The 72,089-nt window shown below is 40.9% G+C and overlaps 3 protein-coding genes across 4 annotated transcripts; 1 reads left to right on the top strand and 2 right to left on the bottom strand.

Annotated features, from left to right (window-relative positions):
• Positions 1-28,567: 28,567 nt before the first annotated feature.
• On the bottom strand, positions 28,568-31,128 carry LOC112222943 (induced myeloid leukemia cell differentiation protein Mcl-1 homolog). The gene is made up of 3 exons (XM_024385831.2): positions 30,481-31,128; positions 30,057-30,307; positions 28,568-29,929 (listed from the first exon to the last, which is right to left on the bottom strand). Exons 1-3 carry the CDS (start codon positions 30,959-30,961, stop codon positions 29,813-29,815), a joined length of 849 nt encoding a protein of 282 aa, XP_024241599.1. The 5' UTR covers positions 30,962-31,128; the 3' UTR covers positions 28,568-29,812.
• A 2,791-nt stretch (positions 31,129-33,919) lies between these two features.
• ensab (endosulfine alpha b) lies at positions 33,920-43,123 on the bottom strand. The gene is made up of 3 exons (XM_024385832.2): positions 42,934-43,123; positions 38,447-38,569; positions 33,920-36,049 (listed from the first exon to the last, which is right to left on the bottom strand). The coding sequence occupies exons 1-3, from the start codon at positions 42,985-42,987 to the stop codon at positions 35,879-35,881; spliced, it is 348 nt and encodes a 115-aa protein (XP_024241600.1). The 5' UTR covers positions 42,988-43,123; the 3' UTR covers positions 33,920-35,878.
• A 214-nt stretch (positions 43,124-43,337) lies between these two features.
• hormad1 (HORMA domain containing 1) lies at positions 43,338-53,829 on the top strand. 2 transcript variants are annotated; one of them, XM_042304615.1, is made up of 16 exons: positions 43,338-43,652; positions 43,915-43,978; positions 44,137-44,281; positions 44,393-44,456; positions 44,587-44,623; positions 44,718-44,738; positions 44,830-44,856; positions 44,998-45,065; positions 50,236-50,387; positions 51,732-51,889; positions 51,989-52,078; positions 52,239-52,296; positions 52,415-52,476; positions 52,654-52,737; positions 52,934-53,002; positions 53,238-53,829. In XM_042304615.1, exons 2-16 carry the CDS (start codon positions 43,946-43,948, stop codon positions 53,328-53,330), a joined length of 1,161 nt encoding a protein of 386 aa, XP_042160549.1. In that variant the 5' UTR covers positions 43,338-43,652; positions 43,915-43,945; the 3' UTR covers positions 53,331-53,829. The 2 variants fall into 2 exon arrangements, with proteins under 2 accessions (XP_042160549.1, XP_024241074.1); XM_024385306.2 differs by having other exon boundaries at positions 43,340-43,652; positions 53,241-53,829.
• Positions 53,830-72,089: the final 18,260 nt, after the last annotated feature.

Here is a 72,089-nt window from a genome sequence, read left to right as displayed (position 1 = left end):
ACCTTGAGCGTGGCTGAGGTGCACCCATGACCAGCTCTGAAACCAGATTGCATAGCAGAGAAGGTATGGATAGATTCGAAATGGTCGGTAATCTGTTTGTTGACTTGGCTTTCGAAGACCTTAGAAAGGCACGGTAGGATAGATATAGGTCTGTAGCAGTTTGGGTCAAGAGTGTCCCCCCATTTGAAGAGGGGGATGACCGCAGCTGCTTTCCAATCTTTGGGAATCTCAGACGACACGAAAGAGAGGTTGAACAGGCTAGTAATAGGGGTGGCAACAATTTCGGCAGATAATTTTAGAAAGAAAGGGTCCAGATTGTCTAGCCCGGCTGATTTGTAGGGGTCCAGATTTTGCAGCTCTTTCAGAACATCAGCTGAATGGATTTGGGAGAAGGAGAAATGGGGAAGGCTTGGGCGAGTTGCTGTTGGGGGTGCAGTGCTGTTGTCCGGGGTAGGAGTAGCCAGGTGGAAAGCATGGCCAGCCGTAGAAAAATGCTTATTGAAATTCTCAATTATGGTGGATTTATCATTGGTGACAGTGTTTCCTATCTTCAGTGCAGTGGGCAGCTGGGAGGAGGTGTTCTTATTCTCCATGGACTTTACAGTGTCCCAGAACTTTTTGAGTTAGTGTTGCAGGAAGCAAATTTCTGCTTGAAAAAGCTAGCCTTGGCTTTTCTAACTGCCTGTGTATAATGGTTTCTAGCTTCCCTGAACAGCTGCATATCACGGGGGCTGTTCGATGCTAATGCAGAACGCCATAGGATGTTTTTGTGTTGGTTAAGGGCAGTCAGGTCTGGGGAGAACCAAGGGCTATATCTGTTCCTGGTTCTAAATTTCTTGAATGGGGCATGTTTATTTAAGATGGTTAGGAAGGCATTTTAAAAAAATATCCAGGCATCCTCTACTGATGGGATGAGATCAATATCCTTCCAGGATACCCCGGCCAGGTCGATTAGAAAGGCCTGCTCGCAGAAGTGTTTCAGGGAGCGTTTTACAGTGATGAGTGGAGGTCGTTTGACCGCTGACCCATTACGGATGCAGGCAATGAGGCAGTGATCGCTGAGATCTTGGTTGAAGACAGCAGAGGTGTATTTAGAGGGGAAGTTGGTTAGGATGATATCTATGAGGGTGCCCGTGTTTAAGGCTTTGGGGAGGTACCTGGTAGGTTCATTGATAATTTGTGTGAGATTGAGGGCATCAAGTTTAGATTGTAGGATGGCTGGGGTGTTAAGCATGTTCCAGTTTAGGTCACCTAGCAGCACGAACTCTGAAGATAAATGGGGGGCAATCAGTTCACATATGGTGTCCAGAGCACAGCTGGGGGCAGAGGGTGGTCTATAGCAGGTGGCAACGGTGAGAGACTTGTTTTTAGAGGTGGATTTTTAAAAGTAGAAGTTCAAATTGTTTGGGTACAGACCTGGATAGTAGGACAGAACTCTGCAGGCTATCTTTGCAGTAGATTGCAACACCGCCCCCTTTGGCAGTTCTATCTTGTCTGAAAATGTTGTAGTTTGGAATTAAAATTTCTGAATTTTTGGTGGTCTTCCTAAGCCAGTATTCAGACACAGCTAGAACATCCGGGTTGGCTGAGTATGCTAAAGCAGTGAATAGAACAAACTTAGGGAGGAGGCTTCTAATGTTAACATGCATGAAACCAAGGCTATTACGGTCACAGAAGTCATCAAAAGAGAGCGCCTGGGGAATAGGAGTGGAGCTAGGCACTGCAGGGCCTGGATTCACCTCTACATCGCCAGAGGAACATAGGAGGAGTAGAATAAGGGTACGGCTAAAAGCTATGAGAATTGGTCGTCTAGAACGTCTGGAACATAGAGTAAAAGGAGGTTTCTGGGGGCGATAAAATAGCATCAAGGTATAATGTACAGACAAATGTATGGTAGGATGTGAATACAGTGGAGGTAAACCTAGGTATTGAGTGATGAAGAGAGAGATATTGTCTCTAGAAACATCATTGAAACCAGGAGATGTCATTGCATGTGTGGGTGGTGGAACTAATAGGTTGGATAAGGTATAGTGAGCAGGACTAGAGGCTAGATGCAGAATAGGTGAACGGTTGATCTCCACATGTGTGGTTCCCACCATGAAGCATGGAGGAGGTGTGATGGTGTGGGGGTGCTTTGCTGGTGACACTGTCTGTGATTTATTTAGAATTCAAGGCACCCTTAATCAGCATGGCTACCACAGCATTCTGCAGCGATACGCCATCCCATCTGGTTTGTACTTTGGGGGACTATCATTTGTTTTCAACAGGACAATGATCCAACACACCTCCAGGCTGTGTAAGGGCTATATGACCAAGGAGGAAAGTGATGGAGTGCTGCATCAGATGACCTGTCCTCCACAATCACACAACCTCAATCCAATTGAGATGGTTTGGGATGAGTTGGACTGCAGAGTGAAGGAAAAGCAGCCAGCAAGTGCTCAGTATATGTGGGAACTCCTTCAAGACTGTTGGAAAAGCATTCTAGGGGAAGCTGGTTGAGAGAATGCCAAGAGCGTGCAAAGCTGCAAAGGGTGGCTTTAAAGAGTCTAAAATATAAAATATATTTTGATTTGTTTAACACTTTTTTTGGTTACTACATGATTCCATATGTGTTGTTTCATAGTTTTGATATCTTCACTATTATTCTACAATGTATAAAATAGTACAAATAAGGAAAAACCCTTGAATGTGCAGGTGTGTCCAAACTTTTGACTGGTACTGTATATACTGTATTTATACTCTGGACTCCGACATTGCTCATCCTAATATTTCTATATTTCTTAATTCCATTCTTTTATTTTTAGATTAGTATGTATTGTGTATTGTTAGATATAACTGCACTGTTGGAGCAAGGAACACAAGCATTCCGCTACACCCGCAATAACATCTGCTAAATATGTGTATGACCAATAAAATTTGATTTGAAGTGATTAGAATGGAGTCACTTCCTCCTGGCCATATATGGCACTGACTTCCTGAAACAAACCCTTGTAAGTATGATGTGGTGTTACTACCAGGACCTGCATAATCCAGTCAAATCTGGTCTTCACAGGATTCAGGACTACTCTCTTTCAGTGTCAGCTGACAGTGTTTTCCCCTAAGGTGCTAACAAAGCAAAAACAGCCAATTTTCCTGAGAACGGCGTGGGAACACTATTTTAGGACCAGTTGTAGCTAGCTAACTATGAGCTCAGGCATGACTATACCTCACATTGTGCTAATCCTGCTCCTACCTTGCTGGTTAGGAATAGGAATAACCCTCCTCCACCTGCCACCCATACCCAAAACAGAACAAACTGGAAAAACAGAATGGGGGATTACAACAACGAATTGAGCATGTTGGATCTTGTAAGAGGATGCTAATTGCAACGGCATTGCCAGCTGTTCGTTTGATTACTAATATTTAAATGTAAGGCTGTGACATATAGACATTCAAAGTAGTGAGCATAGCCCAAATGTAAATCATTGTACAACTCCAAGGAACTGAAATTAACCTCAACTCGGATTCATAACTGAATTAGCCTCCAAACATCCACTTTAATTGAATTTGTCCTGCAAATCTAATCACTAATCCAAACTTTGTAACAAATACACAAAGAAAGAGCTTGTTTTCCTCCAGTACACTGTTCCATTGGCTTTTGCTGGCAGCCTGGACAGAAACTTCATTACCACACAGTTACAGTACATACTTCCCATTCCAAGTATTACTCACTAAACAAACAGTCACGGTGTCTCTCTATGTGTGTCAGAGAGAATAAGCTATGTCTTATTATATTCTGGCTGGTTCAAGTCCTGAATGCTGATTGGCTGAAAGCTGTGGTATATCAGACCGTATTCCACTGGTATGACAGAGCATTTATTTTTACTGTTTTAATTATGCTGGTAACTAGTTTATAATAGTAATAAGGCACCTCTGGGTTTGTGATATTTTGCCAATATACCACAGCTAAAGGCTGTATCCAGGCCCCCCGTGTTGCGTTGTGCTTACACATACTGTGCATCTTATTCAGTGGGAAGACTATGTGATCGAACATGGTTTATCAAGAGCCATAACCAGAAGACAACAACACATCAGATGAGAGAGGAGCTGTGTGTGCTAAAGCTCATTTCCTGGTATATGGCTTCACCACAGACAAGCCAGCTCTTGTATGCCTGCCTGCCTGCTGGTAAACTAGCCAGGGTAAATTTGCTTTAGGAGGAAGCAAACATCATGTGCAAGGAGTGGGGAGAAGGACAGAAAGCCTATGGGAAGAATAGTGGAGGCTGTGGAGAGAAGGAGAGAATATTGACTGACACGTCAATTTCTGTAAATAATATTATATTTACTGTCAGTATCAAATGTCACTGGCTTGTCACGGCAAGGACAAGACAGGTGACTGTGACAATGAAGGGGAAAGGTGAAAAAAAAAAAAATCAGGAAGTAAATATGAATCCAGGAACACACAATGGGAAGTTCATTTGTTGAAGTTTATTGGTGAGAGCTGAAATAGGTTAAAAGTACTACCAGGAAGGCATGTTAGCTAGAATAACCAAATTAAAATTATATATTTTTATATAGCTACTGTGACAGAAAAAGATATCCAAAGAGTTGGCCAGCCTTAGCAGGAACACAGTAGATGATTCAGGAATTTTAGTTTCAGTGAAGTGCCACTGTGGCAGTCTGATGCTCATGAGACTTCAATATAACTTTTATGGTGTGCTGTTGTGTGGTCATTTCCTTTTTATAGATAGTCTATGCTTACTCATTCAAACCATAATAACCCCACTGGAATGTTCAGGGGGAATCATAGAGACTGGCCTTTAGTGCCACGGAGACTCAGTAAGTTAAAACACTGAATAGTGTGTGTGTGTAGCGAAGTGTCTATAAGCCTGAGTGTGTTTGAAACTTGAGAGCCACTTCCTTAAGAGAATGTGCGTGGGAGGCGAAAGAATGCGGTGAGCCGAGCCAACCTGTCATTTTCTGAGAATTTACGTCTACGTTCACAGTCGACAGACTCCTCCAACACAATGGCCTTTATTAAAGCTAGCACTGAGTGGGAGAGCCAGAAGTTGATCAAAAAACCCTGGAGGTGTGTTAACACCTGAAGGTGGGTTTCAGTTCAGAGATGGGTAAATACCAGACCATAATAAAAAAGTCCAGATCATAAGATGGGTGTTTTCCTATATCAAAAGAAAGTGGGAAAATACTGGTGCAATGTACAACTTTAATCAATTAACAGAGGAAAGATCCCCCTTCTTGAACAAATTGTAAACAAACCAAAAGAAATTGCTCCATTTCAATATGTACTTTTGGGATCCTGCTAAAAACAGTCTGTTCTGTTCTCATTCATGGGATTCTTTGACATTCTCTCCTGGCCGCTCATTCAAGAAGGGCTATCTACACCCCCCTCCCCTCCTTGAAATCTAGAGGCAATGTCAAGGACATTGGATATAGGGATAGTCTGTTGCTGAACCATCATTGGCTAGAAAACACTTCCCTTATCTACAACTTTCATCCTAGTTGACTTGTATATGTTAGAACTGTTATATTGTGTTTTGCTTTGAGTATTTCTTGTATCCGTCAGCCTATCCTCTCTGCAATGTAATGTGTTTCTCTTCCCCCTCAAGTATTCACTTTGTTCCCATATTGTTGTAAATTGCTTGTTTGGTTTCGTTTTCAAGGACCTGATAATCTGCTGAATTCGTGTGTTGAAAAAAAAGAGAAACAGAGTGAAACAGTGTCCCTGTCAAACAACCTAAGGTTAACTTGCGAAAAACATATTTTCATTCTGAAAAATCTACAAGCAAGTGATGACATGTTCTCATCATACATTATATGTACAAAAGTATGTGGACACGCCTTCAAATGAGTGGATTTGGCTATTTCAGCCAAGCACGCAGCCATGCAATCTCCATAGAAGCAGCAACGGCTCAGCTGCGAAGTGGTGGGCCACACAGTTCATAGTGCCAACTGTAAAGTTTGGTGAAGGAGGAATAATGGTCTGGGGCTGTTTTTCATGGTTTGGCTAGGCCCCTTAGTTCCAGTGAAGGGAAATCTTAACGCTACATCATGTAATTACATTCTAGATGATTCTGAGCTTCCAACTTTGTGGAAACAGTTTGGGGAAAGTCCTTTCCTGTTCCAGTATGAAAATGCCCTTGTGCCCAAATCGAGATCCATACAGAAATGGTTTGTTGAGATCTGCGTGGAAGAACTTGACTGGTCTGTGCAGAGCCCTGACCTCAACCCCATCGAACACCTTTGGGATGCATTGAAACGCTGACTGCGAGCCAGGCCTAATTGGCCAACTTCAGTGCCCGACCTTACTTGTGCTCTTTTGGCTGAATGGAAACAAGTCCCTGCAGCAATGTTCCAACATCTAGTGGAAAGCCAGAAGAGTGGAGGCTCTTATAGCAGCAAAGGGGGACCAACTCCATATTAATGCCCATGATTTTGGAAAGAGATGTTTGATAATCAGGTGTCCACATACTTTTGGTCATGTAGAGTATTTTTGACATGATGTAATTTCACCAAAGTGTAAACATCAACAAAACAATATGATTTGGATCCATTCGAGATAGAGAAGACCAAGACAAGCCAAGCTGTCAACATTTGATTTATAAGAGTAGCTTGTAGCTTTCCACACTATGGCACCAACAACAAACACAGCACCAAGCAAGCCAAAGAGCAATGGTTTGTCTTTATCAGTACCTCACCTTTGCAAGTGCAGCACCTAGCTGTTATTAGTAGTGCCTGGTTAAAAGAGTGAGCTATTAGCCATTGTGCTGAAGGCTAAACCTTAAACACCGATGCCCTTAATGTGTGCTGATAACATGTGCACGAGTACATGCATTTGCATGGCTCACACCAAAACAAACTTGCTTCAAAACAATGAGTCAAAGGTCGCAAATATGCAGATTCTGCTCAAGGATGTTTGATACACTCAACTCAATTTAGGAATCATATAGGATTAGTTGCCCACAGAAAAGGTGAGCGGGTGAAGGATTGGCTTGAATGGGCACACACTCATGTCATAAATAGAGCTTTAACTATCAATTGGGTACTGTATATGGGCATTAAATTGTGAAATACTTCCGGGTTTTGATACCTTATTTACATGAATAATACATCTTTAAAATAGATGGGTTGAGCAGCAGGATGACCACGGTAGACAGTGGTGTTCAGTTCCTCTGTTCTGTAAGTGGGGGTCAATGAAACTGCTGTTTTCTTATTGACTGTCTTTCATGTGTGGTCTTTGGGGTTGTTGTTTTCCCCCAATCTATGTCCACTCCCATGGGTGGGAGCCCTCCAGGAAGCAAAGCTTTCAGTGTTACTGATGGGAAAACTACCGCCATGTAAACTAGGAGAGCCACTAATAAACAAACTACTAAACACACACACACCTTAGGGATTAGGGTTGGACAGTACTCACCATTAACAGATTTTGCAGTCACCTTCACCTGATACCACCTCAGCTTCTAGATGGTCAAAACAAACCATCCTGCATTGCAAACTAAAACCATTATAATCAACATTGAAAGCAGTGAAGAAGTGAAGCTATCATGCTATTGTCAAACATATTCAACACAAAGCTTCTGTGCTGCTACTGGATTTACCTCAATCCACAGAAAGGGTGACCAATATTGGTTATGTTTAGTGGTACACTTAGCTGTGAAAGACAGAGAGGTTCATGCATGCAAGCAAGCAAACACCAAAGCAACAAAGTCAGTTACCATAATTAACAAAGATAAACATAGATCAAATCCTGCCTACTCAGTAATTTCCCACGGAATATGATCCTGATAACAGAAGTATTCCTCTCATCTCTTATCGCCCTAACTAACTTCAAGCACCAGCTGTCAGAGCAGCTCACAGATCATTGCACCTATACATAGCCTCTATACATCGGTAAATAGCCCATCCAACTACCTCATCCCCATACTGCATTTATTTAATTATTTTTGCTCCTTTGCACCCCAGTATCTCTACTTGCACATTCATCTTCTGCACATCTATCACTCCAGTATTTAATTGCTATATTGTAATTACCTTGCCACTATGGCCTATTTGATTGCCTTACCTCTCTTATCTTACCTCATTTGCACACACTGTATATATATATTTTTTCTATTGTGTTATTGACTGTATGTTTGTTTATTCCATGTGTAACTCTGTGTTGTTGTTTGTGTCGAACTGCTTTGCTTTATCTTGGCCAGGTCGCAGTTGTAAATGAGAACTTGTTCAACTGGCCTACCTGGTTAAATAAATGTGAAATAAAATCATTCTTGCAGCATTCCCATTTGGTCATTTCCCAATCAATTTAATTTCTTAAGTTGAATGCAATGCAAATACTTTTGGCTTATGATGTCATAACAACATATTTTATTTACAGTTATTTATTTCTGGGATAGTATCGCTCTTAAGACTGTAATGCATATATATCTTTGCAGACAAATATTTAACTTTTTAGCATTCATTTAAATTTACACTAACACCTACACTATCTAGTAAGAAAAGAAAGGTTACCACTTTATTTTATGGTATAAAAATGAACAGCTATTTACAGTATAGGAATTACATGGCAACATGGTAAGTAAACAATAATAACCCATTAACCACTCATATGATATTCATTAAAACAAACATCATAGGCACCATTTAGTAGCAGTTAAAAACCAACAGTGTTTCAATCTTTTGCTAAAAGTACCAGTTGATACGACACATTTCCTAGTACCAGGTAAATACCAGCGTAAACTATCATAAAATAAAGTGTTACCAACAATGTGCTGTTGAGGTTGGATGTCTATATGACATTCTTCCAACCACGTATTTATGATGTTTATATCATCGCTTATGATATAACAAAATGGGGAAGCTATACATTTTTAAAAAGCACGAGACAAGTACAGGCCTACTGCCTTCCATCGACCAAAACTGCCAACACATGGTTAATATAAGGCTACAGGGTAAAGAAATAACCGGTGGTGGTGAATCACCAGGATTCAGTTAATCAAAATGTCCTCCAGTAACCTTGAGTATAACCTTAACTGTAGTTTATAGTTGACAATCAGCATTCTCATTGGCTGAAAAAAACACAAGATCTGTCAAAGGTTAACATGGTCATAAAACACGTAGCCCTATGCGCCAAACTGAAAAACCTTTAATCAATATTCATACCTCATTGTCACGATATATAACAAACTAGTACTATGGCACACAGATACACGGTGGAGGTTCGACTTTGAGCAATAACCAATGCATTGGTGAATGTATTACATCATCGTTATACTGTATTAAAAATCTAAACATATAGCCCAACGTTTGTTTCACAACCAAAGTTGTATAAATAACTTGAAATGAAGCTTATAGGAGGAGCTGTTTCTTTGTTAAGCGCTCAACAGCACTTCCTTGGAAATCGTTTGGGGAAAATATGCTTTCTATTTTATTCAGCGACCTTCAATTGTATTGTTCATACTATAAAATAATAAAAAAGAATGCCATGTACTTCTAAGCAAATCTTGCCTGCTAAATGAACTAGTATAGCCCACAGCCATATCAGGGCCTAACATAAGGACAACTCAGAGTATGCTATTCTGTTCTTCTGAAATAGACTACCTTTTTCTTCATAACATGTTTCTTTGGACCTGTCTAAAATAAATCATGGACTCATTGTGACGGTGTAGGCTATATTACATGGACTCATTGTGACGGTGTAGGCTATATTACGTGGACTCATTGTGACGGTGTAGGCTATATTACGTGGACTCATTGTGACGGTGTAGGCTATATTACGTGGACTCATTGTGACGGTGTAGGCTATATTACATGGACTCATTGTGACGGTGTAGGCTATATTACATGGACTCATTGTGACGGTGTAGGCTATATTACGTGGACTCATTGTGACGGTGTAGGCTATATTACGTGGACTCATTGTGACGGTGTAGGCTATATTACGTGGACTCATTGTGACGGTGTAGGCTATATTACGTGGACTTATTGTGACGGTGTAGGCTATATTACATGGATTTATTAGACTTTTTAAACGCAGATGTTCCAAAAGGTGTGCATCAGTGTCTTGTAGGCTATGCGTGGAAGCCAAGAGATGCTAAACATGTTTAGGTTAATTAATAGTCAATTACCGTGAGCCCGGCAGTTAGTTGCTTGACAATCCACAGCTGACAAAAATGTCAGGATCGTCACAGCCCTAGTGGTGACATGATGATGTCACATCTATGGAGTGTTTCATGGTTAAACTGTTCAGCTAGCAAACATCAGTATTAGCCTTTTAGGAGATTATGATTTTTCATGTTTTTCATCATGTGAAAAGAAAAACTGTCCTGTTATAAACCTGTAGCTGATGTAAGATGAACAACAACGTAAAAAGCAGCAGGCCAAAGTATAGGGATCATTTGTTAAACAGCACTCTTGGAAATAGCTGTTGACAACACTGTCTCGGTCAAGGGAACAGGCTTGAGCTGGTCTGGCTTTTTCTGTCACTTATCAGCAAAGCACTTATTTTGACTGTGTTGTAATCCCCCAGTCATCTACAGGGGGAGGATAAAAGGCTTAAGTGTTTACCCAAAATCATATGTAGGCCTATAGAGACAAAACACAAGCTAACAATAAGAAAGGGACCTTCTAATTATTGTCTTTATAAGGGTAAGGCCTATGAGGACACACTGATAAACCACATAACAATTGAATGCATGTTAAACTTGCTAAATATAGACTACAGTGCTGTAATATATCACAAATAAGGCTGACATTTGGATTCCCAATAGATCATAGATGTTGAGAGATGTGTTAGTCATGTTTTGAGATTAAACCAAGACCATTGATGTTTGATTTGTAGTCACAATTAGGCCATTGTCATTTCTGTCTTCACTTGTATAAATACCTCACGATATTGCACATTGAAAACACGCCATAATAGTGTATGCTCAGCAGCTCTAACGATTCCAAATAAAGAGTAATAATTATACTGTTTCTTGTGAAACCACTTCTACTTTTGGGGGACATGCCCATCGCACATCATCATTGATCCCTGTGCTAAAGAAGAGATGTCCCAACACTTGATCATTCAGACTGAGTCACATCCTGTGACACATACAGACATATGACCCTGTTCCTGCTGAATGGAACATGCGGTACATGATGTACCGTTAATGGTGGAAAAAGTACCAAATTGTCATATTTGAGTAATGGTGGAAAAAGTACCAAATTGTCATATTTGAGTAATGGTGGAAAAAGTACCAAATTGTCATATTTGAGTAAAAGTAAAATATACCTTAATATAAAAGGACTCAAGTAAAAGTAAAAGTCACCCAGTAAAATATTACTTGAGTAAAAGTCTGAAAGTATTTGGTTTTAAATGTACTTAAGTATCAAAAGTACATGTGATTGCTAAAATACTTAAGTATTACAAATAAAAATAATTTCAAATTCCTTATGTATTTTTATTTATTTCCAGATAGCTAGGGCCATACTCCAACACTCAGCCATAATTTACAAACAAAGCATTTGTGTTTAGTGAGTCCGCCAGTGTAACGGCTGTCGTAGGTGGAAGAAGGAGAGGACCAAGGTGCAGCGTGGTATGTGTTCATGATCTTTTAATTACACTGAACACTGGAACAAAAATAACAAAACGGAACAAACGAAACAGTCCTGTCTGGTACAGAAAACAACTACCCACAACTCAAGGGTGAAAACAGGCTAAGTATGGTTCTCAATCAGAGACAACGATTGACAGCTGCCTCTGATTGGGAACCATACCAGGCCAAACACATAGAATGCCCACCCCAACTATGTTTGTATTTCTATGTTTTGTTCTCATGCCCTGACCAACCTAAAATAGAGACATAAAAAAAGGAACTAAGGTCAGGACTTGACAGGCGGATCAGAGGCATTAAATTGACCAGGGATGTTCTCTTGATACAGTTCAAGTCGGAAGTTTACATACCCCTTAGCCAAATACATGTCAACTCAGTTTCACTATTCCTGACATTTAATTCGAGTAAAAATTCCCTGTCGTAGGTCAGTTACGATCACCACTTTTTATAAGAATGTGAAATGTCAGAACAATAGTAGAGAGAATGATTTCTCTCAACTTTTAGTTCTTTCATCACATTCCCAGTGGGTCAGAAGTTTACATACATTCAATTAGTATTTGGTAGCGTTGGCTTTAAATTGTTAAAGGGGTCAAATGTTTTGGATAGCCTTCCACAAGCTTCCCACAATAAGTTGACCCATTCCTCCTGACAGAGCTGGTGTAACTGAGTCAGGTTTGTAAGCCTCCTCGCTCGCACACGCTTTTTCAGTTCTGCCCACAAATTTTCCATAGGATTGAGGTCAGGGCTTTGTGATGGCCACTCCAATACCTTAGCTTTGTTGTCCTTAAGCCATTTTGCCACAACTTGGATGTATGCTTGGGGTGATTGTCCATTTGGAAGACCCATTTGCGACCAAGTTTAACTTCCTGACTGATGTCTTGAGATGTTGCTTCAATATATCCACATCATTTTTCCTCCTCATGATGCCATCTATTTTGTGAAGTGCACCAGTCCCTCCTGCAGCAAAGCATCCCCACAACATGATGCCATACCCCGTGCTTCACAGTTGGGATGGTGTTCTTCGGCTTGCAAGCCTCCCCCTTTTTCCTCCAGACATAACGATGGTCATGATGCCCAAACAGATCTATTTTTGTTTCATCAGACCAGAGGACATTTCTCCAAAAAGTACAATCTTTGTCCCCATGTTCAGTTGCAAAGTGTAGTCTGGCTTTTTTTTTTTATTGCAGTTTTGGAGCAGTGGCTTCTTCCTTGCTGTCGATATAGGACTCGTTTTACTGTGGATATAGATACTTTTGTACCTGTTTCCTCCAGCATCTTCACAAGGTCCTTTGCTGTTATTCTGGATTGATTTGCACTTTCCGCACCAAAGTATGTTAATCTCTAGGAGACAGAATGCGTCTACTCCCTGAGCAGTATGATGGCTGAGTGGTCCCATGGTGTTTATACTTGCGTACTATTGTTTGTACAGATGAACGTGGTACCTTAAGGCGATTGGAAATTGCTCCCAAGGATGAACCAGAATTGTGGAGGTCTACAATTTTTTTTCTGAGGCTGATTTCTTTTGATTTTCTCATGATGTCAAGCAGAGGCACTAAGTTTGAAGGTAGGCCTTGAAATACATCCACAGGTACACCTCCAATGGACACAAATTATGTCAATTAGCCTATCAGAAGCTTCTAAAGCCATGACATCATTTTCTGGAATTGTCCAAGCTGTTTAAAGGCACAGTCAACTTAGTGTATGTAAACTTCTGACCCACTGGAATTGTGATACAGTGTATTATTAGTGAAATAATCTGTCTGTAAACAATTGTTGGAAAAATGCTTTGTGTCATGCACAAAGTAGATGTCCTAACCGACTTGCCAAAATTAACAAAACATTTGTTGAGGGGTTGAAAAACAAGTTTTAATGACTCCAACCTAAGTGTATGTAAACTTCCGACTTCAACTATAAGTGTGTGAACTGGACCATTTTTCTTTCCTGATAAGCATTCAAAATGTAACGAGTACTTTTCGGTGTCAGGGAAAATGTATGCAGTAAAAATAACAGAATTTGTTTTTGGAATATAGTGAAGTGAAAGTAAAATTTGTCCAAAATACAAATAGTAAAGTACAGATAACACCCCCAAAAAAAAAAAAAAAAATGAGTTAAGTAGTACTTTGAAGTATTTTTACACCACTCTATACCGTCACACAACTTTTTTTCCCTTGACCATGTGGGCAATTCCGTCTGTGTTATGTATCCCAATGTGCCCTATTCAATTGGATGAGTTGGTGTCATACATGCTCCATAGATAGAATGAAGCTAGGAATGTTAGCTAGGGGCAAATAATATCAAACCTGACCATTTGATCCCAATCAATCCCTGGTGATACTTTGGGTGGTTTTTATCACTGTTTTGAAACAGGCGAGGAGAGACACAAAACCCTTTGACCCCCACCCATTTAATGGACATATAAAACATTACACCTGAGAGCGTTGAGTGCAAACAGGTCTTGGCCTGTTGCAGCTTGACCTCAAGAAGCTAAATGCTAATGGAAGGGGTCTACGAGGCTATTTAAATGTTTGCCATATAATCTCTATGCAAACATGACACCAAGACACCATTACAAAAGGCACACACTGTTACAGTGCAATGGGTTCATATGAGTTTGAGTTTCTGTGAAGTCAAACGGTGTCTAGTGTAAAAACTGCATTTTCAACTAGTTTCATGGTAATTCTCTGGTATTTAACAAGTACACATAGCAAAGCGTTAATACTGGATAAAGATTGAATCCTACTACACCGGCTCTGATGCTCGTCGGACGTGGCAAGGCTTGAAAACTATTACGGACTACAAAGGGAAAACCAGAGGTGAGCTGCCCAGTGCCGCGAGCAACTGGACAAGCGAAATGCCTTTTATGATCGCTTCGAGGCAAGCAACAGTGAAGCATGCAGAGGAGCACCAGCTGTTCTGGATGACTGTGTGATAACGCTCTCGGTAGCCATTGTGAACAAAACCTTCACAAACAGGTCAACATTCATAAAGCCGCGGGGCCAGACGGATTACCAGGATGTGTACTCAAAGCACTCGCTGTCAAGTGTCTTCACTGACATTTTCAACCTCTCCCTGAGGTTGTAAAGTCTGTAATACCTACATTTTCAAGCAGAACACCATAGTCCCTGTGCCCAAGGAAGCGAAGGTAACCTGCCTAAATAATTACCGCTCCATGGCACTCACGTCGGTAGCCATGAAGTGCTTTGAAAGGCAGGTCATGGCTCACATCAACATCCTCCCCGACACCCTAGACCCACTCCAATTCGCATACCACCCTGTTACGAATCCCTTTTGGCCCGACAGTCTAGGGGGATGGTAATGAGACCCGTAACATAACTCATGCAAATTATAATTGTGACAAAGTAAAAGTGTGAACGAAATAACCACAACAACTGAAATTATACCGTCAAACTCAGGGTTTATTGCAAAACACACGGTAATGGGGGGAGCAGGAAAAGGGGCTGAGCTGGACCCAAGGAAAGAAACAATAAGCATCCAAAACACCCCTAAGCTAGACTAGCCTAATTTAACAGCTAACTAACTAACCAAAAATACAGTGGGTGGTCCACCCAGTTCTAACTAGTTCTAACTTTTAACAAAGTCTACCTATGGGTAGTGTATGCCCATGGGCGACTTGTCTTGGTTTCCCCTTTTCCCACCAGCAATCAAACACAAACACCATAACCAAAAACAATACTCACAGGAGATGACAAAGTGATTTGGAGGTGCTCAAACAAAAGAGAGGTTAAGACACAAAGAGAGAGTGAAACACAGAGATCTACATACATGGCATTTACAGAGAGATTGAGCTCTAGAGCAAACAACTGATGGGGTTTTTAAACCAAGGGAAAGGAACTGTGATAGGGTAGGAAACAGGAGGAGGTATGTCTTCTGATTGATGATTGATTGTTGACTGATTGGAGAGTGATGATTTTCACCTGTGAGGGGAGAAGGAGAGAAAAGAAACACACACAGGATACACACACAGGATACTTGTATCCGTAACACTTGTATCCGTAACACACCCCAACAGATCCACAGATGATGCAATCTCAATTGCACTCCAGACTGCCCTTTCTCACCTGGACAAAAGGAACACCTATGTGAGAATGCTATTCATTGACTACAGGTCAGCGTTCAACACCAGAATGCCCACGAAGCTCATTACTGAGCTAAGGACTCTGGGACTAAACACCTCCCTCTGCAAGTGGATCCTGGACTTCCCCTGACGGGCCGCCCCCAGGTAGTAATAGTAGGCAACAACACATCTGCCATGCTGATCCTTAACACTGGGGCCCCTCAGGGGTGTGTACTTAGTCCCCTCCTGTATTCCCTGTATTCCCATTAACGTCAACGGGGCTGTAGTGGAGCGGGTTGAGAGTTGTCCACATCACCAATGAACTATCATGGTCCAAACATACCAAGACAGTCGTGAAGAGGGCGCAATAAAACCTTTTCCTCCTCAGGAGACTGAAAAGATTTGACATGGGTCCCCAGATCCTCAAAAGGTTCTACAGCTGCACCATCTAGAGCATCCTGACCGGTTGCATCACCGCCTGGTATGGCAACTGCTCGGCATCTGACCGTAAGGCACTACAGAGGGTAGTGCGTAAAGGCCCAGTACATCACCGGGGCCAAGCTTCCGGCCATCCAGGACATATATAATAGGCGGTGTCAGAGGAAAGACCAGAAAATTGTCAGAGCCTCCAGTCACTCAAGTTATAGACTGTTTTCTCTGCTACCGCACAACAAGCGGTACCGGAGTGCCAAGTCTAGGACCAAAAGGCTCCTCAACAGCTTCTACCCCCAAGCCATTAGACTGCTGAACAATACATAAAAATCACCACCGGACAATTTACATTGACCCCCCCAACCCCCCTGTACACTGCTGCTACTCGCTGTTTGTTTGTTACCTATGTACAGTCACTTCTCCCCCACCTACATGTACAGATTACCTCAACTAGCCTGTACCCCCGCACCCTGACTCGGTACCGGTGCCCCTGTATATAGCCTCCTTATTCTTATTCTTATTGTGTTACTTTTTATTATTACTTTTTATTTTAGCCTTCTTGGTAAATATTTTCTTCTTCTTGAATTGCACTGTTGGTTAAGGGCTTGTAAGTAACATTTCACGGTAAAGTCCACACTTCTTGTATTTGGTGCGTGTGGCAAATAAAGTTTGATTTGACTGTGTATAGACACATATTAACACTGTGGCAGTTGAAATAATGCATTTGTGACTCTCAAAATAGTTACACAGTAAATGGAATGACCACCTATGCATGCAACGTGAAACAAATTATTCAAGGTAAAAGTAAACCATTGACATTAAACACAATGGTGGATGTCAAAACACTAGATTTGCCTATAACCACTGCAAGGGGTGGAATTGTCCTCAAAGATGGGTGTTGCCTGGTCTCCAAGTTAGAATCCACAAAGAATGCTGTGTTCTGGCTGGATTGGTATTCTTAGTAACATAACATGCACCACCCACTGCTTCCTTCCGGTATGTTATGAGTTGGAATTCTTGGGAACATGTTACACCCCTACTGTAGGGAATATTTGTCTCTGGACTGCACTGTTGTCCTCTCACAGAGGGTGGGAAAACAGGCCCTATCTGGAATGGCCCACTATGCCCTCACATCTGAGGTTACTGCCCTCCCTGAGACTACAATGTACTGAGAAAAGGGACAGTTAAAATGTATCTCTTGTGCCAATAAGTTTGAAAAAGTAAACTTATACTGAACAAAAATATAAACGCAACATGTAAAGTGTTGATCCCTTGTTTCATGAGCTGAAATACAAGATCCCGGAAATGTTCCATACGCACAAAAAATCTTATTTCTCTCAAATTCTCTGCACAAATTTGTTTATATCCCTGTTAGTGAGCATTTCTCCTTTGCCAAGATAATGCTTTCACCTGACAGGTGTGGCATATAAGATGATTAAATAGCAGATTGTAGACAGCTTGTATGTCATCGTGTGGGCAAGCGGTTTGCTGATGTCAACGTTGTGAACAGAGTTCCCCATGGTGGTGGGGTTATGGTTTGGGCAGGCATAAGCTATGTACAACAAACACAGTTGCATTTTATCGATGGCAATTTATGCACAGATATACCTTGACGATATCCCGAGGCCCATTGTCGTGCCATTCATCCACTGCCATCACCTTATGTTTCAGCATTATAATGCATGGCCCCATGTCGCAAGGATCTGTACACAATTCCTGGAAGTTGAAAATGTCCCAGTTCTTCCATGGCTTGCATACTCACCAGACATGTCAGCCATTGAGCATGTTTATGATGCTCTGGATCGATGTGTACGACAGCGTGTTCCAGTTCCCGCCAATATCCAGAAACTTCACACAGCCATTGAAGAGGAGTGGATAAACATTCCACAGGCCACAATCAACAGCCTGATCAATTCTATGCGAAGGAGATGTGTCAGGCTGCATGAAGCAAATGGTGCTCACACCAGATACTGACTGGTTTTCTGATGCACGCCCCTACCTTTCTTTTAAGGTATCTGTGACCAACAAATACATGTCTGTATTCTCAGTCATGTGAAATCCAAAGATTAGTGCTTGATGCATTTTTTTCAATTTACTGATTTCCTTATACGAACTGTAACTCAGTAAAATCTTTGAAATTGTTGCATGTTGCATTTATATTTTGTTCAGTGTAATATTAATTTGGCCTTAATGTTGGTAAATGTGGAACAAGTTATTCAGTTGAAGGCAAGGTAGTCCAAAAGTGGAACAGCAAATTATTCCTACAAAGGCAAGAAAGTCCAATGCAAGATTAACAGTTCAACTGACAAAGACAATGAATGTGCTTTACATTTGAGGACATGACACAGTGTACCATGTGGATGAGATGTGAGCTCAGCCCCATGGCCATGCAACTCTGAGTGTGTGGGATTGGGTTCAGAGTTCACACTGAGGTGGCATGTATTACAGCACTACGGGAACTGGGCAAACTCTAGAATTCCCAAGGCTATACTCTGGCCCTGCACTACATCTCATGTCATATTAATCCAAAGTACCAGTGCACCATTTGATTCAGAAGTCAAATGGAATGCGTAGAAGATTAGTCTCCATTCTCTCTGCTGTCACAGATAAACTTCTGTGTCAGCTGACTTCTGGGAAACTGTTGCTTTTTAAGTTTCAGGGGCAGGACTCAGTTGGCTGTTGCTAAGGGGAAGTGGAGAAACTTTCAGCCAATCCCCAAGTTTGCTTTATTGAAAACTGCAGTTAAAGCCAGCCCACTTGTAGAAGTTACATAAACTTGCAAATAGCCTAAATCCAAATCTTGTTGAGAATAAAAAATAGTTTTTTGTGAGAGAAGCTTTAGTGAATTAAAGATAGTGACCTGATTTAAAATTAAAATAAGCTTTTAGCCTGTTGTGGTTATAGTCTGAGACATTCCTTGATGTTAAAGTTAGGCCTGGATGGGGAGGGTAAAACTTCCACATTCCAGAAAGAGAAGACTACAAACTACTTAAAGCATATACAATACAAAGTAGTTGATGGCATAGAAACAAACCTGTTTACAACATGCTCTAAACCTGTACAACTTTACAGGTGACAAACCTCTGCTGTGCAGTGTTGACTTTATGCACAGGCAGGAAATGGCGATAGAGAACAAAGGTCAAATCTGGGACACCTCATCTAGTGCACTACCTATTTTACTTTCCTCTGGTAAAGTCTGGGACACCTCATCTAGTGCACTACCTATTTTACTTTCCTCTGGTAAAGTCTGGGACACCTCATCTAGTGCACTACCTATTTTACTTTCCTCTGGTAAAGTCTGGGACACCTTATCTAGTGCACTACCTATTTTACTTTCCTCTGGTAAAGTCTGGGACACCTCATCTAGTGCACTACCTATTTTACTTTCCTCTGGTAAAGTCTGGGACACCTTATCTAGTGCACTACCTATTTTACTTTCCTCTGGTAAAGTCTGGGACACCTTATCTAGTGCACTACCTATTTTACTTTCCTCTGGTAAAGTCTGGGACACCTTATCTAGTGCACTACCTATTTTACTTTCCTCTGGTAAAGTCTGGGACACCTTATCTAGTGCACTACCTATTTTACTTTCCTCTGGTAAAGTCTGGGACACCTTATCTAGTGCACTACCTATTTTACTTTCCTCCGGTAAAGTCTGCTTTAACATACTGTAGGTAAACATGCCCTCAAAAGGCACATTTCTAGAATGCTTCTCTTTTGCAACCACTGGGTGAAGAGAAGAACATCACATATATGTTAGTAGTCCACTCCTGAGCTACAGGTATTTGATTCTGTGTTGGTAGTTGGCTAGTTTCATGGGTGTGACCAGGCAGAGATGAGGCATGATTAAGAAACACCCTAGACAAAGCAAGAACAGAGATTTAAAAAAATGTAACATAGTTATTATTACACAAATACCAAAAGATACCTGTTAACGCTTGTGTTAACAACAGTTTTCCAGGCTGGTCCTTGTGCGTGCATATGAAGATGCACATAGGGTTTTATATGACGCACATTTATTTCAAAAAACGTTATGCCTGCATGATCAAACATTCCAAATAATCATAAAGACTATAGGTCACAGTGTGTACACTAAATTGGCAGGTATGACACAACATGTCACCTGACTGAGCACTTCAGTTACATTGCAGTACAGGCTCACAAGGGAAGTGTTCATATAGCAAATTCACTCATATACAAGTACATATTGCACAAAGACAGTGGGCGAACTGGTCTACACTGAAGACGATGAGCAGACTGGTCTTTCCACACGCTCCATCTCCCACTATGAGCAGCTTCTTCTCAAATGCTGCCATTACTGGCCAATAGGTAGCTAGATGGTTGTTTCCAGACAACGTCTCGGCCTCACGCTTGAATTGCATGCCAGTTAGTTAACGTTAAGGCTAGATCCCAACAGTGTTTGAGGGGGTGGACTGTGTTAGTCTGCAAAGTCCGCCTGACTTAAGAGTCTGGAAAGTCTGTGTCTTTCTCACTCAAACACCAACATGGCCATCAACTCACAGCCCCCCCGAGCGCTGCCCCCATCCAAAACAACTTTAGGAGTTTTATCCAGATCAGTGTGTCACAGCTCTCCCTAGCTGTCTACCACTTGAGTCGCATCAGGCAGGCCAGGACTGCGTAGGGTGGATGGCCTGAACACTGAAGTATGTGTGACGTGAAGCCAATCTGTTACAAGTTACACTGGAACTCGGCCCAACTCCACAAGGGGGGAAAAGGAGGCTCAGTCCCCTCAGTTGAAACTTGTGCCCCCCCTCAGTTTTAGTTTTATGTCCCTGTATAAAAATAACAAAAAAGGTCAAATGATTGATTTGTCGGTTGGCACAAAATGTGCATCTCTGCTGCAATGTGTCAGCACAATGGACACATCGCACCGCGGTGTGTATAGGGGGGCCATGGAAAGCCACTGAGGTGGTTAGGTTTGACTCCTTTGGGTTTCCATAAAAAGTGTGGAAAATGCTTCTCATCTCTGGTAGGCTAAGTGAATAACGTGATGCGCCTCCATCTGTAATATTAGATTTTGATATATAAGGGCAGGGTCAAATTTACCATTGAAGCTGTTTCACTCATCTCTGCCTCATGCCCCACCACCACAGTTTAGTTAGCTTCTAAGCTAGCCGTGAAAAGTGTCAGTATTATTTGCCTTAGCCTATTTAGCTAGCTCTAACCAGATAATCTGCCACTGCCATAATGGATATTATAAATTGGCTTCGCCAAAAGGAAAAGGAGAGCAAGGACCAGCAGCAGCATCAAACCACCGAAGCTGCCGCCAAGCCCAGCAGCAACGATGCTACCGAGCGTCAGGTGCAGAGCCTACCCACCATTCCACAAGCTCCCCCAGGATAATGGCTCATCAGGCCCCTCCAACTCTGACTGTTCCTGACGATCTTGGAAGAGCCCAGGTAAGTCTACACTCTTAGAAAAAAAAGTTTGCATGCATGAATAACTAGGCTACTACTTTCAGCATTTAGTTTGTAATATTTTGGTAAGACAGCTGTGTGTACTGCTGCATTCACGTAGGCTGTTTGTAATAGGTGAATTATTATAGAAATATTCATTACCAAAACGGCCTCGTTTTAGTGCATAGGGCATTGTCCATTGTGCTGATACAACGCAGCGGGGGCTACAGATTTCACGCCTACCTGTGACTTCAAAAGCACTCGATGGTCTCGGAGTCTCAGCATTTGAACTTTATGTTTATTGTGGCATAGCGTGATAAGTAGAATTCAATAGAATTCCAAATGCAAGAAACCCCAAAAATTATGCCCCTCACTGATTTCAACTGCCCAAAGACTTCGACACACATCAGCCGATCTTGGCAGAACTGAACAAGTGTGCTTGCATACGCTCTTAAACAACCTTTGCTAAAAAAGAGAAACGTGGCAATACTGTTTGTCCATTTTGAGACGCCATAGCCAATATACACTTCCACATACAGTGGGGCAAAAAAGTATTTAGTCAGCCACCAATTGTGCAAGTTCTCCCACTTAAAAGATGAGAGAGGCCTGTAATTTTCATCATAGGTACACTTCAACTATGACAGACAAAATTAGAAAAAAAATCCAGAAAATCACATTGTAGGATTTTTAATGAATTTATTTTCAAATTATGGTGGAAAATAAGTATTTGGTCAATAACAAAAGTTTATCTCAATACTTTGTTATATACCCTTTTTGGCAATGACAGAGGTCAACCGTTTCTCAGAACAAGAATAGACTGACGAGTTTCAGAAGAAAGTTATTTGTTTCTGGCCATTTTGAGCCTGTAATCGAACCCACAAATGCTGATACTCCAGATACTCAACTAGTCTAAAGGCCAGTTTTATTGCTTCTTTAAATCAGCAGTTTTCAGCTGTGCTAACATATTTGCAAAAGGGTTTTCTAATGATCAATTAGCCTTTTAAAATAATAAACTTGGATTAGCTAACACAACGTGCCATTGGAACACAGGAGTGATGGTTGCTGATAATGGGCCTCTATATGCCTATGTAGATATTCCATAAAAAAAATCTGCTGTTCTCAGCTACAATAGTACTTTAAAACAATGTCTACACTGTATTTCTGATCAATCTAATATTTTAATGGACAAAAAATTAGCTTCAAGAACAAGGACATTTCTAAGTGACCCCAAACTTTTGAACGGTACATATATATTTTTTATATTTGTGATTCTTCAAAGTAGCCAGCCTTTGCCTTGATGACAGCTTTGCACACTCTTGGCATTATCTCAACCAGCTTCACCTGGAATGCTTTTCCAACAGTCTTGAAGGAGTTCCTACATATGCGGAGCACTTCTTGGCTGCTTTTCCTACACTCTTCGGTCCGACTCATCCCAAACCATCTCAATTTGGTCGAGGTTGGGGGATTGTGGAGGCCAGGTCATCGGATGCAGCATTCCATCACTCTCCTTGATAAAATAACCCTTACACAGCCTGGAGGTGTTGTGTCATTGTCCTGCTGAAAAACAAATGATAGTGGAACTAAGCCCAAACCAGATGGGATGGTGTATTGCTGCAGACCCCCCTTCCTTGTCACAACACAACTGATTGGCTCAAACACATTAAGAAGGAAAGAAATTCCACAAATTACCTTTTAAGAAGGCACACCTGCATTCCATTATGAAGCTGATTGAGAGAATGCCAAGAGTGTGCAAAGCTGTCATCAAGGCAAAGGGTGGCTACTTTGAAGAATCTCAAATATATTTTGATTTGTTTAACACTTTTTTGGTTACTACATGATTCCATGTGTTATTTCATAGTTGATGTCTTCACAATTATTCTACAATGTAGAAAATTGTAAAAATAAAGAAAAGCCCTTGAATGAGTAGGTGTTCTAAAACGTTTGATCGTTAGTGTGTGTGTGTTATACAGTTGAAGTGGGTAGTTGACATACACCTGAGCCAAATACATTTAAACTCAGTTTTTCACAATTCCTGACATTTATTCCTAGTAAATATTCCCTGTCGTAGGTCAATTAGGATCACCACTTTATTTTAAGAATGTGAAATGTCAGAATAATAGAATAATTTTTTTCATTCATCACATTCCCAGTGGGCCAGAAGTTACCACACTCATTTAGTATTTGGTAGCATAGCCTTAAAATGGTTTAACTTGGTTCAAATGTTTCGGGTAGCCTTCCACAAGCTTCCTACAATATGTTGGATGAATTTTGGCCCATTCCTCCTGACAGAGCTGGTGTAACTGAGTCAGGTTTGTAGGCCTCCTTGCTCGCACATGCTTTTTCAGTTCTGTCCACAAATGTTCTATGATGTCAATCAGAAGCTTCTAAAGCCATGACATAATTTTCTGGAATTTTCCAAGCTGTTTAAAGGCACAGTCAACTTAGTGTATGTAAACTTCTGACCCACTGGAAGAGTGATACATTGAACTATAAGTGAAATAATCTGTCTGTAAACAATTGTTGGAAAAATTACTTGTGTCATGCACAAAGTAGATGTCCTAATCGACTTGCCAAAACTATAGTTTGTTAACAAGACATGTTTGAGTGGTTGAAAAACGAGTTTTAATGACTCCAACCTAAGTGTATATAAACTACTGACTTCAACTGTATATTATATATATTATTTTAGGCCTATATTTATTTTGTTTGCAACTATAGTTGAAGTGTTTCCTATTTACCTTTTTAGATTTGATACATTCATATTTTATATTTTGTTACATGCTTAATTGAACATTTGCACAGGTTCTAAATAAAATAAATAATCAAATATGAGTAAGTACCTTTTTATTTGTTGAGTATAATTCAAAATGTAATAATAAATAAGCCTTTACATGTGGTCATTTTATATAAACTATTTATTCATTGAATTTACAGAATGTGATGTGCTATATCGTGATATGTATCGTTACCGGGATATGAAATGACCTATAATCGGGATATGAGATTGTGGCCATATCGCCCAGCCCTACCAGCAAACACAACTGATTTAAACTAATTGCATTTTTAACTGAAAATCATGACTAGTTGATTATTAGAGTCAGGTGTTACCTGGAGCTGGGTCAAAAGTGTGACACCAAATCAGGCCCCCAAGGACTGGAGTTGCCCAGGCCTGAGTAGCAAGTGCTTGGCAATGCCCACATGAACTAGCCCGTTGGTGACGGTAAACATGGTGGCTTCCAACGTCATTATCAGGAGGGTTAGGAGAGGTCTGATGTGAGCACCAGTCACCATGGAGAGGGCCTACTATGATTCCTCATAAGACCTCTATGGGTGTGTGTTTGTGCTGTAACCAGAGACGACAGAGGAGATCTGAACAAACAGAACTACCACACACACACACACACACACACACACACACACACACACAGAGGGATCATGACTAAGCGCAACATAACCCTTTGAAAGGATTCCCTAAATTGATGCTTGAAATAGCTGCATCCCTCCCCCACAACAACACTGTTCACATTAAATTAGATTAAAGTACAAAGTATGTTAAATCTAGCACAGTGGTTCCCAAACGTTCTATAGTCCCGTACCCCTTCAAACATTCAACCTCCAGCTGCGTACCCCCTCTAGCACCAGGGTGAGCACACTCTCAAATGTTGTTTTGCCATCATTGTTAGCCTGCCACACACACACACACACAATACATTTATTAAACATAAGAATGAATGTGAGAATGAGTGTGAGTTTGTCACAAAAAAAACATGTCAATACTTTGCCCCTTGATAACCAGCGCACTTCTTTCTGTATGTTGTAAAAGCGTTACATGGCCGCTGCCCATATCATTGCATAGTGCAGAAAATACATGAGAGTTCAGGGGCCTTGCTTTAACAAAAGTAACACAGTTAACCATTTTCACTGTAGTGTCCAAAACATATTTCAAGCTGTCAGGCATTCCCTTGGCAGCAAGAGCCTCTCGGTGGATGCTGCAGTATACCCAAGTAGCGTCGGGAGCAGCTGCTTGCACGCATGTTACCACTCCACTATGTCTCCCTGTCATGGCTTTTGCGCCATCAGTACAGATACCAACACGTCCATTTGATGTCACAAAGCTGTACAGTACTTTCAAAATATCCTCTCCTGTTGTTCTGGTTTCCAGTGGTTTGCAGAAGAGGATGTCTTCCTTAATTGACCCCCCATAAACGTAACAGACATATACCAGGAGCTGTGCCAGGCCTGCCAGGTCTGTTGACTCATCCAGCAGTAACGCATAGAATTCATTGGCTGTATGCGAAGCAGTAATTGTTTCAAAACATCTCCTGCCAGGTCACTGATGCGTCATGAAACAGCGTTGTTAGATGAAGGCATTGTCTGTATAGTTTTTTGGCTTTTCCCCCCAGCCATATCCACAGCAGCAGGAAGAATTAAGTCCTCCGTAATAGTATGGGGCTTGCCTGTCCTAGCCACTTGGTGGTTGATCATATAGGATGCTTCTAGCCCCTTCATATTAATGGCATCTGTTACTTTTATATACATCTTACTACTCAAAAGTAGTCTTCATTCTAGCCCCAAAAAACTTGTGGCTTGTTTTTCAAATGGGCATGTTTTGTTTCTAAATGTCTGCGCAAGAGTGAAGGTTTCATCGAGTTGTGAGATATGTGCAAAAGTACTAACACACTGTGGCTGAGGAAAGACACTACTCCCAATATAAGTGAACCCCAAATCAATGAAGTTCTCATCATATTTGCACCTCTACAATGGTCCAACGTCCCAACAGGTTTGGTGCTTTCCCGGGTAAGGGGGCAGTAGCGCATTGGTTGCATCAGATTCACAACTGTCAGTGTCCTTGCTAGCTGGGCTAACAACAAATGTAGAATTACTGATGCTAGCATTGGATGTGCTCCCGGAGTCTCCTCTTCACTGTTGATGTTGAGACTGGTGTTTTGCGGGTACTATTTAATGACGCTGCCAGTTGAGGACTTGTGAGGCGTCTGTATCTTAAACTAGATACTAATGTACTTGTACTCTTGCTCAGTTGTGCACCGGGGCCTCCCACTCCTCTTTCTATTCTTGTTAGAGCCAGTTTGTGCTGTTCTGTGAAGGGAGTAGTACACAGCATTGTACCAGATCTTCAGTTTCTTACATGGAATAGCCTTCATTTATCAGAACAATAATAGACTGACAAGTTTCAGAAGAAAGTTATTTGCTTCTGGCCATTTTGAGTCTGTAATCGAACCCACTAACGCTCCAGATACTCAACTAGTCTAAAGACCAGTTTTATTGCTTCTTTAAATCAGCACAACAGTTTCAGCTGTGCTAACGTAATTGCAAAAGGGTTTCCTAATGATCAATTAGCCTTTTAAAATGATACACTTGGATTAGCTAACACAACGTGCCATTGGAACACAGGAGGGATGGTTGCTGATAATGGGCCTCTGTACACCTATGTAGATATTCCATAAAAAATCTGCCATTTCCAGCTATAATAGTCATTTACAAAATGAACAATGTCTACACTGTATTTCTGATCAATTTGATGTTATTTTAATGGACAAAAAAGTGCTTTTCTTTCAAAAACAAGAACATTTAAGTGACCCCAAACTTTTGAACAGTTGTGTGTGTATATATACACACAGACATACACTTGTTTTTTGTTAATGTGAATCACATTTGTATTTGGCATACCCCGGACAGCATTGAGCATACATACCCCGGACAGCATTGAGCATACATACCCCAGTTTGGGAATTCCTGCTCGAGCATATTGTTTCCATACCACCTTTCATTACCAAAGAAAATCCTCTTTATCCAAAATATGGCATGCTCTGACACAGGTAATGTGAATTTGATCCAAGATTAGCCTAGGTGAGACTAGTGAGTCTTCCACAGTGTAGTCATGTCATCTTCTCATTGACAACCTCATAAATTACACATTTTTCATTTGGAGAAGTGTTCTTATGAGACAGAGTGCAAACACAAAAGTGAACTCTCATTTCCCCTCAACTTGCATCACTACGCTCTGGGATATCTCCAACTTCCCTTGGGTCCAGCAGAGGTCAAACAATACCTGCTCTGTGGCTGATTTCCATAGCTGTCTAAAAGTATGCCTGATTAGATAGGCCAGCAATGTGCAATGCTTCCTTCCGCAATGAGCCCCCCTCGCTCCAGTTCTCCTCCTTAAGCTTTAGGTGAAAGCAACAGCTACAATATCCAGTCTGGTTCTGACCGTACACTATCAGTGACGGACATATGCAAAGAAAGAACAGGGGTAATTTCCGGGCTGTCGCTCAGTCATTTTATGGCCTATGTGCAAGAGGATTTCAATGACGTAATTTTATTTTGCATATCATTAAATTAATTGAGACTGGATGCATTACATCTTGTGGCACTCGGTGATAAAATACTGCTTTGGTATCAGACATGATTAAATATGCAGAAGAAACTCAAGTTGGCAAATTAGTGTGAGCAACAAAGGATGTGGTTAATATTTGCTTCAACTGTTGCAAAGCTATGATTGTGGCGCAGACAGAGCTGTCAGATGCATTATGTGGAAAAATCTCAAACTTAATAGCTAAAAAAGGTGGTCACTGACATTATGCAACATTGTAAAAGATCTTTGGACTGCTGTTAACTTATTTTATTGACAACTCAGAGGTTGAGGCACCCAAGAGGTTCTGGTGGACTTAGTTTAATAACTGTTTCTAACAACTGAGGCTGCAGCTGAAGTGATACCGTGGTGGTCTGCCTATGACACACATAGGCGTGGTTACCACAGAAGTTTAATTTCTAGGAAATAACCTCACAGTGCATGTTCGGGGATATGGTGTGAATAAACACACTTAACTGTGTGTGTGTGTGTAGATGAATATGTACAACCCAGGAATTCATTTGTGTATGGGTTTACTTTTCAGCACCAGAAACTAGCACAGTGCAGACGTCACTGCTGTCTTTTCACAAAATCTCCCTCCCTTCCGAGAAGTAGTCTCAAAAGTTCACAGCAAGTTAACCGTCAAACTTCTGCTTTGAGAAAATTGCAGCCACAAAGTGAATAAAGTCACATCCTTTATTCATTGCAGTCACAAAAGTGAATAAAGTTGCATGATTTTATCCTTTAAATCATTTAACTTCAGGAGATTACAGGAATTTGCCAGCAAGATACATCAGGAGGGTTAGTGCTAGTCCTTTGGGTGGAACTGTGGTACACGTTCACTGTCCAGATGATCTTGCCTCTATTGAACCAATGCCAGATACCATGTGCAATCTTTATGCTCATATTTAAAACATATACCTGCGAGCACATTTCATTTACATGGATATAATTTGGAAATGAAACACTTCAAATACAAATCAGCATAGTCTTGAGAATGGAATATTCAATTGACTTTCAAACAGGTCCCCCCTTCCCCCTCCCAGTAAAGCCTAGTGCAACAGTCACAAGATTTCATTAACCAGGAAGTCACATTGCAACCACACAAATGCATTGCCAGGCAAGACTGGAAATTCTACCCCAAGGAACAGGAATACGGACATGAATGTGGTGTAGGAGAGATAGGGGCTTTATGACATACATGCATGTCATAAAGACCCCAAGGCAATTAATTGCATATAAAATAAAACCTTTCTGCTGTAAGCACTTTCCATTGTCAATGCCCATACCCTGGGTATACCTTCTTAGTTGAATTCTAAGGCCCTCAGTGGTCAGTTCAATGCAGGTTCTGCCTTTCTTACACCAATCCCTGTATGTACATGTATGACTAATATCACAACGACTAGAAACAAGTCATTTGAGCCAAATTTATGGTCAGAGGCAGAACTTTGCCATTGTGAATTATAGCTATTAGCTAGTGCTTTTCCACCTTGATTACTTAAAAAGAGAGTTGACAGTTTGCAGATGAATTAACTTTGTACGAGTCTAAATTCAACTATACATTTATTACAAAAATAAAATGTCTGTACTTTTTACATTAAATAAAAGCGCCATTTAACAAGTCCATTAGATTTAAGAAGTCAGATGAATATATTTGGAGACTGTTAAAAATATCCTCAAATGACCCCTCAAACAAAAAAAGGCACCAAAATGTTGATGCGGAAAAAAAGCAAACTTGAGCTTGACACCAAAGCACCGTCCCAATTCAGTCCATCACTATAATCCAACAGACTGACCCTCTTCTTTGACTAAGCAGGACATCACTGGGTACTCATTCCAACCATGGTGCTATCAAGGATTTCAGAGAACTTGCGGGCATAGTCCATTTTCTTCGTTGAAAAATAGTAACAGGTAAGTATTGTTCAATTCACCTGATCAACATGGCAAGTGTTGCCCCAATCCCAGCAACTCCAGCAAAGGCTAGGAGGGTGTTCCTTACCGAGGACTCAGGATCTTGAACATGAAAGAACTCTACAAATCCATTCTGAGAGGGAGACAAAAGGCAAAGTTTGGTTCATGATTAGCTATTGAACAAGTAAACTAAATAAGATTAACTATCCTCAGATTAGCTCACATTTTCAAATGACTAATGGAACATATAGATGACTCACCCAAGCATTGTTTTTGACCAGCCAGTCCCTTTGGTCAGAGAGGAGGTATGTGGCAATCTCTTGGCCCACCAAATCAACGCAGTGTCCCCTGCCACTCTCCTTCAGGTGCTGGCTCACCACTGCGCCAAATGCCACCAGGCTGGCGATGCGACCCCAGTTCGTGATCCCATCACTGAACATGGTCTTGGCCACAGAATTGACGACGCTCATGTCATCGCATCGATCATCCAAGTCAAGTTTGACGACCATACCTAAAAATACATTTAAAATCTAGGTCTGAGTAAAACGAACTAAACATATTACTGATAATATTGCTATGGTATTAACCAAGTTAGCGCATGATGAGCTCAGTACCACTGTTAAACAGAAAATGATATACAGTACCATAAGGATCTATAGAGATCCTTACTGTAAATCTACGTACCATTGTATGCATATCGGTGCTTTGCTATTACGTCCTCCACCACTCGCTTCATGGTCGTAAGAGGCTTGCTTTGCTTCCATCGAGGCTGAGACAGTCCTGTGTAGTCCCCCAAAAAATTCTCAATGAGTTGTCTGGTATCATGTTCCAATACTTCATCGCCCGATGGACAATTCGATAGTTCAGGCCCACATTCTGACGCCATCTGAGGAGTGCAGGGCAAAGAATCGTCATTGTTGCTTCGGTCTGACAAATGATTATCGAGGACGTTGGTTTTCACGACATTCATTCCTAACGTCGTGGGTCGTGGAGTATCGCCAGTCCCATTTCCCAAGTCCACTTTAGACTTCGGTGACGCCCCAGCACATACGGCCCCGTCGAAATAGTACAAAGGGCTAGCATCATCAGCTAGGTACGAAGATCCTCCATTTTGAAAATGCAACATCGTAGTTGTGGCTCGTGCAATCGACTTCGACAGACTCATCTTGGCTTAACGTTTAGATAAAGAAACAAGCGTTTGATAAATAAATACAATATACACTTCTAGCTGTTATTTTACGAAAAGCTAGCGGTTAGCTACTTTGTTGCTCAAATACCACCCATCGTTGACTGCTAACTACAACAGTGAGTCTGGTGCGGAAATGACCAACCTTTTGTCGTGTAATGTTTAAAAGACAAGTGGGAGGGACTTCGACTGCCTATCCCATTGGGCCCCTTCTTCCTTGAATTAGCTTTACAAATATATCTGTTTTTCCAATAACATTCAGATAAATACATCCACGAAGAGGATATACAAATGCATTCTCTGCATTGAACGGTACAGATAAATACATTTTACGTTTTGATTGGCTGGGGAGTGTACACTTTGCTATATCCCTTCAGAGACCATTGATATAGTTAATGCGGAATTCTGCTGTCCCCTGGTGGCCAATGATGGATTGTGATCACGTACTTTGTATGTAACTTATCAACATATAAAGTGGAGGTATCCTGCCCTGTGTAGCTAGAGACAGTGTTGGTTATTGGTTTCTGTTGTAAACAGGACTGGTGATCAAATCAATAATGTGAGAAGAACATTGAACATACAACAAGTAATTGATATTAATGTAAAAGTTTATTTCAAATACTGACAAATTCACTCCATTACTTCCACACAACTGAAACATTATTAGTACTCATGTACTTTCAAATTTCTTAAAATCAATATTTTGTTCTGTCTCCAGCTCCACAATCAGCATATCCTTATGTAAACCCCCAGTTATTGGGAGCAAGGGTGCTCCAGATATCCCTGCAGTTATCTTGGGCCAGGATAAACTTTTGTAGTTATGCAGTGAGTAAGAAAATGTTAAAACATCTTTACTGTATGCTAAACAAAAACAGGTTAGGTAAGCAGCACAAGATACTTTAGAGCACAGTCATTTTCACTTGTTTACATTCTGGCACATACTTATAGTTGAACAGGAGACATGGTATTTTAACATACCCTCCTACAGTTGAAGTCGGAAGTTTACATTCACTTAGGTTGGAGTCATTAAAACTCATTTTTCAACCACTCCACACATTTCTTGTTAACAAACTATAGTTTTGGCAAGTCGGTTAGGACATCTACTTTGTTGAAAAAAATGCTTCGTGTCATGCACAATTGTTTACAGACAGATTATTTCACTAATAATTCAATGTATCACAATTCAAGTGGGTCAGAAGTTTACATACACTAAGTTGACTGTGGCTTTAAACAGCTTGGAAAATCCCAGAAAATTATGTCATGGCTTTAGAAGCTTCTGATATGCTAATTGATATAATTTGAGTCAATTGGAGGTGTTCCTGAGGATGTATGTCAGGGTCTAACTTCAAACGCAGTGCCTCTTAGCTTGACATCATGGGAATCAAAAGAAATCAGCCAAGACCTCAGAAAAAAAACAATTCTAGACATCAAGTCTAGTTCATCCTTGGGAGCAATTTCCAAATGCCTGAAGATACCACGTTCATCTGTACAAACAATAGTACGCAAGTATAAACACCATGGGAACACGCAGCCATCATACCGCTCAGGAAGGAGACGCGTTCTGTCTCCTAGAGATGAACGCACTCTGGTGCGAGAAGTGCAAATCAATCCCAGAAGAGCATCAAAGGACCTTGTGAAGATGCTGGAGGAAACAGGTACAAAAGTATCTATATCCACAGTAAAATGAGTCCTATATCGACATAACTTGAAAGGCCGCTCAGCAAGGAAGAAGCCACTGCTCCAAAACTGCCATAAAAAAGCCAGACTACAGTTTGCAACTGCACATGGGGACAAAGATCATCCTTTTTGGAGAAATGTCCTCTGGTCTGATGAAACAAAAATAGAACTGTTTGGCCATAATGACCATCGTTATGTCTGGAGGAAAAAGGGGGAGACTTGCAAGCCAATGAACACTATCCTAACCATGAATCACTGGGGTGGCAGCATCATGTTGTGGGGGTGCTTTGCTGCAGGAGGGACTGGTGCACTTCACAAAATAGATTGAATCATGAGGAAGAAAAATTGTGGATATATTGAAGCAACATCTCAAGACATCAGTTAAACTTGGTCGCAAATGGGTCTTCCAAATGGACAATGACCCGAAGCATGCTTCCAAAGTTGTGGCAAAATGGCTTAGGGACAACAAAGTCAAGATATTGGAGTGGCCATCACAAAGCCCTGACCTCAAACTTATAGAACATTTGTGGGCAGAACTGAAAAAGCGTGTGCGAGCAAGGAGGCCTACAAACCTGACTTCGTTACACCAGCTCTGTCAGGAGGAATGGGCCAAAATTCACCCAAATTGTGGGAAGGCTACCTGAAATGTTTGACCCAAGCATTTGAACCAAGTTTAAATTGTTTTAAGGCAATGCTACCAAATACTAATTGAGTGTGTAAACTTCTGACAAGCTGAAATAAATAATTCTCTACTATTATTCTGACATTTCACATTCTTAAAATAAAGTAGTGATCGTAATTGACCTACGACAGGGATTTTTTTTTACTGGGATTAAATGTCAGGAATTGTGAAAAACTGAGGTTAAATGTATTTGGCTAACGTGCATGTAAACTTCCGACTTCACCTGTATATCTCTCATTACATTAATCCATACAAAGCCAGACAGTGCACAAAAACTTAGGAGAGGAATTCTTGATTGCGGTTGTTTCAACAACCTTCATTTCAGCATATCCAATTATATTATTTGACACTTTAATAAGCCATGCTACAAATATTTAGGATTCTGCACGGTCTTTGTTCAAATTCAAGTAACATGTTGGTGTCAATTAAATTTCAACTCCAGCTGGCCAGTTTCGAAAATGGATTGCATTGATCATGGGTAGAATTTCAATTCATATCCTAATTGAAATGGAATTATACTCCCAAACCTGGAGTGGTTAGTGAGTCTCCCATTAGCAGACATTCATGGTAGGAGTTGGTCCGATTGTTTGAATCCTAGGACAGGCGTTCTTTATTAGGGTAATATCTCAGTTTAAAAGATTTGTCATCGACTGAATCAGCAGCATTTACACACATTCATATTATACAGATTAATGTCTCTGCAGTAAAAAAAATAATATATAAAGCTTATGTAGTGTATTCAATGACAGGAGAAAGGAAACATTGGAATCAGAGAACTACAAGTAGTGAAATCAGAAAGAAAAACTCAACCCCCAAAAGCCTATTTACACCCACTGGGACAGAGAACAGTAGCACATTCATACTAACCCAGACAAGCACACTCAATGCCAATCAGACACAGGGAATATTCAAAAGGTGCCAAGATAGGAGTGATCAAGTGTGTATTGTGTGATAGGACAACCCATTCAGGTGATAACATAGCCTACCACCTCTGACCTTTAAACCAGAGTACAAGCATTTTACTTTTGTATGAGTTAACTATTTGGCAAGTTGTACCATACCAACAGGTATGAGCAGGGTCAACTAAGTCCACACTCACACTTTGCCCCCCCCTCTCCTGTCATAAAATCCCTTCCCTTTGCGAAGCGCCAAGTGAGTATATCTCTAAAACACGCTGTGTCCCAGTTAGGTCTGTGTGAGCCAGTGGCCGGTGGCCGACTGGTTACCCCATTACTGACGTCACAGATTTTTATATTTAGAATGTCAATATGTAAGGCTATATGCTTTAGCAGTACACTGGGAGGCTCCTACTATGTTGAATTTGAAGGAGACACCGAGGAGAGGTTTAGCAACTAATGTATTTGGGAACTAGGCAATACTCTGTTACTAGAAGAGTTTCTCAACAGGAACTGCCATTAACAGTGAAAAGAGCCAGATTGTAGTAAATGGCTAATACGTGACAATGAACAAACAACCCTTTATGAAGACACAAATCATACCAAATGTCAATTTTCTCAACACATTACAGAAATATACACTGAATTGATCCCCTACCAATCATTTAGGCTTTTTGAGGTGATGTAATAGCCACAGAACTGAGATTTAACTTGAATATTAAACAGTTGCTTCTTTTCCCAGCCTTAAAAATGATACATGGGTATTCAGTTTGTTCTGCCATTGCTTTCGCCATGGGCAGCCTACAGACAGTGTGTGTGGATTGTCAGGACATTGAGAGGGAAGGAAGGTGTGGAGAGTGACCATGGACATTCCAGGGCTCCATTTGGTTGCTTGCTACTTCCTATCAGTCGTCTAACCCCTCCAGATTTGCACATTTCGTTACATGTTACAATCATGCAGCATATTTAAAAAAAGAAGAGCAACAGGGAGTCAAGAATTAAAGCGACATGAGCAGAAAATGTGCAGTTTCATATCTGTTCACTCAGGTCAGCATGGACGACCTTGGATTTTTGTTTGACAGAACATGAGATAAAGGAAACCACAAATCAGTTTCCACTTTTCCCTCTGATTACCGCTCCCTTCCTTTGGATACTTCACCATGGTTCCCTTCCCTCCCAGATTTGGTGTGCAAGCAAAATACGCAAACATCTACCCCCAGCTTTGACGAGAACACAACATCGAAAAATGTGGAGCGATCATGGTTCCCAACTCCCTCGTCAACAACATATTTTGGTGTCGTTCGGGATGCAAAAACGTACTGTACATAATACAAAGTGCATTAAACTCAGCCTCCCTGATGGCACATCTACTTTATGTACCTCTGAACACCAAACCAAGACATAAGGGAGGCGGTAGAGCAGAGTGCGCAGAGGGCAGAGCTGTGTGGAGAGATGGTAGAAAAGGTCCCAGCTCACCTCCCCTCGCCACCATACCCATATACAAGCAATATGTACTGACTTTCACAGCTCTCCCCGATATGTTAAAGCCAAGTGGAGCCTGGAGATGACTAGGGAGGGAACATTGTTGGGGAACAGGTGAGGAACGTTAGCTGGGGGCCTGGTGGATGGGTGGAGGCTAGGCTAGCCTGCTAGTTTGCTGGTCACCAAGGAGGACCTCCTCTGGGGCAGGTCCTGTGGCGTGGGAATGTGGTCCCCTGTGACGAGGTTCTTGTCGGGGCCTGCCACGGGCAGCTGTTTGTTCTTCATCTTGGCCTTGGCCATGTTGTAGTCACCTGAGTCAAAGTATTTTTGCTAGGTGGGGGCAAGAAAAAAGGAATTCAATTCAGGTTGTCTTGAGTAGTTCTGCTAGTTAAAATTAATATAGGCAGGTTCATTGCTTTTGTTGAATAAACCAGTGTCAATGTCGCAAAAAAAATAATTGCGACGTGTCATGGAAATGGCATAAATGTTCTAAAGATCTTCAATTTTTATTCATTCGACAGGGGTGGAGTTTCTTTTGTCTAACTTTATTTTGACAAATGGAAACAATGTTTTTGGAATAAATGTAGTTTCAGTGGCAAGAAAAAGTAGGTGAACCCTTTGGAAATACCTGGATTTCTGCATAAAATTTGATCTGATCTTCATCTAGGTCACACCAATAGACAAACAGTCTGCTTAAACTAATAACACACAAACAATGATACGTTTTCATGTCTTTATTGAACACAACATGTAAACATTCACAGTGCAGGGTGGGAAAAGTATGTGAACCCTTGGATTTAATAACTGGTTGACCCTTCTTTGGCAGCAATAACCTCAACCAAACGTTTTCTGTAGTAGCGGATCAGACCTGCACAACAGTCAGGAGGAATTTTGGACCATCCCTCTTTACAAAACTGTTTCAGTTCATCAATATTCTTGGGATGTCTGGTGTAAACTGCTCTCTTGATGTCATGCCATAGCATTTCAATTGGGTTGAGGTCAGGACTCTGACTGGGCCACTCCAGAAGGCCTATTTTCTTCTGTTGAAGCCATTCTGTTGTTAATTTAGTTCTGTTTTTTGGGTCGTTGTCCTGTTGCGTCACCCAACTTCTGTTGAGCTTCAATTTGCAGACAAATAGCCTAACATTCTCCTGCAAAATGTCTTGATAAACTTGGAAATTCATTTCTGTCCAAGATAGCAAGCTGTCTAGGCCCTGAGGCAGCAAAGCAGCCCCAAACCATGATGCTCCCTCCACCATACTTTACAGTTGGGATGAGGTTTGGATGTTGGTGTGCTGTGCCTTTTTTTTCTCCACACAGTGGTGTGTGTTCCTTCCAAACAACTCAACTGTAGTTTCATCTGTCCACTGAATATTTTGCCAGTAGCGCTGTGAAACATCCACTTTTGCAGACTTCAGACGAGCAGCAATGGGTTTTTTGGACAGCAGTGTCTTCTTCCGTGGTGCCCTCCCACAAACACCATTCTTGTTTCGTGTTTTACGTATCATAGACTCGTCAACAGAGATGTTAGCATGTTCCAGAGATTTCTATAAGTCTTTAGCTGACACTAGGATTATTCTTAACCCACATTGAGCATTCTGCACTGTGCTCTTGCAGTCATCTTTGCAGGATGGCCACTCCTAGGGAGAGTAGTAACAGCGCTGAACTTTCTCCATTTATAGACAATTTGCCTTACCGTGGACATCAAGGCGTTTAGAGAAACTTTTAGCATAGGGAGGGGTTCATACTTTTTCCAACCTACACTGTGAATGTTTAAATTATGTATTCAATATATACAAGAAAAATACAATAATTTGTGTGTTATTAGTTTAAACACACTGTTTGCCTATTGTTGTGACTTAGACAAAGATCAGATCAAATTTGATGACCAATTAATGTAGATATCCAGGTAATTCCAAAGGGTTCACATACAGTGGCAAGAAAAAGTATGTCACAAGTAACTATAAAGCTCCACTACACATTTTAATTCTAAATAATTCTAAATCTTTTTTTTTCAACTATAAAATCATGTTTCTTTGCAGGACAAGGATTGTCCTGACTTTCAAGAATGCCTAAATTGCTTTGCCTTGCTTTTCTGGTTGGCTGGATGCAAGTTTCCATATCCAATTATTTCAGCTCTACAGGAGTGCAAGTTTCACCATGGCGATACATTGGCACATGAGAATTATTAGAATATGGAAATATTAGTAAATTATTGCATTCTATGCATGACTTTCACTGGCTATACCCGAGACATGAAACCGATGTGTGGGAGGGCATAGAGGCTGTCGCCAATTTATAACTGCACAATTTGCCTAAATGGGTAATGAAACACTTCAACCATTATTGTTATTCGACACTGTAGGTTTTTGCTAAAAAAATATATATATAATTTTTTAGGTGCGAGGTCATTACATCCAGCTGTATTTATTGACACAAGATAATTAAACGTAAAGTTAAATATCTATTCTTTGTGAACTTTCTAAAATGTAAAAGTATCTGGACAAGTTCATTGAAACATCGCTACTGCCACAGACATACCAAGGCAATCTCAGATCCTCAAATGCAGAACGCATTGAAATGTCTTAAAGAAGAGTATTCGAAGCCTATGCGATTTCCTAGTCAAGTGGTCAACAAGGGTGTGTAGGTGTTTGTTCCAGCCTCACTAACATGCGGAATCAAAAGCATATATTATCTGTGGCTCTCCAGGAGAAGGGTTCCACCTACCCCTTTCTGTAGCCTCTTCATGAGGAAGTCGGAGCCTCCAGGCTTTTGGCCCAGGCCGGGGTACTTGGCCTTCAGCTTGACCTCTTCACCCTTCACAAGGTTGGCATTCTTTTCCTGAGAGTCCTGTCCAGACAAAGAAAACATTTCGATGTGCCGTCATATGGGTGCTACTTGCTATGTGCAAGGAATTTAGCTAAAGAGGAGAAACATCTAAACAATAGGCTTATGTAGCCTACGCCTATATATCCTTCATCATAATGTCAGCCATGATGCGCAGAGAAGAACAAGCATAGGCTTTTAAAATAGACATTCTCCATTTAACTGTCCTGATGCCTAGTCACCGTACCCCTACAATTATCTACCTCCATTCCTCCAGTATCCCTGCACATTGTAAATATGGTACTGGAACTGACTAACCCTGTATATAGAATGCTTACTTACTTACTTACTTTCTCGTGTTATTCTTATTTCTATTGCTTGTGTGTTTATGTTCTACCTTATGTTGTTTTTAGTATTACATTGTTATTGATTATTGCATTGTTGGGTTTAGAAGTTGCAAGAAGAACATTTCACTGTACTTGTGGCATTAAAACTTGAAACTAATAAGAAGGTTATAAGATGGTCTGATGACAAAACAACAAGATTATTGGGCTGGCACTGTGCACTTCAGAAAAGATTGCATCTGAATCATATAGCCTAACCCTACTCATATTCAGCTGTGAAGTGGGCTAACGCCATGAAAATGACTTGAGGGAGTTGAAGCGTCTTCATAGTATGAGTCATACTCTGCATGCTCTCCTGCAACACTCTCACGCCCTCATGGTTGCCTGTGATAAACAACTCACTCAGAAGACAAGTGTTATGATCGAGTAAGAATTAAGTGACTAAAAAGCAGCTTCACATCCATTATTTCCCCATATCTTACACACTTTTCCTCAGCTAATGTGGATAAAACAGCTTTGTTACCCGTTTCCCCATCCCTGACATGTTATTGGTGCCATAAAAACAGATGACTTTATGAAAGGAAAACAGTTGTCTGCAAATATGTACAAGCCATGGTTATTTATGGTTATGGAGAATATTATACAGAAACAGGCCTTGAGTAATTGCTGACCAAAGTCTAGGTACACAGAGCTTGCAGAGTGGTTCTAGCGTTCACATGACACCTTCATGCTAAAGCTTTTGGTAAGGTGTAAGCCTATGGTTTTACTGGAGGCAACTCCTGCACTAGACAAACTGGTTTACCCTTTACTGCCAGTGTGGAGTCCATGGACAGATGCCAGTGGAAAGTAGGCTAACAGGACACACCTTGCTATTGCCCACAGTCTAGAGACTCTGGGTAGAAGTCAGCAAAACATGTATTCTCTATTGGGGCAATTCCACAGTAACAGAGTGAAGCTGAGACTGATTTTTCACTTTAAAATGTCAAAACAAAACCCAATGATTACAAAGTTAAACAAACCATCTATGCACAAGCACTACTTCTAACAATTTCTACAGAAAATGTAGCAATTTCTATTTTATTTTTGTACTTACAGAACAGTGCAGATGCAAAGTTTGGTAACAGAATGACAGCACAAACCATCATTCTGTTTGTATCTGTACTGTTCTTCAAGTAAATGTGTTTTGTAAATTTGTGTGGAAACTGTTAAAAGTAGTCCTTGTGGATGCATGTTTTTTTTTTATTACTGTGCAATCATTGGTTATTAGTTTGGCATACATTTTCATTGGAAAAATCTGAGTCTCAGCATCACTGTTTAGATATAACTTATCTGGCTAAATAAAGCTAAGAAGACATTGAGAAACCCACAAAACCCTACAATCGAAGTACAGGAGAATATCTGCCATTCCATGCAGAGGACAGTAAACGCAAAGCTTGCTGGAGCAGGGATATTAGGTGACTCAGGGTAGAGAAGCAGATGAACAGATTCCCTTGCTGATTCACTTGGATCCATTACAAAAACTTTAAAAGTTGCTATATTCAGCCCCAATGAGGGAAAATGCAAGAGTGGACTGGATACTTTTCACACCCTCAAACGGTTCCAAACTGCTAGACCCATAGTAGCTAGCTGCCATGAAATGTTATTCTCACATGACCAGTTTCGCTTCAAGTCATTGTATCAAAATACCATTGCATTAAAAGCACCCATTATCATCGATAAGACAAAGTATAGCATCAGTACCTTCCCTATACCTGCTAGTCAATGAATATTGATGATATGACCAGTGGGTTTGTCAACAGACCTCTGACCTTCACCAGCATCTACTCAGGATGCTGCCTGTACAAGTGACTTTTCATCAGTTGAAGTTGGAAGTTTACATACACCTGAGCCAAATACATTTCAAATCAGTTTTTACAATTCCTGACATTTAATCCAAGTAGAAATTCCTCATTTTAGGTCAGTTAGGATCACCACTTTATTTTAAGAATGTGAAATGTCAGAATAATAGAGAGAATGATTTATTTCAACTTTTATTTCTTTCATCACATTCCCAGTGGGTCAGAAGTTTACATACACTCAATTAGTATTTGGTAGCATTCCCTTTAAATTGTTTAACTTGGGTCAAACGTTTCAGGTAGCCTTCCACAAGCTTCCCACAATAAGTTGGCTGAATTTTGGCCCATTCCTCCTGACAGAGCTGGTGTAACGAAGTCAGGTTTGTAGACCTCCTTGTCCGCACATGCTTTTTCAGTTCGGCCCACAAATTCTCAATAGGATTGAGGTCAGGGCTTTGTGATGGCCACTCCAATACATTGACTTTGTTGTGGCAAAATGGCTTAGGGACAACTTTGGAAGCATGCTTCAGGTCATTGTCCATTTGGAAGAACCATGTGACTAACCTTTAACTACCTGACTGATGTCTTGAGATGTTGCTTCAATATATCCACATCATTTTTCTTCCTCATGATGCAATCTATTTTGTGAAGTGCACCAGTCCCTCCTGCGGCAAAGCACCCGCACAACATGATGCTGCCATCCCTTTGCTTCACGGTTGAGATGGTGTTCTTCGGCTTGCAAGCCTCCCCCTTTTTCTTCCAAACATAACGATGGTCATTATGGCCAAACAGTTCTATTTTTGTTTCATTTGACCAGAGGACATTTCTCCAAATAGTACAATCTTTGTCCCCATGTGCAGTTGCAAACTGTAGTCTGCCTTTTTTTAATGGCGGTTTCGGAGCAGTGGCTTCTTCTTTGCTGAGCGGCCTTTCAAGTTGTCGATATAGGACTCATTTTACTGTGGATACAGATTCTTTTGTACCGGTTTCATCCAGGTCCTTTGCTGTTGTTCTGGGATTGATTTGCACTTCTCGCACCAAAGTACGTTCATCTCTAGGAGACAGAACGCATCTCCTTCCTGAGCGGTATTATGGCTGCGTGGTCCCATGGTGTTTATACTTGCGTACTATTGTTTGTACAGATGAACGTGGTACCTTCAGGCATTTGGAAATTGCTCCCAAGGATGAATCAGACTTGTGGAGGTCTACAATGTTCTTTTCTGAGGTCTTAGCTGATTTTTTTTGATTTTCCGATGATGTCAAGCAAAGAGGCACTGAAGTTTGAATACATCCACAGGTACACCTCCTATAGGCTAATTTACATAATTTGAGTCAATCAGAAGCTTCTAAAGCCATGACATCATTTTCTGGGATTTTCCAAGCTGTTTAAAGCCACAGTCAACTTAGTGTATGTAAACTTCTGACCCACTGGAATTGTGATACAGTGAATTATAAGTGAAAACATAGGTCTATAAACAATTGTTGGCTAAATGACTTGTGTCATGCACAAAGTAGATGTCCTAACAGACTTGCAAAAACTATGGTTTGTTAACAAAACATTTGGTTGAAAAAATGAGTTTTAATGACTCCAACCTAAGTGTATGTAAACTTCCGACTTCAACTGTATATATAGCTACGCCTAATATCAGTGCAACACTGCAAATAACATTCACAAAGCATAGGGGACTGAAAACGATTATGAATCAATAGATCTAGCTTATACATCATTAAAGCTTTGTGTGACTGATCCGCTAGCATGTAAGTAACTGTGATGATTGACCCTGGTTTCCATTGAAACACAGATTTCAAAGGATAGGCTATAGTAGTATTGTTTGCATTTGTCTCGAAAGCCGGAAGACTCAACCTTAACTACTGCAGTGTCAGGATAGACCAATACGGCCCAGGCATATTTTATAACCTATGGACCAGCGAGCCACAATTGCACAAGGGAAAACGGAACAAATAACTCAATAATACAGTACCTACGTTATTATTGATTATCGGGAGACACGTAAATCTTACTCAATACCTTTCCAAAACATTTATACACACTGTCATTGTTGGTAAACGAGAAGTTTACAGGTTTGCTGCTATAACGAAAGCTAACTAGCTAGCTATCAAATCAAACACTTTACTTGTAACGCGTTACAACGAGCTAGCGTTATAGTTAGCTTTCCAACTCAAGATAGTGTCATGATATTAAACCCACCTGTTTTTCATCCTCATATTCCATCGGAGAATCTGATAGATTTTCGGACGACATTACGCAGCTATAATGGACTGGAAGTCCGATTTGCTTGAAAACGCAGGTTAGAATGTATGCAGGGGTGCTCCTCTAGCTTCCACAAAATCTAACCTGCCTCTTGTGAACAAGGCTCCTCGACACAAAAAAAGCTAAATAATTTGTGACGCCGTCGAGTGGGATTGCCATTTGTGACATACATATACAGTAACCAATGGTATAAGGAAACATGTTGTATTAGATACCAGGAGAGCCAATGAAATGCTACTAATCATAGAGAAATGATGAATGACAGAGCTGTGTCCAATAGAGTGCGGATATTCAATCTGTGCGCAGCGTTGCATCAAACTACACTAACAACAGAGCCACAACAATCAACTTAATTTAAAACTGATGTTTACCTCGGCCAGAACATATCACTTACTACATTTGATATCACTAATCACTCAATGCTTGTGGTGGTGGCAAGAAAATGTATGCTATCTAAGCTTCCCTCTGATTGGCTACTTTAGCTGTCAGGTTTGGCGGGTAAATGTGTGTGTCTGGCGCGAGTTTGGCCCAACATCCAACAGTTTGTTAGTAAATTCGGTCTGGCTAGCTTCTAGATTGTATTTTTGTATAATTTTTTTTTAACCAAAAAACGAATTGAGTGACTGCGCTCTATCTAGATAGTAATAGCTAGCTATGTGAGTTATGCAATTTCATACTATTCACAATGGGTTGTAGAGTAAAATCAGTGTCATGATCAGTAGGTGTGTGTACTTCTAGCTACGTTAGCTAACAAATGTAATGCAGATAGCTAGTTAGCTGACGTAGCTAGCCAGATTAGTATAACATATTTCTGTATCTATCTGTGTAAACTAGTACTTAGCTAGCTAGTTACATATTTCAACATAGCTTTACCTTGATAGCTAGCTACCTGGCTTCTGATTAATCTTAATTTTGTAGATTTGACAACTTGTTATCAACTATTACTACCATGGCCTGTGAACAACGTTTGCGGGCTGCTCAGGTAAAACATTTGGCAATCCATAGCCAGACCTTGGTCCTATTGAATTGCTGTTTTATAGCTAGCAAATGGCATGTTCTATGAATATCTACATGCGTCTATTTATTCAGACCTCTTCAAATTGCCTCGGTGTAAGCGCCTGTCTTTGTTATATTTTATAGGGCACCCAGTTGCTGCCAAATGTAGTTTCAACAGAGCAGCAGTCCTTGATTGTTGTGAAGAAACTGCTGGCCATTGCAGTCTCCAGCATCACTTATCTCAGGGGTCTTTTCCCAGAAAAAGCTTATGGGAGAAAATATGTTGAAGGTCAAAACACAATTTATGTTATTTTTAAATGAACTCAATTGTTATTTAAATTATGATACCCTAGCCGAGATCTTCAAGAAGTAGCCTTACACTTCTCTTTCTATGCCACAGAGCAGAAAGTTATGATCCTCAGGGAGGAGCGCACCTGCCCTGGTGCCAGTCAGATTGTACAGTGGTTAGTATTCACCACCAAGCCTCAGTGGGAAATTACAGTACAGTACTCTGTGGCCAAATCCTTTCCCTTTATCCTAGTTAGATGATTAATTCAGTGTTGATTAATTAAGACTCTTTTATACACCTCCCAGGATGCATGGATGCTTTGATGCCCTTCAGAGAAAATACGTAAGTGAGATGCTAGCATTTAGTTGTTTATTCATTATCTGCATGTTATTAATGTTAATTAATTACAAAAAATGAATGTCTTGTATTCCAACAGTTGCGGACGGTCGTTATGTCTGTGAGTATATCGTATCAAGTATTTTCTTCAGCATATAAAGCATTTACATTTTCCGTTGCTAAAGTTTGTAGTCTCCTTCCACTTTCTATAGATATACACAGACCCAGAGAATCCAAAGGTAATAGACTACTTTTTAACCCCATAGGCATCGATCATAGTAATGCTTTGATTCTCTGCACTAGAACAAACTACAGTATGTGTAACCTCTTGAATCAAGCTGTTTCTCATTGTGACACTGGTCTTTCTTTACAATTTCCAGAAGGTTACTGAATGCTACCAGTTCAAAGTCCAATACACTGAAAAGGGACCCAAAATTGACTTTGAAAGGTATAGCTTTGTGAATGTGTATTAGGGTTGAATGGTGGGAACCCGGTTACTGAGATTTACTGCCCAAAACCACTCCCTTTCCCAAGGATAAATAACTGAGAAACCGGTAAATTATTATAAATTATTTATATGAACAGCATGACTTGAAATGGAACTGTTCAATGATATGCCATGTCTAAATCTGGATTCAGTAAGGCCTTCCCTCTGGTCACTGCATAATGAATCATCAACACTCAGGGTGGGAACCGACAGCCCATCAGTATGTAGACCCCTTGGTAACTTTGTAATTTTTTTTATTGTGATAGGTTGTCCTACATTTGCTGCAGCATAGCCTATGCTACAGTAATATAAAGACCGAATGTGCATCTAATTTGCACACCTCCATCTGGCTTTCGGGGATCACCTTATTTTTTTATTGTAAAGATTATATATTTCTTTAATTGCCGTGGTTAAAACACTCCTTTATCGTTTCTTTAAATCGGTGCATGAGTGAATGCTCTCTTGCAGTCTCTTTCTTTCCATCAATTCCATTCAAATTGCATCCAAAATAGATAATCGTGTTCAAGATTGATATACAGTTGAAGTCGGAAGTTTACATACACTTAGGTTGGAGTCATTAAAACTAATTTTTCAACCACTCCACAAATTTCTTGTTAATTAACGAACTATAGTTTTGGAAAGTCGGTTAGGACATCTACTTTGTGCATGACACAAAGCATTTTTTCCAACAATTGTTTACAGACATAGATTATTTCTCTTATAATTCACTGTTTCACAATTCCAGTGGGTCAGAAGTTGACATACTGTAACGGTTTTCTTTAGGTGAAAGAGAGTCAGACCAAAATGCGGCGTGGCTATTGCGATCCATGTTTAATGAAAACAAAGTAAACATGATCAAATACAAAAGCAATAAACGTAACACGAAAACCGAAACAGCCTAATACTGGTGCAAAGTAAGACAGAACAAGGTCATAAGGACAATCACCCACGAAACACTCAAAGAATATGGCTGCCTAAATATGGTTCCCAATCAGAGACAACGAAAAACACCTGCCTCTGATTGAGAACCATTCCAGACAGCCATAGACTACGCTAGATACCCCTACTATAATACAAACCCAATACCTAACAAAAAACCCAAGACAAAACACACCACATACAAAACCCATGTCACACCCTGGCCTGACCAAATTAATAAAGAAAACACAAAATACTAAAACCAGGGCGTGACACATACACTAAGTTGACTGTGCCTAAACAGCTTGGAAAATTCCAGAAAATGATGTCATGGCTTTAGAAGCTTCTGATAGGCTAATTGACATAATTTGAGTCAATTGGAGGTGTACCTGTGGATGTATTTTAAGGCCTACCTTCAAACTCAGTGCCTCTTTGCTTGACATGAGAAAATCAAAAGAAATCAGCCAAGACCTCCAAAAAAAATGTAGACCTCCACAAGTCTGGTTCATCCTTGGGATAAATTTCCAAACGCCTGAAGGTACCACGTTCATCTGTACAAACAATAGTATGCAAGTATTAACACCACAGGACCACGTAGCCGTCATACCTCTCAGGAAGGAGACACGTTCTGTCTCCTAGAGATTAATGTACTTTGGTGCAAAAAGTGCAAATGAATCCCAGAACAACAGCAAAGGACTTTGTGAAGATGCTGGAGGAAACGGGTACAAAAGTGTCTATATTCACAGTAAAACAAGTCTAATATTGACATAACCTGAAAGGCCGCTCAGCAAGGAATAAGCCATTGCTCCGAAACTGCCATAAAAAAGCCAGACTACGGTTTGCAACTGCACATGGGGACAAAGATCGTACTTTTTGGAGAAATGTCCTTTGGTCAAATTAAACAAAAATAGAACTGTTTGGCCATAATGACCATTGTTATCTTTGGAGGACAAAAGGGGAGGATTGCGAGCCGAAGAACACCATCCCAACCGTGAAGAACGGGGGTGGCAGCATCATGTTGTGGGGGTGCTTTGCTGCAGGAGGGACTGGTGCACTTCACAAAATAGATGGCATCATGATGAGGAAAATTATGTGGATATATTGAAGCAACATCTCAAGACATCAGTCAGGAAGTTAAAGCTTGGTCGCAAATGGGTTTTCCAAATGGACAATGACCACAAGCATGCTTCCGAAGTTGTGGCAAAATGGCTTAAGGACAACAAAGTCAAGGTATTGGAGAGGCCATGACAAATCCCTGACCTCAATCCCATAGAAAATCTGTGGGCAGAACTGAAAAAGCATGTGCGAGCAAGGAGGCCTACAAACCTGATTCAGTTGCACCAGCTTTGTCAGGAGGAATGGGCCAAAATTCACCCAACTTATTGTAGGAAGGCTACCTGAAATGTTTGACCCAAGTTAAACAATTTAAAGGCAATGCTACCAAATACTAATTGAGTGTATGTAAACTTCTGACCCACTGGGAATGTGATGAAAGAAATAAAAGCTGAAAGAAATAATTCTCTCTACTATTATTCTGACATTTCACATTCTTAAAATAAAGTGGTGATCCTAACTGACCTAAAACAGGGAATTTTTACTCTGATTAAATGTTAGGAATTTTGAAAAACTTGAGTTTAAATGTATTTGGCTAAGGTGTATGTAAACTTCAGACTTCAACTGTATATAGGCCTATATGTACAGTGCATTCCGAAAGTATTCAGAACCCTTGACTTTTTCCATATTTTGTTACGTTACAGCTTTATTCTAAAATTGATTCAATCGTTTTTTCCCCTCATCAATATACAAACAATACCCCATAATGACAATGCAAATGAGGTGAGAAAAAACAGGTTTTAATTGTAAAACACTGGAATTTTTTGCAATGGAAGAATGTGCAAATGTATATATTTAAAAATAAATAAAAAAAATAAAAAAAATGGAAATATCACATTTTCATAAGTATTCAGACCCTTTACTCAGTACTTTGTTAAAGCAACTTTGGCAGCGATTACAGTCTCGAGTCTTCTTGGGTATGACACTACAAGTTTTGCACACCTGTATTGGGGAGTTTATCCCATTCTTCTATGCAGATCTTGTCAAGCTCTGTTTAGTTGGATGGGGAGCGTTGCTGCACAGCTATTTTCAGGTCTCTCCAGAGATGTTCAATCAGGTTCAAGTCCAGGCTTTGGCTGGGCCACTCAAGGACATTCAGAGACTTGTCCTGAAGCCAATGCTGCGTTGTCTTGGCTATGTGCCTAGGTTCGTTGTCCTGTTGGAAGGTGAACATATGCCTCAGTCTGAGGTCCTGAGTGCTCTGGAGCAGGTTTTCTTCAAGGATCTCTCTGTACTTTGTTCCGTTCATCTTTCCCACGAGCCTGACTAGTCTCCCAGTCCCTGCCGCAGAAAAACATCCCCACCGCATGATGCTGCCACCACCATGCTTCACTGTAGGGATGGTGCCAGGTTTCCTGCATACATTACATTTGGCATTCAGGCCAAAGAGTTCAATCTTGGTTTCATCAGACCAGAGAATCTTGTTTCTCATGGTCTGAGAGTCTTTAGGTGCCTTTTGGCAAACTTCAAGCGGGCTGTCATGAACCTTTTACTGAGGAGTGGCTTCCGTCTGGCCACTCTACCATAAAGGCCTAATTGGTGGAGAGCTGCAGAGATGGTTGTCTTTCTGGAAGTTTCTCCCATCTCCACAGAGGAAGTCTGGATCTCTGTTAGTGTGACCATTGGGTTCTTGGTCGCCTACCTGACCAAGGCACTTCTCCCTCGATTGCTCAGTTTGGTTGAGTGGCCAGCTCTAGCAAGAGTCTTGGTGGTTCCAAACTTCTTCCGTTTAATAATTATGGAGGCCACTGTGTTCTTGGGGACCTTTAATGCAGTAGAAATGTTTTGAAATGTACCCTTCCCCAAATCTGCCTCAACACAATCCTGTCTTTTTGTCCAAATTTGGGGTATTGTGTGTAGATTTATGAGGAACAGGTTTTATTTAATACATTTTAGAATAAGGCTGTAATGTAAAAAAAATGTTGAGAAAGTCAAGGGCTCTGAATAATTTCCAAATGCACTCTAGATGTGCTAGCCTACCTCTTTCAGGTAATACATCCAATGCCTTATATTTAGGTAACAAATGATGATGGGTAATGCATAATAAGCTTCTAACTTATAGCCTCTGTCTCTTGTGCAATACGCACACACCTGTACTCAGCTGTCCTCTCTCCTAGACTAGAATAGCGGCTGGACATCATTTTTTTGCATTTTTTATACCAATAGACTATTCGAAGAGGGACACAAGCTCTTGTTTGCTGAATGTTAAATACAGCAGCCAATAGAACTCATGGGTAGTTTGAAAGAAGAGCGAATGTGCGATGGCGGTAGGCTACAGCAGTTATTTATGCAGACCCATAACCATCCAATCCTCATGAAGAGAAGTGAAAGCCTGTTGCATCTCATTCTAGTCCTATATTATTCAAGCATGTCATTAGAATGATAAAGATAAGGACAACAAAACAAAATTTAAATGTAACTGTTGAAAGCAAGGAAGGAATGAAGCAACACTAGAGAGAAAGTGAAGGTAGACTAATAACATTAGGGGAAATATTATGAAAAATGTCAATCAAATTCACTAGCCTATACTTATAACTTTGTAGACCGCATGTGCTGCACCAGAATCGCATGTTATCTCCCTGCTTTATTATGGTTTGAACGAGCTGCGTAATTCCAGTTCATATAATACAGTATAATAGAATGCAGTACAGTAATACAGTTCACACTCAAAAAGATTACTGGAGCTTGTTTCATTTATTTACCCAAGAGAGCATATAGCTAGCTACATCTATGTGCTTTTATGTTTTTCTGTCTTATGTAATGATAAGTAGCTGTATTGGATAACTGTTTCAATCATTTGGGCTTGGGCTCATTAAATGTCTTTAATGTAGGGTCATAAAATGTATTTAATCAGGTTTAGGTTGCATCAGGCATGACTTTACGATCAAAGCTCTAATAAAATCCAGACATAGGCCTATTTATATGCTTTGTAAAGCTTTTGAAGGACACATCCGGTCTTGGCGGACATTTGTAAAATTCTGGGAAAATATTCAACCCTAATGTGTATAACATAATGATAACATGGCAGAATTTCATTGAGAAGCATTGAAGAAAGACACTTTAAATTGTTTAAAAATGTTTACATTTATTTTTGTTTTAGCAAAAACAGCAAGAATCTGGGAAAACTGGCTTGCAGCAGCACAAAAAAATCCAGCATCCTCCTGGTGCGTAAACTCTACACACTGATGCAGAACCTGGGTCCTCTGCCAGACAATGTCTGTCTTAACATGAAACTCTCCTACTACGACGACGGTAAAGACCACACAATGATGTAGAGTAAGCTAAAAGACAAGGGATGATGTGATGCAATACGCTGTTCCGGGGTCATGTCCCGGGTCTTTTGAATTATCAAATTAATTTAATTACACTGAGTATACCAAACATTAGGAGCGCTCAGAACAGCCTCAAATCATTGGGGCATGGACTCTACAAGGTGTCAAAAGCATTCCACTGGGATGCTGGCCCATGTTGACTCCAATGGTTCCCACAGTCGTGTCAAGTTGGCTGGATGTCATTTGGGTGGTGGACCATTCTTGATACACACGGGAAACGGTTGAGCGTGAAAAATCCAGCTGCATTTCAGTTTTTGACACACTCAAACCGGTGCGCCTGGCAACTACTACCATACCCAGTTCAAAGGCACTTCAATCTTGTGTCTTGTCCATTCACCCTCTGAATGGCATACATACACAATCCATGTCTCAATTGTCTCAAGGCTTCAAAATCCTTCTTTAACCTGTCACCTTCCCTTCTACACTGATTGAAGTGGATTTAACAAGTGACATCAATAAGGGATCATAGCTTTCACCTGGTCAGTCTATGTCATGGAAAGAGCAGGTTTTTTGTATACTCAGTGTATATTTAAGCAATAAGACCCGAGGTGGTGTGGTATATGGCCAATATAACACAGCTTAGGGCTGTGTCCTAGCACAACCCAGAAGTGCCTTAATGCTATTATAAACTGGTTATCAACTTAATTAGAGCAGTAAAAGTCAATGTTTTGTCATACCCATGTTATATGGTCTGCTATACCATGGCTTTCAGCCAATCAGCATTCAGGGCTCGAACCACCCAGTTTATAATTGTGCATTGATTTTCTCATACCCGATGCCTTTTATCAAAATATTTGACGCTCAATAAGTAAGACATTACAAAAGTTAGAAAAGTCTCATTTGAACTACTACTGCAGCGTTGTTAGCATGCTGGAGCATGCCTGCTTGAGCTGAGGACTTACAGGAAGGTAACAACCTGTTAGTTGCAGGCTGTTTGATGTGTTTTATATTAGATTAGTTTTTCACTGAACGTTGCCAACCACTGCCTTTTGATTTGTAGTTCATTTGTGTAGTTCAAATGAAACTTTTCAGCTTTGTGCTTATTGAGCGTCAAATACGTTGAAAACTGGCATATATACGATAAATATATCTTAAATGACCCCGTTTTTATGAATTTGATATCAAAATTTGAAGCCCATTCTTAGCCTACAAAACCCGGACGGAGTACGGAAGTTAAATTTAACTTTCATAGGATATGACAAGTATATGTTGTTTTTTTAAACCACCTAAAGAGTGCGTGTGTGTGTGTGTGTGTATATCTCAGTCACTCCCCAGGACTACCAGCCCCCAGGCTTCATGGAGGGGGACGGCGATAGCATGCAGTTTGAGAAGGAGCCCGTCAACCTGACCATGGGCGAGGTGGTCACTCCCTTCCACACCCTGAAGGTGGACGTGACCACAGAGAGAGAAAGGCTGGAGCAGGTATGAAGGAAATGGGGGAAATAACTAAAGAGTCAGAGTAATGTCAACCAGACTAGTGGGTGACACGTTGATTAAACAACTGTCCCCTTTTCTCTGTAGGTTGATGACGAGCAGCCAATCTGCGTGAGGGACAAGTGGGAGCTGAAGATGGAGGAGGGGGGGACAGTGACCAAGATCAGCAGTCAGCAGGTGAGACCTGAGGCTGACATAAATCTAAGCTAATTTGACTGGGTGCCTATGGCAAGGCGCTATTGTTTTAACCCAGTAGGGGGCATTGCTGTCTCTATTCCATGGGATATATCTACAGTATATATATATAAGTAATTTTTAATGGGGTTTCTACTTTCAGACCCGCATGATAAAAGTCATGGAAAATCCGGACAACGACATTTACTTGGACAATTCCGGTAGGACCTCCTCTCAAAACTTAGTATAAAGAAGTTTTGCTGAACATTTTTTCTCTTTTAAGAAGTCAAATGCGGTCTGAAATCCATGTTGTGTTTTCATCATGTTTGATGCTCAAAGAGGTCCAGGTGAACTGCCAGGAGAAGATGGAGGTGTGTGAGGAGAGCACAGAGAACTCTCAGGTAAAATAACAACAAAATTTACATTCTGCATAGTCATGACTAAGATAGGCCTTGTATCAACCAAATGTAAATACAGAACAATACAAGTACATAGGTGGTATAGTACTGTATGAATATAAAGTAATATAGGGGCTGCTCCAGTTGTGAAGGTAATGGTCTGTGGTTTGATTGTCTCAGATGGACACTTTGGGAAAGAGGACATCTGACCTGGAAGTGGTCATTAAGAGGACCAGGAGCGGACGCGTCACCAGGTCCACCCTGGTCAGTGCCCCCTAAAAACGCACAACCATATCTAACTCCTACTGGTTCTGTTCAAATGGAAGACATCTTTGTATAACGTCATGTAAAAATGATCACGGAGGATGTATATCTATGGGACTAGTGTATCTGACTAGCTTCTCAAGCACTTCCCTGCAGTCTGTGATTTACTGTCTTTGTTCTGTGTGTGTGTGCGCAGGAGAGAAAGGCTGAGACTGAGATGCACAGTGTCAAGAAGAAGAAGCCCTCTCCCATCGAAGACAAAATGGTGGGAGACACGCCCCCTCGAGCATCATAGATTTCAGCCCCAGTCTTACTCAAGGAAGGAGTGATAATAATTTGCAAATTGTCTTTTAAAGATAAAACCTACATGTTTTTTTTAACAAGTCAATATGACTCATTCAGTCCATCCCATCTAGGTGTATACAGAATATTGTTTGGCAATCATTATTCATTTTAGAGTCTTGCATTAGTTTGTAAACTGTCTGTCACTTTCTGATTAGCAGATATCGCAGTTCGAGTTCCCCTGCAGTCAGGATGTCCAGGCCTCTGTGCCGAAGAAACGTAAGTTCAGCGAACCCAAGGAACGCTACTGACCTCTCCACCTTACCTATAAGATACATGTCAAGACAAGAACCAATGTTCTAATTTGGATGGCTTCTAGGCCTTTTTAGTTGTTTTAAAGGAAAAGCTGTAGTGCCCACCGCCAACACCACAATAGTACCTCTGCATTCTGTTGTTACAATGGAAAGGATACAGGAAATGGTTCTTTCTAGTCCACCTTGTTTATGTTTATACTTTTGTTTCCATTGTTGAGTTACATGCTAGTGTGTGATATGGAGACTGGGAAAAATGTATTTTCTACAATTGTATATTAGGGTCTGTGAAGTGCGAAACTCGCAGTTTTATTTATTTCAAAGGATGACATTTTCATTGTGAGAATTACTTATTTTTGTCTTTTGATTACCTTGAACGTTATACTGTGCAAAATTGTGTTTATATTTTATATTGTTATATAAAGTATCAATATACAGTACCCTCCAGTTGTAAGTTATTTGATTAAATGTATGTTTCTAATAAATTAAAGTGCCTTTTCTCAGTTTTGAAAAGGGGTTCTTATTTCGGTCTGTATGTTTAAGAGCAGATAGTTCTACATGCTAGTGCTGAACCTCAGATACAACTGCTTCCATCAGCAGCAAACCTGGGTGCACCTGTTTTAGTGTCATGGTTGGAAAAAGGAAACGCAAGTTCTTGCTACAATTCAAGCTCAAAGAGCTTCAGCTTCCTGTCTGCAAGACCTGATGCTATTAGCATGAGTGCAGAAAAATCTATACAATACTGTATCATCTTCTTGTTAAATAATAGCCAACCTTTAACAAAGGGACTGCCAAATGGCGGCATTAGCATGAGGTGTGACTTAAATTAAGCTGTTAAGTGAAAGTGGATTATATCTGTACACACTGACCTTTGGGCTGAGATAACCGGCCATCAGCAGCCTCCTGCCTGGCTGCTGTGTGCTTTTAATCAGCTGTTGTTTTTCCCAGAGAGAGGGACATTTGCTGATAGACTACCTTAACCCACTGCAGATCAATACTGCAGGAAGCCTTTGTGATGCATATCCAAACAGGCCCTCTCTCTTCTCTCCACCACACCGGCTGGCGGGAGAGGGAGAGTCCATCAAATCAGCTCCTACATCCGAACAGGGCTTGTCTTCGGCACTGGAGAATAACCTCATTTCATTGTCTCTTGTTTTTTTATAGGCACTGGAGATAACATTCAAGTGGAAAGTGGAATGGACTGAAAAATCTAGTGCAATGCCCTCTGCGCCTTTGACAATACCCACTCAGCAGCGAATTGACAATCTTTATGAGCTGTGAAAAGCATTTTTCAACCATTTTTATTATATCGACAGCCCACGGTCATAAAAAGACAGTAAGAAAGTCTCTCTAGTCATGTTATACTATATTGTAGTTACAGTACCTGTGTATCCAGGTTGATTATTCTAACCAATACTTAATCTAATAGTACACATTGAACAGGTGGCTTTTATAATTTAAGATTAATCTAACTCCTATAGCTTTGTAACAGTGGAGGATGGTGAAGGGAGGATGGCTCATAGTAATGGCTGGAATGGAGTGAACACATGGAAACGTGTTTCATTCCATCCACTCCATTCCAGCCATTACTATCCCCTCACCAGCCTCCACTGCTTAGCAATTATTGGTAACTGGCTACTTGACGACATTGATGGGACTTAAAATGCAGCTACAGTTTTAACATTTGGAGTTTCTAGTAAGGTTTATTTGTTCTTGTACACATTAGTGTCTAAAAGCTGAATTGCAGTGTATATCAGGTGTGTAATACATCAGAGAAAATACAGTATGACTGAAGCTCTTCTAGCCTACTCCAATGAGGTAAAGTGCACAAATGAATCAAAAACGACATGCCAACATCAGCAGACAACATCTGAAATGCAATGCTACTTACCTCCACCCCCTATCCTTCAAACATTATGCCTGTACTACACACGTCTCAAGAAATGAATTCTGAAATTAAATTCAGGGACACGTCGAATGGCAAGTGTTAACAAATCAATCAGCTGGTCAAACATGAGGCTGGTTTCAGAGGCCGTATCTCCCCCTATGTGGAGCCAAGGCCCGGGTCTCTGAGTCAATATGAGCCGGCCGAGGCGGTTCATGTGATGAGGAGGGAAGCCCTGTCAGACAAACAGACAGACGGACTGATAGACGGATGGACTGGCCCATCCCTGAGCCTTAGATTAGAAAGACACTCAGGCTGCATGTAGGGGGTGCTGTGATTATGCCTGCAGGGCCTGTGGGCTCCAGAGGCAGTTAGGGTTTAGAGGCAAGCGGGGGAGAGGACTGGACATTCAGCCAGGGACTGTGACCCCTTTGACCTTGCCAGAAGGGCAGCAAATGTTTCCTAGCTGATTAGCGGTTCTTCAGCAGAGCATCGTGGCTGATGTTAACCCTTTGCTGTAAAGGTAAAAGGAACTGGGGGAGTCTCCTTGGAATATAGACGACATGGTATCTGAACATGACTATGAACAATAACAACAATTTGAGGGAAAGCCTGATATATATTGATTATATCTGCAAAAATAAACAATTGGGGAGCTGTAAACTAAATTAGAGGAAAACACACTGAATACCTCTGAACTAGTGTAAATTATATGTATTACACTAGTATATAAAAAACATACTATACCGTAATTTGCAATTTGGTCGTTTTGAAAACAACCACAAGGGGGCGATAGGTTGCTGCAGAATGTGATGAGACTCAGGCCTAGATGATAAAGGATGCAGTATCTGTAGACCTATGTGACTATTGACAAATACTTCCATGTACTTGCACCAATAAACAGGTTTCTTTCTTTCTCTACTGTATTCACTTCCAACTGCACTACATTTTAATCACAACTAGAACTCTAAAATGATTTGCTTTGTGGTACCATAGAAAGCACTGTATGCAGAGTGATAGCCTATTCCTATTTGATTTGCATAAAATAAGTTAAATAAGATTCCATGTGAGCAGGTGTTTCCAGGGAGAACAGATTCTGAGATTGAGTATGTGTATATGGTCAGTGTTGAGCAGTAGTGTTACCTACTTGAAACAGATGCTCAAAGCAATGGGATGTGCTTCCATTGTGATCCGAGTAGACAGCTGAATTGTTTACCAAAGGCCCTTTCTTCAGTTCAGGACACTTACAATGGCTGAGTTCTGACACTGAGGATTTCTGAGAGAGTGGGAGGGAGGAGGAGGGCAGATTGAAGGGAGAGCTTCTGCCTTGTACCCCTTTTCTCTGTGCTCAGATGGACCTCACCCTCCCCCAAAGCCACCGGAGGGCAGGGGTTTAAATGTCACGCTTGGTCATCAGAGCGCCCGGCCAGGCTCGTGTCTCTGGGGGGAACACGCCAGGAGAGAAAGGGGAGGGAGGGAGAGACACTTGCCCTCACCATTGTCCATTACGATAGGCATGAGCTGCTAACTAACTCCAAATCAAGTGTATCCTCTCGCCACGTGAACTGCCTGTCCAACTTGGTCAAACACAATGCTTTAAGCCTTGTGAAAAAGCAGTCTTGGTCATGGTACGTTTTGCTGAAAAGCTTTAAGGAAATCGGATGTATATTTGGTCAGCAGGTGCATGAAAAATGCTCTATATGTCACCTGGAGCCTTTGAGATCTCTCTGCACATTGCACTCTAGCATGTCCTTAAACGTGACAAAAATCTATGCTAACTTTTCCGTTGAATTACATTCAACCCGACTTGGAAATGTAAAAGACTAACTGATGAGACCAACTTCAACTTGAAATACAAGCAACGAACAAAATATATGAATGGCTGGTGACTTCACCCTGGCCAAGGTCTGAGGCCACTCTTTACCCACTCACAAGATTGAGTGTTTCATGTATCTATTTGTTCTAAATAGTGGCACACTTGACCTTGGGCGAGATGTGTGTGCTTCTTTCTAACATAGCCAAGAATCATCCCTCTGTCAGGATCAAGGGAATGACCTTGAACTGCAAGCACAGGCGTAGCTGAGTGCACAAACTCATTTAACTCCTGGGTTTGCTATCGACATGCTGTAATCGTTAACATTGCGGATGATGAATAACTACTGACTGCCGTACCTACAGTACCCAAGGCTAGGCAGGGGAACGCATGCTGATGGTCAGATGACTTGGGCGACATCCCTTATACCAGTTTTATAGAGCCACGACAACAGGGCCAGCACAGATCTAACACACAGTAAGGCCCTTGAAGGTGTAGGCTATGTCTTCTTTTTTGCATAACAGTAGAAAACTGGACCAACAGTACATCCCACATGAAAAGAAACTATAGTGTATGCTACAGTAGGAATGTTTTTGCTGACCTTTTTTAGTATTTATTGTAGTATACTGTGGTATTTACAGTTTACTATAGTATAAACACTATAGTGGGAAAAGAAAATAGTATATACTATATTATAAACTGGGTGGTTCGAGTCCTGAATGCTGATTGGCTGACAGCTGTGGTATATCAGACCTTATACCACAGGTATGACAAAACAGTTATTTTTACTGCTCTAATTACATTGGTAAAGAGTTTATACTAGCAATAAGGCACCTCAGGGGTTTGTGATATATGGCCAATATATTACAGTTAAGGGCTGTGTCCAGGCTCTCCACATTGCGTCGTGCTTAAGAACAGCCCTTAGCCGTGCTATATTGGCTATATACCACACACCCTCAGGCCTGATTGCTTAAGTAACGACTGTAGTGCTTTTGCGGACTGTGGTATGCAGTAGTATTTTCTATAGTGTTTTTGCGGACTTCCGTACGGTATACTGTAGTATTTACTGTAGTGTTTTGGGGGACATTACTGTAAAACAATTTTTGCTTTGTATTATCTTTGATATGGAAGTGGAGGCTTTCTCCTTGAGGAAATCTACTAGAGAAATATTCCAGAACCTGTAAGTAGGTAGGACTGGGTTCTGAAAGGGTAGTTCAGAGATTCTGCTCCTTTCTATAACCTGTAGGGAACACAATATATGGGTGCTGCAAATTGGGTTATGGGCGATGGGAATGGGCAGGGCATATGCAAATGAAATACTGTACTATTTACTATAGTTTAAAAAAAATGTTTTTGCAGACGGTAGTGTTTTTGCTGACATTTCTGTAGTATTTATTACAGTGTTTTTTTGTGGATAATACTGTAGTGTTAACTATAGTATTCTACAGTATACTACAAATTCTGTACTAAGTATTATACATGATCGAGGGATAGTAGTGTGTAGTATAGTATTGTACAGTATACTACAGTTTAATACAGAATTCTATAGTAAGTACTGTAGTATTCTATAGTAAACTGTAATATGTTCAGGAAGTTCCACTTACATGTACAAATGAAGTTGAGCAGCTGAAGTTTAGCACCAGGTTCTCACTTTGACAGCTCTCACACACAATCTGCTGGAGGGAGAGAAAAGTTTGACTCCTTGATTCTCCTTCTCTCCCACATGCCGAGGCCCGGGGAGGCTGACTTCTGCCCTGGTAGCATTTCCTCCTCTCTAGGCTGAAGGGTTTTCATCTCAGCGGGATGCGAGGGCAGACACTTTCCTCCTCTTGCTCCCTCCTCCCATCCAGCACGCACAAACACTACAGTGATTTCCATTTCTGTTGTAGTGTGTGGAGCTAACAGTAACCACCCGCGGCTGAGCTAGCCGCCCAGATAACGGCAAGTATCCAACACAGCAATGGAGACGGCATAGGAAGAACCCCTGAGACCTGTCTGGACCCACCAGTCCTGTGGATAGTGGATACATCCCCACTTAAGTGTGTTCATATGACACACTCTCAGCCTTTTGCTCCTTTGTGGAGCATGGACCTCAGGCTCAGCTACTTGGTGTCAGAACCGTGTCACAAAGCACAGAAGGCCTACAATATGATGAATTTGACAAGCCACTTTAGCGTGAAGCTTATACACTCTTATAAAAAAGGTTTTGTAAAGGGTTATTTGCAGAGGGATAGGGTTCTACCAATAACCATTTTCATCTGAAGAACCCTTTTTGGAAGACGAGGGTTCTTTGTAAGGCAAAGTGTTCAACCTAGAACCTTTCTCATCCTAAGAACCACCTTGGGAAGAAGGATTCTATGGAAGGCAAGAAGGGTTCCACCTAGAACCCTTTTGAATCTGAACACGTTTTCATTGTATTTTTTTATTTTAAATTTTAAATAGTGCATATAAGCATTAGTGTTCATCTCAATGTTTAAACTTTAATGCTTCAGAGTTTATTAAAAGGATAGGTATGAGAATGTTTTAAACTGTACCTACAGTTCCTTCAGAAAGTATTCAGACCCCTTGAAGTTTTCCACATTCTGTTTTGTTACAGCTCTGTTCTAAAATTGATTAAATTGTTATTTTTTTATTTTCATCAATCTACACACAATACCACATAATGAGAAAGCAAAAACGTGTTTTCTAAACATGTTTGCAAAATGTTTGCTAATTTATTTAAAAAAATATTTTAATAAATGTCACATTTATATATACGTTTTCAGAACCTTTACTCAGAACTTTGTTGAAGCACCTTCGGCAGCGATTACAGCCTCGAGTCTTCTTGTGTATGACGCTACAAGCTTAGCACACCTGTATTTGGGGAGTTTCTCCCATTCTTCTATGCAGATCCTCTCAAGCTTTGTCAGGCTAGATGGGGAGTCAGACTGGGCCACTCAAGAACATTCAGAGACTTGTCCCGAAGCACTTCCTGCATTGTCTTGGCTGTGTGCTTAGAGTTGTTCACCTGTTGGAAGGTGAACTTTTGCCCCAGTCTGAGGTCCTGAGCCCCTCTGAGCAGGTTTTCTTCAAGAATCTCTCTGTACTTTGCTCTGTTCATCTTTGCCTCGATCCTGACTAGTCTTCCAGTCCCTGCCGCTAAAAAACATCCCCACAGCATGATGCTGCCACCTCCATGCTTCACCGTAGGGATGGTGCCAGGTTTCCTTCGGGACGTGACGCTTGGCATTCAGGCCAAAGTGTTCAATCTTGGTTTCATCAGACCAGAGAATCTTGTTTCTCATGGCCAGAGAGTCTTTAGATGCCTTTTGGCATCATGTACCTTTTACTGAGGAGTGGCTTCAGTATGGCCACTCTAATATAAAGGCCTGATTGGTGGAGTGCTGCAGAGATGGTTGTCCTTCTGGCAGGTTCTCCCATCTCCAAATAGGAACTCTAGATCTCTGACAGAGTGACGATCAGGTTCTTGGTCACCTCCCTGACCAAGGCCCTTCTCCCCCGATTGCTCAGTTTGGCCGGGCGGCCAGCTCTAGGAAGAGTCTTTGTGATTCCAAACTTCTTCCATTTAAGATGGAGGCCACTGTGTTCTTGGGGATCTTCAATGCTGCAGACATTTGTTGGTACCCCTGCCCAGATCTGTGTCTCGACACAATCATGTTTCGGAGCTCTACAGACAATTCCTTCAACCTCATGGCTTGGTTTTTGCTCTGACATGCACTGTCAACTGTGGAACTGTATATAGACAGTTGTGTGCCTTTCCAAATCATGTCCAATCCATTGAATTTACCACAGGTGGACTCCAATCAAGTTGCAGAAACATATCAAGGATTATCAATGGAAACAGGATATACCAGAGCTCAATTTCGAGTCTCATGGTAAAGGATCTGAATACTTATGTGAATAAGATATTTCCGTTTTAAATATCCTGAGTGTTGGTGTTAACAACCAAAGGTGAGAGTGATTGTGTCATTTTTACTCTGTATAGAGTAAAACACTCAAAACAATTCCCAAACCTTCTTATATTTCCCAGCTCTATAGCAGGTTGATTTTTAGAATTGTTTGTTTCAATATCTGTGTTTTTGCATGTACATTGATTGATTGATTGATCTTACACTACACAAAGATAAATAAGATACACTTTTCTAAACTAATCAAATCTGTTAGTAGTTGGACTGAATGCACCCATTACTGATATGGTTGTTTCAGTTGAGATGGTTTAATTAGTCTCTTTTATCAATCTTCCCTACCTTGGCAGTCATTGGATTGCAGGTTGCGGGTGATTAAATGTTCAAGTTGTTGGATATCCTCACTGGCTGGATTCCAATAGGAATTAGACATCTCTTTGCAAGCCAGCACAATGGTCCTGTGTGGCTCAGTTAGTAGAGCATGGTGCTTGAAAAAAACATGGCTTCAATACCCATTGGTTAACCAGCATTAAATATTTTTTTAAAGTATGAAAATGTATGCACTAGCTACGGTGCGGTGCGTCTCTCTGGTTAAGAGTATCTGCTAAATTACTAAAATGTAAAAACTCTAGTGATGTGACTTGCAGGCCAGATGTGGCCTGTAAACCATGAGTTTCATAACACCACTGTGTTAGGGTATAACTAGTCCCTCAATGAAAGGCCTTATGATATGTGTAAGGTATTGTCATAAATTGTTTCATTTTAAAGGCTACTAAGAAAGGTGGAACCGTTCATAGAGGGTTCTACCTAGAACCCTTTACAGAGGGTTCTATGAAGTACCCTACATCTATGAAGTACCCTACATTATAAGTAAAACCCTTTGCAAAGGGTTCTACCTAGGACCAAAAATGGTTCCCCTATGGGGACAATCCGAAGAACCCTGTATGGATCTACTTAGCTCCTTTTTCTAAGATATGGCTTGGTCACAAAAGTTCTATCTAGAGTATATCAGGCATACAGTGCAATCTAACCATTACAATTGACCTGTAACATGTGGCACAACTACAACTAAATTGTGGCTGAATTATTGATACAATAGTATACACAGCATTAAGAGGGGGCATGAAAGGAACCAACATGGGACTGGTCAGCTAATTTCATATGGGAGCCTGAGGGCGCATTCCACCCAGTGAAGACCAAACATATTGACATCTCTGTGTGGGGAGAGACTGTATATATGTCAGGTTGGTGCTGGACTATAAAAAAATAAGCAGCATGACACCAGTCCACTAACAAACCACCTTCAGTCTGCTTCTATGCATTTCATGTTCCCTTTTTTGGTAAACATGGACATCCATAACACACTCTCATTGACTACATGACATGCTGGAAGTAAAATAGGCCATATTATTTTACGCTCTTTTTCAAAGTCTAATATCATATCTGTCTGTTTATTAGTAGCCTCACACTGAATGAAACTGACACTGCAATAATAATTTGCCCCCCATATCAATAGGTCCTGAAAAAATGTTGGTTTGGAGACCAGATGAATTGTGAAACAGTACAAGGCTATAGTGTATTGGTTAGGGCAAGGTGTTTTTATTGAAGGTGGTTGACCATCACCAAGCTCATTGGCTAACATTTCTAGAAGTGTCCAAAAGCCTTTGTCCACTCTGCACTTCCATTTCCACCTATCTAGGAATTGTGATGACCGTGCCTCGGGGCGACAGAGACACCTTGAGGAGAGCCCACCTTTAAATCCGATGCTCCATGACTTCAACCATGACCCCTAGCTGGGGGGATCCCTCAGGCAGGATTTAAACGAGCTCCCCCAGGTCCGCTGCGTCTCCTCTCACGCCATTACGTTTAGAACAGATGAATAGACTTTTATTTAGCAGTTGGTTAAATATACCCATTCGACTATAGAGAGACGATTTGGGTAAATAGATACACATTTGGGTGAATGCACCCTGACTGTAGGCTATGCGTAAATATTGAGACTAGAGAAATGGGTGATTATGGAGTGGCTGTGACAGAATGTTGAGGGCAGCGCGACCATTATTCTGCCCCCAAAACATACGCGCGCCATACAAGAGCATCCGTCACATTTTGGGATAAAATACATTTAAATGCTCGTTTTAATGTCAATTAAAGCATTTCAGTTGATCATTAGACTTTTCTAGAAATAGTATCTCTGACATTTTCCAATTATTTGTTCTATCTTTTGCTATTATGGAGGACGGAAGGCGAAAAAGCATACAATATCGGGATATTGATCCACGCCCATCACTGCAGAAAAAAAGTCGGTTCAGGAGGCTACACAATTCAGACTGGACACCGCGATCGATAAGATACTCTATCAGCCGTTTCCATGGAAACTCGCAGAGCAAGGACAGAGACTGCCATGTATTTATTTACACCTGCCTATTTCATGTTCCTATGGTGATAATGAAAGTGTCCGGGAAATTAATGCAACGATGTTGGAATTTATATATATTCTTTTAAAGAAATTATACAATGTGTAATAACTTTGAGTAGGCCTAAATAAAATAAAAATGTCATGGGACAGATATTTAACAATAGGCGTTTCATGTGGCAATAGAAAAAAAAGAAATACATTAAATTATTTCATAAAAGCTAATAATGCACATATTACTGTTGAAATCAGCAGTTGTTTCCTGACATTGGAGAGGGCTTCTTTCGTGGTTGACCTCAATTTGGAGGTCGAACAAGCATGATCAATGTGCTGGCCATTAGCTCACCATGAGCAAATGTAGGGGCAAGGCCAGAGAGCAAAGAGAAATTGGATGAGAGAGAGGGAGTGGTTGAGGGATTGTCTACGCTTTCCTCTTGGTCAGCACTGAAGATCAAAACGCTGCACCAGAGCCAGACAGAATGTCAAGAGAACTTGACACCAGACATACTCTTGTCTGTCTGCAGTGTGCTTTGAACTTATCACACTTTAAACAAGGGACTCATTGGCTCCTGGTGCTCCCCTGGTCTGCCCTAAGTGAGGGGGATGGATATCATGATCTGGTCTGTGTTGATCATGTGTTGTTGTATTGATCGGCAATCGAAACTACTGCTGAAAATGCAGGAGGAGAGGGGAATTGGTTGTGGGGACTTGCTACAGTGGATCTGGTAAACAATGCTGCGGTCATGGACATTGAGTCGTAGGAAACAGTGGTTATGGAAAACCATGTTCTGTATATTGAGTGCCTTTTTTAAGATTTTCCTTCAATCTAGTTTGGTTTAAATTGATGAAGCTTTCCATTCACTAAAATTAAACACAATTAAATCACATGAACATTCCTACATGATTAAGTATTTCCTAACACTATTACATGATCTATTTCAGTGAAAACAGCTACAATGTGACATTATAAGCTATACTTGTATTGTACAGGGCCAGTCAGTCAAGTAATGTGTCAGAGTGCACCATTGCAGTGTATTGCTGAGATGGAGGCTGTTCCTGTTTTGTAAACTGTGACATAGTGGTGTTGATGGGCACGTGGCTCTGCGGTGTTGTTCAAGGGCTACTGGCCACTGCCCTGACATTTGACCCGTGTCTTCATTGTGAAGGTCGGGTTCTCGACTCCTCGTACCTCCCAACCCAACACCTCGGTTCAGCCCCCCCAACCCTCCTCCCCTCCGCTACACTTTATGCCGATCAATGGCAGTTTCATGTGGCTTCTCAGGCCTGCAGTGACGTGTGTCCTATTGATTTATCGACATTACTCCAGGCAACCGAACCCAAAAGCCTTCTCTCAGTAGGCAGCCAGGCTCCAGCTCAGTAGAGCTACCACCCCCTGTGCAGGATGGGCCCATGCCAAGTCATCGAACTGGAAACAGTACTGTCCGTAAGAGCATCACATTAGCATCAGACACATCCAAATGTAATGTGTTGCTGAGTCAATGCCTTCTCCAGAGCTCCTCCATTCATTCTGTATCATCCACCATTCTATCCTCAACTGGACATTGAACAGGGACAATGGGAGCCGCACTCTCACACAAACACATACTGTCTCACCAGTTTCCAGAGGCGGCGACTCAGTTTTATGGTTAAAATGTTATTTTCTCTTCTCTTGTCATGCCTCCATGCTTCATCCTTGTGGCTGATGCTCTCATCTGCCTCTCCTGTGGGCCTCCACCCCTGCCCCTACCCCCCCAGGCTCTATGGTGTCCAGTGAAAGGCCGGGGAGCGGGGGGCAGCTGGACACTCCCTGTGGCCTGGCCTCTGAGGGGGAGGGGTTCACCATTAGCATGGCCTGCTGGCAGCTGGCTCAAAAGGAAGGGATTGGAGATCAGTGACCTGTCCACAGTGTCCAGCTGGGGGGGGGGTCATTTCACGGCCCACCTCCGGCCACGCGCTGGACAGCCATCTGTGTGTATGCGGCATCCTCTTATCGGGATGAGCAACAAAAGTTACGAAAGCTGTTTGCCTGATCTGTGGAGAATCTCCAAAAGATGGCTACCTCCACAGCTGCCTCGGTGTGTGCCTCTGCAGTATGCTTTGGTGCTTTCAGTACTACAACTATTACTGTGCGAAGACAGTTTCTGTTTTGTCACACATGTATCCCTCATGTAAAACATAAATATGATCAGAACCATATTAAAAATGTTCAACATCGGCTGCAGTCATTTTAGGGTGAAATCTCTGAATTGTTGTGAAATCATTTGTACAGGAATGGCAAAAAATGGTGCTCCTCCTTTTAGATAGGGAAGACAATGGAGGTAAATCAGCACAGATGGACTACCAGATCTACTTTAGTCTCCCCATTCAGTCTGATGGCTCTGATCAGGGAACAGATTAGCACTGGATTGTTACACCTCCTCCCTCTCCTCCTCCTACTCCCTCCCCCCAACCTTTCATCGTCCTCCCCTTCTCTGCCCTTCTGTCTTAAACTGTTTAAGGTGATCGAATTTTGCCCATCCTCCCAGTATGGTCGGAGGGGATCAAAGGTGACTGACCCTTGCCTGATTATAAAGGTTGGGGACCTTCATAATAAACAGGGATCCTGCTAAACAGATCTGGATTGCTAGATAACACTAGCTATATGCCTAAACCTCAGCTTCACCTTTATTTCCGAATCCAATATCCTATTAGCATTTATTAATTTGGCTTTATTGGAAATGATCGTTGTGTTCATATCAGAGAGTTGTTTAATACGATTTCATGAATCAAACTGAAAATCCAAAAGCTCTAAAATGGAGTGCAGGCACTAAATGCCATCAGAAACATTGTGCTGACCATACTGTACATAGCAGAGGATCTTGCACCAAAACAATCTCCGGGTCAGCATTATATGACTGAATGCCATACTCAATTCAAAGATACTAAAATCCTTACAAATTTGCTTTATTTGTCCCTTCCACCATTCATTGGTGAAATGGATGGTGGGTGAAGGGACAGCTACATAGATAAGCATCCTCATTGAAGGCTGCTGGCAAGCAGAGACATTTCTTGTCCTGTAACAGGATATCCTCACAAACAGAGGTGTAGAAAAGTGAGAAATGCCTCGTCTCATTTGGCCATAATAAGGGGGGGAAGGGGATGAGCCGAGTTTGGCCGAGGAGTATCGATTAATTTCCCAATAGCCTCTGGTCCATGAGCCGCGAACCCTGGCCTCCGTTGCTAGGTGACAACACCATCCAAGATGGAGCACGGGATGATGAAGGGTGACAGCAGAGCTGAGGGTCACTGGGGCCAGTGGTCATTCTGAGCCCCAATGGGAGGCTTCGGACATGCAGATAATGCAATGAAACAGGATATAGGATATATGGGCTATAGAGGTATCCTGCAAAGCATGAATTTGTGATATAAGGCGTCGAATGCCTTAGATGTGGAATCTCCCAGTGATATTCACAGCTTTCTGTACATTAGGCTCAAATCAATTGAATACGCATTGCAGTGTTTATGCAGCATAGGTTTTCCACCCTGGTCTAATACCTTTGCAGAATGGGTTGGGGCACACCAATACAACATGGACTCCCCCCTCTCAAGTAGATGCTTCCAGTTTTCTGAATCAGACATGAATGTGCAGGTTGTTTGTAAACAAGGATATTGCATAAACATGGCTGAGGCAGGTTTGATACCTATCCATTGCCTGGATTCTGTTGTTCAGCCATTTACCTGGAAACTGTTAATATAAGAGCAATTTTCGAAATGTACAAGCAACCAGAAGGTAGCTATTTACTGAACATTTAGATATGTTCCCTTCAGCCTTTTAAGGTTTCAAACATGCATGTTTCAAGTACAATGTAAGTGCATTTCTATCCAGACTAAACAGTGGCCACAGTTTGTTAGAAATGCACTCAAAATGTATAAACATTATGGGGACATTATTAGGCTTCAGTTTCCTTTGTGGTGTTTCTAAACCGATGTAATAACAATCACCCTCCACCCACATAACACAACGATCTGAAGTGGGAATTTACAATACCTCAATTCTGTTTTAAAAAATAATAAAAAGATGAGACCCTTTTGGCAGGTAATTAAATAATTAAAAACTCTTAAGCTCTAAATTACATTGTACGGTATAAATACATGTTACCCCAACTAATAATGTAGTTATTATCTTGACTCAATGATAATAAAATATTTACAATAAATTCACAACACATTGTCAGTAATAATTCATACAATAGGTACCATTGCAGCCTTTTTCTTATTGATTGCACACCGTGAGAGGGTCAAATGATACGGAGGGGGAAAAGGGAAACATTTCAACTCACAGACAGATGTAAATGGTATCTACACCATTCTGGCCTCGGCAGTGAAGTTACCAGAAGGCAAAACCACATTGGGTTAAGGTCAGGGGGATAAGCCCATACTGTCAGCCATAAAAGGCCACCTTGTATTGTAGAGTTGCCAATGTAGCATTGCCTCCTTCCTGCATGAAGCCTTTCCCTTTATCTTCTGCCATGTCTCTCATGTGAGCCTCAGTAGTTGCAGAGACATGTTTTATTTCTGTGTTTGAGTCCATATCCTGAGGACGGTTTGGAACTTTTTCTTTCTATGAATAATAGTGGGGGGTGGGAATGTGGTTATGCATTTGCTTTGGTACAAGGCAGGATGTTCTTTACTCTTTTTTAAAAGCCCTGAGCTGTATGAGTATATTTTCTCCTAAACATTTGTATCCCTTCTGAGACCAACGTTTTTCTGCCCTGAGGATTCTGTAGGCCTCCCAGCCTGAATAACCTAAACAACACTACAGTACTAGCCTACAAAAAAAGGAAGAATATGGGTTAAAAGATAGAGTATGAACAACCAAATGTGAAGTTCACTGATAGGGAAGAGAAAAAAGAAAGACTAAGAAAGAAAGGTCAGCCTTTCACTCTGTGTAATTAGATTGATGTGACAAATTTGCCCCCAAAATTTGGAAAATTATAATTTATTACAATTACCACAGAGAGCCCCTGTAGAAAGAGTGCTTGAACTCTGTGTGTTTGTGTGTGTGTGTGTGTTTGTGTGTGTGTGTTTGGCTGGGGAGAGTGAGGGGGGTGTTTGAGATAGTATCAATCGCCAGGCCAGGCCATTGAATGTATTGATTAGTTACCTTTCTTATTAACATGCTGATTAAAGAGAGAAGGGAGAGAACCGGTAGGCAGGAGAGAGACGCACATATGCAGCTGGGACACAGAAGAGCCCTGCCGCAAGCAGGGAGACAGAGCTCAGGCAGAGGATGCAGAACGGATTAAAAAAACAGGACAAGGAACGGAAAGCAGGGGATAATTTGAGGAGAGGAGAGCTCCGGAGCAGGCTGCGGCTGCGGAACGGAGGATGGGAGAGGAGGGGGAAATGGATGCAGGTGCTGACCTGACAGAGCGACGCTGACGGCTTCAAACCCTAAACAGCACCGACTGGACAACACTGAGCTAACCCGCAAAGACTCATACACTCTTGGCTGTAAGAGATACACACTCATGCTGACAGGCCAAGGCAAGCATTATCATGATAGAAAATAGAACAGTATGTATGATGCTAATCTATTTGTAAATGTTTCATAAGTGGTATCTCTAATGCACAGTGGCAAACGGTCATACATCGTTAAGCAGTTATGATTAGGGAATTCATAAGATGGTTATGGATATTTCTGAGAAATGGGTTTTTATTCCAAGCGGGACTGAAAGGTGTGGAGAGCATGCAAGGAGGGAGATGATAGAACGGCAGGGTTTGTTTGTGTGAGTGTGTGTGTGTGTGTGTGTGTGTGAGGGGGGAGAGAGAGAGAGCATTAGAGACAGAGAGAGAATTGAATTGAGAGAGAGAGATAGTCAGAGAGAGAGAGAGAGACAGAGAGAGAGAGAGAGAGAGAGAGAAGAGAGGGATAGAGAGAGAAGAGAAGCGAGAGAAGGAGGGGGGTCAGGAAGAAAGAGGGGGAGAGGGGGTGTTCATGTTAGCTTGCTTTGGAATCAAATCTGTTGGACTATAAGGTAGAATAGAAAATAAAATACAATGTGCAAAAACCAAAACATATTGCATCAACATAGTTGACAATCAAGACAATCAAAAGGCATTTGTCGCAATAGGTTGCAGTGAAACGTGGTGTTGCGCAATCAGAATCTTTTCTGATATTCTATTAGATTTATTGTAGAAGAATCCTAAATAGTTATTTTTAGAATAATTTCACTAGGTACTATGCATAGATTCTATAAAACTATATTCTGGGATTTGAAAAACAAACAAAATGAGGTCCCTGACAGTTGTTTTGATATACAGCTGAGGGATGGGACTAGGGAAATGTAACCCCTCTCAAATTCACACAGCGCTCGAGAAACAAGAACTGTGACAGGGTGGGAGTATGGGCTTTCCATGGTGACATCATAAATTGGTTTACAGAAAAATAATAATAGATAATAGACAAATAAGAAAGAGGGTTCCAAACCTCTCTGCCAATAACAGATAGTTTTCAGTTTCCCCCTCCCCAATCAGACCACTCCAAGACAGTTCTAGCTAAAATCTTGCTTGAGAAAGAGTTTTTTGCTAAAAAGCTTTGCCCATTCTAATATATTACAGTAAGGCACTAATATTGTTACCCAGAAATGATTTGAGATTGATACAAAACGGCTGCATTGGGCCTTTAAGCTCATTAAATGACTGGTGAACAGCATCCCAAATCCCAGACTGTGGCTTTAAAGATGGCTCTAAATATTTTATTGACCAAGAGGAATAAGGTGAGATTGTAACCATGACCTAAAGGCAATATTTATTTCACATTAACTTTGACAAGAGACAATTTTCTTCATACAACATTGGGGTTTTAGTTACACAAGACCAATTTGACTGTGTTTAATGCTACTGCACTCATATGTTCCTGCAGGCCTATGTTGCCATCTGCAGAAACTGCACAAGGAAAGTCAGTTGCTGAGTAGCCTACTGCTAATGTTCAAACTTTACAGAACTCCTACATAGTTAATGTAAGATGTGTACCAGATCCAGGGAGTAAAACAAAGGGCAACTATATCGACCCTTCTAACCCCTCGAGCAGAAGGTTGCATATGAAATCGTTTTTCCCTCTTTCGGGAAGCAAACATTAGCAATATGATAATGTCATTAACATAAAGAATGGATTCCTGTAATTATTCTAATTATAACAGCGATGTGATTTTTAGGTCTATATTTGTAAATATGCAAGATGCCTATATTGATTAGGCTAAACATCAACAAATATGCACACATGCACACACCGAAGACTTAGCCTACACCGAACTAAGTTAACTGAACTAAGCTAAAACAACTCAAAATGTGGTTTTATCGAAGACCCTCATGTTGATAACATTTATGCCATCATTTTAGCCAACAGCTGCACCTGGCTGCACACACGTGTCTTAATCTGAAAACTCGATGCATCGAAAAATCGACACTCCTCAATTATTAGCCTAGGCTAGGGCAACAACTATCTACGATGTATTATAATATACTATTTTAATTTAATTGAGACCAGTGTAAACAAAAGTACAGTAATTTAGGCTAATTGTTTGTCGTATTTAGCGTTTGAATCTAAATGTTTTTTAATTGTTTAACAGGTCACAAATAGCCTACGTGTAACGTATTCTATTGCCTATTGGACGTCTAAGTTCAATATTAAACTGTAAAAAAAAGTCAAAACTAAAGTCAAATTACTAGATATGTTCATAGAGAAAATAGTATAAGGCATCAAATCATAAGTGCACAAAGTTGTTCTGACCCTGACATTTAGGATATCATTACTGGCATTGGTAGGCGAATGACTGAATACAGTTAACGTAAGATATGCTGCTATACTTTTAGAATAAAATAAAAAATCTTAGAACACAAAAATATTCATTTCTAAATGGGTAAGTATCCTACATTCGCGCTCTTTTGGCACCTAAGTGAACCCCTGGGCTACATGTTGAGCCTCTGTTGATGTCAACCTGTCATTCAACGCAGTTGATGTCTTTTGGATCTCATCAAAATATTGGATCATAATTGGATAGCAAATATGAGTTTGCTTTCCAAGATGACACATTTTTAAGGGAAGTATGGATTTTATTGACACGACTTCAGCAAACGGCCTATGCGCGGTTTACGACGTTTCAAACACAATGCGTTTGATTTCATTCTAAAGTATGCGTTATCCACAACTAAAAGTACATCCACAATTGATTATCAAGTTATATGTCTATCGGATTTATTGACTCACTCATGCATTGACTAACTAAAAACACCTGTGTTGTCTTATGTTGTAAATTACACGAATATGATCCAGACTTTTCATTGATGAATAGATCAATAGCCTAGAATTTTATTTTCTGATATTAGAAATCTAATCCAGTCAAATTTATTCAATTATTGATTATTCTCTTGCATCAAGCATCATGGTAGTAATTTATTTATTGATTGGTTGATGGGTGTATTTTCCTTTAATGAATTAAAATATAGGCCCAATGAAATAAAAACAATAAAATTAAGAGTCATACAGTTTCGGGGGGAGAAAAAGACCACGAAATATATATATTTTAGAGACAAATTAGTATTTTCTTACTTTAAAAAATGTTGCATGAGGTAGTTCTAATCGTTTGAGAAAGAATTAGATTAGATAAAATGATTATGCGGTTTAAAAACTCTCAGCACTGTGGTTACAATGAAGGTTATTTCGTAATACCTTTTTATTCAGCTATCTTTATTTACATTT

This window comes from Oncorhynchus tshawytscha, linkage group LG23 (assembly GCF_018296145.1).
Source record: "Oncorhynchus tshawytscha isolate Ot180627B linkage group LG23, Otsh_v2.0, whole genome shotgun sequence".
Classification (NCBI taxonomy): Eukaryota; Metazoa; Chordata; class Actinopteri; order Salmoniformes; family Salmonidae; genus Oncorhynchus; species Oncorhynchus tshawytscha.
The sequence above is the reverse complement of the archived record's forward strand: the minus strand, read 5'-3'. Positions and strand labels throughout refer to the sequence as shown.

Bases quoted from the DNA above. Each gene is read 5' to 3' on its own strand.
- ensab (XM_024385832.2), bottom strand. From the start codon at position 42,987: ATGTCGTCCGAAAATCTATCAGATTCTCCGATGGAATATGAGGATGAA. The intron at 38,570-42,933 runs GTGGGTTTAATA...TTGTCTGGACAG, and splicing joins AATATGAGGATGAAAAACAG to GACTCTCAGGAAAAGAATGC. The intron at 36,050-38,446 runs GTAGGTGGAACC...GCCCCCACCTAG, and splicing joins TGAAGAGGCTACAGAAAGGG to CAAAAATACTTTGACTCAGG.
- hormad1 (XM_042304615.1), top strand. From the start codon at position 43,946: ATGGCCTGTGAACAACGTTTGCGGGCTGCTCAG. The intron at 50,388-51,731 runs GTAAAGACCACA...TGTATATCTCAG, and splicing joins ACTCTCCTACTACGACGACG to TCACTCCCCAGGACTACCAG. The intron at 52,738-52,933 runs GTCAGTGCCCCC...GTGTGTGCGCAG, and splicing joins GCGTCACCAGGTCCACCCTG to GAGAGAAAGGCTGAGACTGA.
- LOC112222943 (XM_024385831.2), bottom strand. From the start codon at position 30,961: ATGAGTCTGTCGAAGTCGATTGCACGAGCCACAACTACGATGTTGCAT. The intron at 30,308-30,480 runs GTACGTAGATTT...ATGTATTTTTAG, and splicing joins GCACCGATATGCATACAATG to GTATGGTCGTCAAACTTGAC. The intron at 29,930-30,056 runs GTGAGTCATCTA...TCTCCCTCTCAG, and splicing joins TGGTCAAAAACAATGCTTGG to AATGGATTTGTAGAGTTCTT.